This window comes from Ascidiella aspersa, chromosome 3, assembly GCF_963924565.1.
Source record: "Ascidiella aspersa chromosome 3, kaAscAspe10.2, whole genome shotgun sequence".
In the NCBI taxonomy this organism is placed as follows: Eukaryota; Metazoa; Chordata; class Ascidiacea; order Phlebobranchia; family Ascidiidae; genus Ascidiella; species Ascidiella aspersa.
Genome location: NC_139449.1, coordinates 8,681,070 through 8,752,830, shown reverse-complemented (window position 1 = coordinate 8,752,830; position 71,761 = coordinate 8,681,070). Strand labels below are relative to the sequence as shown.

Below are 71,761 nucleotides of genomic sequence, written 5' to 3'. Positions count from 1 at the left end.
CGGAGACAGTCATAGCAGTTTTATTTCTAATAAACGTCTACTACAAAAGGACTGGATATGGGGCTTGTAGACTTTTTATCTGATAAACAGTATAGGTGTGGTTTCTTGAACATGTCGAAGTTCTGATAATAAATCTCAATTTTGTGACTACGATACCTTCGAGGTACATAACATAATCAATGTATGAAGCGTTTAACAGTCTTTTAGACTTTAACAACTGAAGGAGTATAAATCGGTGCCTTCCGTTCGTAATAGCAAACTGACAACGAACAAAACTTTACTTAGTGCTTCTCAACCAGTGGAGTATTTCAGGTGGGTCGCGAATCATTTCTAAATGTTACAGTCTTCTTATGTTAGGTCGGGAAATTAACATTTATGCAACAATGTAAAAATACGTAACAATAAGATATGTTGTGTCGCATTAATTATTTTAGTACGTACGCCTGTAGTAAAGATTCACGTTTTATTCAACTTTAGTTGTTTGGTCATATTCCATTGTGGGTCGCACTATAAAACATGCATTAAAAGTGGGTCGCGAACTGAAAAAAGTTGGAAAGCACTGGCATAACTGATACTCCTTTTATTTTATTTTCAGTATAAAGTTCGCACAACAAAATGTACCCAAAACGATTAACGCAATGCTGAAAATGACTGGTAGAAACGTAATAGCCACTGTAGTGTCGCTCGTGGCGCTGTGCCGAATACCAGCCGTCAGGGGCGCTACGAGTCAATACCCAGAAGCACTGGAATGCAAATACCACCCGGGCTACACCGTGGGCAACCGCACGGCGGAGCTAAAGTGCTGCGGCACCGTGGTCGAGGGCTTCCTGGACCATTGGGCCGACGGACGCTTTCTGACCAAGTACATGGAAGCCCTAGAAGGCTGGAACTGTCCCCAGTTTGAACAGGAATGCGCCAATAGGACAGTGGCCTTCACGCCCTACTACAAACTGCTTTACGAGCGGTTCTGTAACGTTAGCAAGCTGTTGGTTGACTGCGAAGGCCAGCTGAAAAGTTTGCCGCTCCTGCCTGCCGCCAGCAGTTCGGGTTTGAAGGGAAACGAAAGCGCAGATTTGCAGCGTTGGATATCCGCGGCGTCAAGGATTGATTTCGACTCAATCACAGGTATAGTGATAAATAGTAATTTGCAGTGTTGTAATGACTTAAGTCGGTGTACAGTAGTAACTGTTTTAAAATGACTTGACTTGACTTGACTCGACTTAAGTCTTACGAAAGAATGGCTTGACTTGGATTCAAGTCATTGAGTCAAACAACCCGGGTTGACGTTAACTGTTTTCAATTAACATTTTACTTTGTAATTGAGCTATTTAACTAATTTTGTGCACGAACGATTAGATTGGTACCTGCTTTCCTTTTTATTCTTTTTAGCTGAGTTTTTGCTCATAAGTTTGCCAATTTTAATAGTAGACTTAAGTTACTTCACAAATACCTTGACTGGGACTTCAAATCATTTCAAAATGGCTTGTTTACAACAGTAATAGTTTGTTTATTTTTATACTTTTAAACGAAAGTGTAACAGGCGGATAGGAGACTAACTAACGTAATTATGCAAATTAGGCAAATTTGATGAGTCCAACAAGCAATGCTTTGAAAGCGTGCAAAGGTAATGCTTTTGCAGGTTATTTTACGCACCAAAACGGTATACGGTGTTAAGAATTTCGATATTTATAAAACAAAATACAAAGTACATGCGTGCTTTTAATGTGTGATCTGCAAAGGAATTTTAAGAAAGTGCCACAATTAGTAACATTAGTATCGGACCATCAGTAGCGATACTGCCGCTAAGCTTTCTCTATCTTCGACATTAACCAACATCACTTATCGCAGGCCATCCGAGCGAATGCGCCCAAGTTGCAATGTACGACTCCGCGCCTTCACGTGGTAGTTACTACGAGGTGCTTGGGGTGAGCGTGCCCTTCTGTGACCTTACCTCGTGCGGATTCGACGCTGATTGGCTGCGCTCACATCACGTGACCATCTGGAGCTGCGCCTCAGCCACGTGAGTAGCCTATTGACATATATCCTCTTGGAATTTAAAAGAATAGGCCTGGATCGTGGGATTTTATATAAGTCGAAGCATAACGGAAACGTACAAATACTCAATGTTTATTTTATGATCAAGGCTTTCTTTAGCCGTACTGCGAACGATAACGCCCCCATTGTGTTTAGTACAGGCGTAGCCATCTTATGTTTGATTGCGATCGACTAAAATATTTATCTGGCATCTCGATCGTCTGGGTGAGTAAAAAAGTCACAAGAACACTTAATAAACATTTGAGCGTTAATTGCATTCCAAGCCAACGATGGACGTCAAAGAACCTTTATTAGGCTTGTCCAGACATCAATTGTTTATTTTAATGCTCCGCTTGTGTGCGACAGCTACTGTAATGATGTAACACATATTCGACGCGATCGACTAGGTGAAATGACGTGTTGGCTACCTTGGTGTAGTACAACGGATGCTTTCGTAAAGGCTTCTCGAAATCAGTCATCCTGATCAATATTTAACCGCAAGCAAAGGCGGCATTTAAAAACAATTAACCTGTCAAAGCGCGTACGCTGAACGGGTGCTGCTTGGTTTCCGTTTTTTTTTTTTTTTTTTTTTTTTTTTTTTTTTTTTTTTGGTAATCCTGATTGACCTATTAATGTACAGCGTCCAAAACAGGCCGCCCCTGGTTCTAATAAGTTTCCTCGTCATTTGCTCTTATATAAAACGATGGAAAAAATTAGACTTCTTTTCGACACGAAACAGCAACTTTAAACTATATGACGACTACTGCAAACGTATAAATCGATATTGGATTCTTGCCAATAAATAATCGCGCTAAAATAACGAATTTGCATCTCGACCCACAGACCTTCGGAACTAATGTATACGCGTTGTTCCAAAATAAAGGCATTGGCAGAGATATATTGTGTTTGCTGGACAACTAAATCTTATACAAGGTATCACTAAAAAATCAGCCGAGTAGAGGCATAACTTCCGGCAATATTACACTCGGAAAATCTCAGCGCGCAAATTCGCCTATAGGTGGTATAAAGCAGTGTTTCCCAATCTTTTTCAGTTCACCACCACGGCCACAAACACTTTTAATGCAAGTTTTATTGTGCGACCAACAATATGATATGACCAAATGATAGGTCAAATGTCGCAATGAGATAAGTGACTATAAAAATATCAAACAAACCTAGAAATTTCAAATAAATTGCATTAATCCTTATTTAGCAATAACTTAAAATGCAGCTAATTGGAAATAAGATTAACATTTACATAAAACCTACATATTTACTAGTGGCGTGCGTACTGGACTAGTTAATGCGACACAACACATCAAATTGTTACGTATTCGTTGCATGACTAAATAAATGTTACGTAATGATAAAGCAATTTTCCGATCTAAAAGAAAACTGTCACATGTCAAAATGCTTCGCAACCCACCTAAAACAGCTTCGCGACCCACTGGTTGGGAAGCACTGGTATAAAGTATTGGCAAGTCGTTTTATTCCCTTCCAGGTGCCGCGGCAACATCATTGCCACTTCCGTGGTTCTGTGCCTCTTCGCGATCGTCGTCATCGTCGCCAACGCCACCGTTTTCTACGTGGTGACCAGCTCGCCCAAGATGCGCCACAGCCAGGGAATCTACAAAGGCTCGCTGGCGCTGGGAGATCTGCTGGTTGGGCTCTTCGTGTTTCCAACCTTCGTTTCTACCCTCCTGCTTTACCTAACCCGCCACCACCTTCCTGCAGCTCAAATACAGTTTCAAGGTTACAACGTGAGCCGCGTTGAGTTGGGGCTCAATTCATCGACGCTGAGTAGCGATGCTCTTGGTAGCGATTACAGTCTCAACTACCCAGAGCCCTACCTCAGGTTTGTGGGTTTCTTTACAGCCTTGTCTATCATGGTGTCCATCTACTCGCTCATGCTGGCAGCCTTTGACCGGTTATGGGCAGTCGGCCTGCCGCTTAAGTTCCAGCAGGGCAACTCGCTGCCAGTCGCCAAGGTATCTGTGGGCGTCTTATGGATTGTTGCAGTTTTTATCGGAACTCTACCGCTCTATCTCAAGCCGCACTTGGAGTACGGCCTTGTCGCTTCCGTGCTGATTGCGATGACCGGCGAAGCGTCCATATACTTCTACATAGTGGCGATCGCCACGCCCATGCTAGTAGTCTGGGTGGTCACTCTGGTGACCCTTGGCGCGTCCAGAAAGCACGGCCGCGTTCGCGCGCGTATGACGCGACGCACTGACAGGCGCAGGCTCGAGGACATGGAGGCGCGACTGGCCAAGACCCTCTACCTGATGGTGTCCGTCTTCAGCGCGAGCCTGCTGCCCACTGCTGTCGTTCTGATCGTGCCCTTTTTCGCCTACACAATCTACTATTCGCTGCCGGACCTGCTAGACCCCGGAGCGGCCAAGGTCTACACGTCGTTGGAGTTTGTGGCGGTGGCCATCCTGACCGCCAACAGCGCGTGGAACTGCGTCATCTACAGCTTCCGAAACCCGGACTTCCGTATCAAGGCCAAACGCGCCTACTACGACTTGTTCAAGCGCCTTGGCCTTGCGGCCTTGGCCGAACGCGTGGGCAAGCTAGGGCGCTCTGTAAAGGAGCGAACGCGCAGGAGGTCGCAGTCCAGCGTCAGTTACCCGCATCGCTCTTCTATGGGCACCTCTGTGTTCACTGTGCGCGAAAGTCCGGCCCTTGCGCGGGCGAGAAGAATTCGAAAAAGCGCCGACATTGATTCGCTTGATGATTCTCTCGGAGAAGCGAGAAAGAGCTCGGTGTGGAGATGGGAGGGAGAGGAGAAGGAGGGAGCAAAGAGAGAGCAAGAGGAGAACTTGGAGATGGGCGAGGTGTGGGAAGAGGCTAACCAAAATGTTAGGGAGGCTGGGGGCGAAGGAGAAACGCAACATGGAAAAGTATCGGAGGACACATGAGAAGAGTTGGCAAAAGAAGAAGGAAAAATGTTGAAGTTTGGAATGTTGGAGACAGACTTGGGCAACTAGATTATTCGAATTTTCTATTCTTATCAAATTTAAAAAAGCTGAAACTAATCTAGTTTTCCATGTCTGGTTGGAGATGGACGAAAAAGTCATGAAGCGGATACTGGTTTGAAAACTGCTCCAGCTTAAGCAAATATGCATATGGAATATCTCAAGACAAGTTGGCTTGTCAATCCTGTGGCATATTTTGCAACATTTTCACTGGTATGTTTGTCACAGTTTTTTTTCCTTTTAATTTGCAATTTAGCAAGTTACGACCCCTTTATAGTTCTTTGTTTGTGAATCATGGAAATAATGGCGTTGGTATATGTAACGACATGTATCTTTTTAGAATTTGCAAATATTTGTTTTTCTTTCCTTTTTGGCGACATTTTGTGTCTGTTAAAGTTCCTTACAATTGTGTTCGTTGCAATATAATATTGACTTCTGGGATGTTGCTTCTTGTTAATTTTTAACACGTCTTCGTAATCGCAAACAAATATTCCACACTAAGCCGATTTTTTTTTAAATTGACGTCATACATAGAAATAAGATTGGGCTTTAAAAGTAGAGCAAAAATATCTTTAAGCGTTGAGTACATTGACTTCACGCGAAGGTGTTTTAATCGCAATTTCTGTCTTAAAATTTATTTTTCTTTCTTAAACTCGTGACAAAAGCCAAGCCAACTTTTATTGTTACAAAATGTCAAAGCTCATGAATTAACATTTCCAAAAGTAGATAATAATAATTCATTGCTTCACTGTTAAATACTTACCCGGTAATGTAGTCACTCACATGCTTCTTACTCGTCACTTAATTCTACATCTTAACTTTATTAAAGCATTATGTTTAGCTTTAATCAAAACGAAAATTACGAACGACTGCAATTTACCGCTTTTCGAAATGGTCAGGCTACAGTCGTTTACAAACATGGGGTATAATGAATGCAAGATGTAGGTTTAGGTAGCCTATAGCAGACTTGGACAACTAGATAATTCTAGTTTTCTAATTCATTGAATTAGAGCAAAATGCGGCTAATTCTACTTCTAATCTAATTTGTGAATTGCTTGTTTGCTCTAATTCTAGTTCTAATATTATTTGGATTTTACCAAAAATGCTACTTTGTCGAACGGCATTTTTAGTCTCTCAGTTCAAACACAGAATTTCAATTAAAATTTTCTGCTTGGAACGACTTGTATGTAATTTTTACAGGCTAAATAGCATAAAAAGTCATACAAATTAGCACACACATATTTACCATTCACTGTCTTATAAGAATAAATTGTGATTAAATTAAATTGGTTGTAAAAACTAAATGTGATTCTTGTTCAAATTCTATTTGAAATTTGATTTTTTAGGAATTCGGTAATTCTAATTCTAATCTAATTTGAAAAAAACTCAAAACGGTCTAATTCTAATTCTAATCTAATTTGGAAAAACTAAAATGCTCTAATTTTAATTCTAATCTAATTTTAAAACGCTGAAATAAATCTAGTTGTCCAAGTCTGGCCTACAGTTGACTTTTAATATTTTCTAGCTGTTTGATAAGGCAGCAATAGTTTAGGAATGTAGGGCTCGAGCTTGTTAAGTTGAAGGTTTATTAAATCGAAAGGCTTTCTTTTCGAGGCTTTCTTTCCAACTCTTTGTCCGGAGTAGCTATTTCTAACTCGCGAGCCAACCTCAATAGACAGGGGCTGCTGAGTTTGTTTCTGTTGATAACGAGACGACCAGATTCAACTAATAGAACGCGTGAGCAAGTTACCATAGCTCATATGTCACTATCAACAAAATGATTCGCGAAGTTTAGCTTTATTTGAATCATAGATTCATAAGGTTCATTGTAAAACTTATTGTTAGAAGAATCTTATGAGTCCCGCTAAGAACTGTTTGTAAGTCCGTAGAGAGACATCAGATGATGCAGAAAATGTCTTTGGTTCTAAAGCTAATCAGGCAGTTAAACCAATGATACTATAATATTGTAGTATCATAGGTCAAACCGTTTGACTTTTTCGATTCAGGTTCGAGAACATTTTGAAATCCGGTTCGGTTCCTGTTCAAGTTCGGAGCAATTTAAAAGTTTCCGGTTCAACTCTGGTTCGACTAATGTTATTTTAAAACCGATTAATATAGTTGTGGTGCGCAGGGGCGCCAGCAGAAAATTTCCCAGGGGGGCAATCAAGGGCGTAACCAGAAAATAAAAAAGGATGGGTATGAATTTTCAACAGGAATTCCCCTATTTTTCGTCTGACGTTAATGAATAATGACGTCATAAAACAATGACAGTATGACGTCATAAAATGGTGATTGCAATACATCATAAAAAACTAATCAGAAACAGCCAAATACGTCCAGCAAAAGCGAGCACGTGCGTCGTCGACCATCCTGTCAGGCGCTAGCTGCGAAATCAAGGTGTGCAATCGTTAACTTTCGACGAAAAAACAAACCAAGACCGTGAAATATGTGTGATTAATTGTGGTAGAATCATACATAATTCGAATATCAGCAGCGCAGTTTTTAAGTTCCATGAACGGAACTAGCGCTAAATTACAAACACGCCTTCACCACCTGCAACACTAAACGAAGAAGTTTTTCCCGGGTGTAATTATGTCCATTGCACACTTAGCACGTGGTCTTACAGTATGCTTAAAGCAGGGGTGTCCAACTCAAACATGTCGGCGTGCCAATTTTTATCTTATAACTTCTTCCCGTGCCAAAGTTTCGTAACCGAACAAGTTCTTTTTAATCATAAAAGCGCTTATTTTTCCAAAAATAAGAACGTTTATTTAAACTTGAAAAAAAAACTGTCTAGTAGAAATGCGCATCACTACATCAAAGCGTCTCTCGGTGAGCTGACTTCTGTTTTTTCATACCAAGCTATATAATATTATGTGAATGCTAGCCTCCACACAGTATAATGTTACTAAAGTAATTGTTGGTTGTCGGGATAGCCTCGATTGTTTTATATTGTGAACAAACAATGGTATATTGTGAACAAACAAATTGGCTGTATAACAAACTTAGTGTTTTCTGACAATTAGCTGAATAACAAATTGAGCTTTTTTGGCAATTAGCTAAATAACAATTTTAGTATTTTTTTGGGAGGGCTTGCGTGCCATTTTTATTAGGTCGGTGCCACATTTGGCACGCGTGCCGCTTGTTGGACACCCCTGGCTTAAAGAGCACAATCTGCGTTAACTATCATTATCATTACTTAAAAATGGAGACTTTGAAACGCGCACGACAGTCACCATTATACCTCTTTTTAAAAATTATACTTCCTTTTAAGCTTTAGTTAAACAAATGTCGATGTTACACCAACATCGGATATTTAACGCAGAGACCGAACAGCGAGAAACATACTGCGCCTAACTTACGTTTTTTCGCGTGAAAAAAAGAAAGAAGGTTTGACTTAGCGTTGTCCATTGTGGAATACACACTTGCTAAATAGTCAACCTAAACAAATAACGAAAGAGAAAAACTTCCAGCGTTTACTGTCGACCAAACACAAGACAAAAAACGGCGTTTTGCGCTCGATTTTGGTTTCGCATTAGATTAAGACGCGTGACCCAATTACTTGAAAAGCACGCCGCTTCGAACAGTTTGTTAAACCATGACAAAAACGAACAAAAAGAATACGCCACTGGGGGCAATCGATAATGTATAATGTTTTTAACCTTGATAAGTGATACATATTACACTAACAAATAATACTAATAATCGCATTTCAAAATTCCAGGGGGGCGTTCGGGTCAAGTGCCCCCGTGCGGGCGCCCATGGTGTTGCGTGTTCAGTATAAGTTGTCATAAATCTAACCATAAGTTGTAATAAATCTAACCTCTGGGCAAATAAATTTACAGAATTAAGCACGTCAATATATTGCAACCTCTAAACCAGGGTGGTCCAAGGTTGACAGCATCGCGGCCCACAATATTTCTTTGATATACTTGGCGGGCCACATAAAGCAGGCTATATGCGACATGCGTGCTAGGAGCGATCAACGATTTTAGTAAGGTCGGGGCATGAAATGTTTAAAAATGACAACAAGAAGCATCGTCAAAAAGTAATGTGATAATGGTACTATTGGCAATATGGTGCGCGCGAAGCGCGAAAAAATTGGGTATTTGACAAAACACAATACTGCATCTATAAGCGTAGAATGTTTTTTAACTAGATATATTTGGCTAGAATTACACGATGGAAAGGTCCAGGGCGTTAACCTTTAGTCACAGTGAAACTCTGTAAAACAATACTTTCCCGAAGCGCTATATATTTCATCGTTCATTTACCTTAAAGTGGCAAAAATAATAATTTATATAGGGTCGTACTTTTTATGTTATGTTTACTGGTCCATTAAAAGACGAAAAACAAAACGTAAAAGTAACCTATATAAGTTCGCAAAACAGCCAGTTTATAAAGTTCCCTATAGGACGTACTGTGACTTTCAAACCGGTCTAACACATACAAAAATTAGGCGTTCTTGCCACCCCTAGATTAAAACTTAATGGACGATAGTAAACCGGTTAATTTATTTAATAATTTAACTATAGGCCTATAACCAAACAATTGCAATATGCTTGCTGATCGTTGGTTAGTTACATTATTTCTTTGATGAAACCCTCTTTACATATTACAATAATTCAACAGTGCTTTGCGGGCCACAAAAAATGATGTCCACATGTGGCCCGCTGGCCTGGGTTTGGACCACCCTGCTCTAAACAATGAATTTGAAACCTTTATCCCCAAAGTCTACCCAGCTTTAGTTTATCTCCGATAAGTAAATTAGGTTAACGAATACAGTTCTCCAGTGTTGTAATGACTTAAGCCAATGACTTGACATAAATGCACTTAAGTCACTGTTTTTAAATGACTTGACTTGACTTAAGTCATTTGGGCAGAATGACTTGATTGACTTTTAAAGTCTTTTGGACAAATGACCTGACTTAAGTCTTTTAAACAAATGACTTGGGTTGAAATAAAGCATTTCTTTAAGTATTTTTTTTTTTATAACATAGAGCTATTTGTCCAAATTTTGCACAAAAAACAAATTGCTTGCTATATGTTCGGTTTTCCTTGTTTTTTAGATGAGTTATTGTTCATAATCATACGAGTTTAAAAATTATGTTAGTTTAACATTTTATTTTTAGGACAAGGACATGACTTAAAGTAAACTTGCTCTAATCATGACTTGACTTGCGCAACTGATGACTTGAACTGGGACTTGACTTGTTATTTATTCGAAAAGACTTGACTTGGACTTAAGTTATTTAACAAATAACTTGACTGGGACTTGAATCATTTTAAAATGACTTGTTTAGAACACTGCAGTTCACTATGCTTCAGTATTTAATAAATTGGCCCACGTGTATTTTTGGGAAACCATTCAAAAATGGCGCACCATTACGATATGGCATATCTTGATTCCCTTAAACATAAGTTGTGACGTCATGCTAGAGTCAACCGCTTTTTCATAGGTTCGGGTTCGATTAAGGTTTGGATTCTTTCGAAATACGGTTCACTTTCAGTTCGGCTCCTTAAAATCTTAAGAAAAACGGTTGAGGTATAAATGTGATCGTTCAAAAAAGTGTAAATATTCCTCTTTCCACAAATTAATAAGGGTAGAAATGTATGAGAATGTGTAATTCGAATAATAAAATACTCTAAATCTAAAATCAATAAATAATGCCTATTTTGCATGAAAAGATTCTTTATTTGTTTTCCAAGAAGTTTACTTAACCGTGGTGAAAATAAGATTACGCGGCAAAAACAATAACAAAAAATAGTAAATCGTGGCAAAATTGTATTTATTTAGAGAAAAACATATTAAATTAAAATGCGACTAGCTGCATATAATATATTTATTTTATAACGTTATAAGTGGCCGAAAAAATAAAGAGTATCTGCTTTACAGTATTTATATCACGCTGAGTTTAAATAAAAAATAACAATAGTTTTGCTCTACTAGGGAATGACATGGGTAGGCCTGTGCATATAGTGGGTCACGAGTATAGGGTTCTCTTTTTCCCGGATTTGTTTTACTCCCGGAAAACAGGATGGAAAAAATAAAAATTTCCCGTAATACCGACGAATTTTTTCTACCTAATTACGTCATAAATTATTTTAAATTAGCGCTAAACATTTAATTAAGCTCATTTATGTTCTGTATTGTATTGCTGGGAAACCCCGAGAATTTCCTGCGGAAAAGAAATAGAGAATTTTCCTGTGGAATTTTCAGGGAGGAACCCTAGTCATGAGGCAAACTTTGGAACATAACTAGTTGGGGTTAGGGTTCGTATAATAATAAATATCATAATATTTGACGCACCCAAACGCTAACCCTAATATTGTGCTCTAATTTAATAATTGTTTGAACTCTATGGTAGGATTTTTGAGCAGCACCATTTTTTTCCTGTTGAAATTAGTACAAACAAAAACGCAGTCTGCATTCTACGGCAGGTTAACAGCCACCTGTTAAATGACAAATGCACAGTCTGTGAGTTTTTCCAACAAGCCCAACCTGTACCCTCAAAATCAAATATGCAATGATTGCACATCCGCACACCTCAAAATTTGGTGATGCCCCACAGTGGAAAGTATGGCAAGTAGGGTTCCTCTTTTTCCCCGATTTTTGCATTCCCGGGAAGCGGGAGTGAAAAATGAAATTTCCCGGAATCCTAAAATTACGTCATTATGACATTTGAAATTATTTTATATTAGCTCCAAACATTTAATTAAGCTCATTTATGGGCGCTCTTTCACTATTGTACGTAAAAATTAATAAAAAATTTTTTTTCTTCAAATGCTGCTTACCACAACGCATATTGTTTGGGTTAGGGTGCTGGTTAGCGTTTGGTTGAGGGTGGGTCAAGTTATTATTAATAATAAACATAATATTACTGGACCCACCCGCACCCTAACCCAAACAATATGCGTTGTGGTAAGCGGTATTAATATTTTTTTTTGCTTAACTTTTCACGTACAATAGTGAAAGAGCGCCCATTTATGTTCTGTTGCATTGCTTCTGCAATCTAGAATTTCTCGTATTGAAGTCAGGACCCATATTTGTTTTTATTTAAAAAAGCGCATGCAGGGCGCATTTTTATTGGTAGAATAAATTTAATTAAGTTTTTCCGCTGATAAGCGCAAATAAAGCAAGGCAACGACGTTAACATGGTTGGTACTATTTTTTTCTTTATATTAGTCAAAAACGATTTTTTTTAAGTTTTGCTATGTTGCCAAACACAAGGAATTGTAAAAAAATTTCCCGGGATTGAAATTGTTAATTCGCGGGAAATCCCGGGAGTTTCCTGTTGAAACATTCTCTGAGAGGAACCCTAATGGCAAGTGCACTCGCAATATTTTTACAACCTTTCAAAAGTGCACCCTGCAAAAATCTTAACTGAAAAAAAATGCTTGGCACTCTCATTTGTTGCATCGCATAAGTTTATGAAAAAAAAAGAAATTTGTGAATTAGTATGTTGTGCACTTAAACTTAAAAAAAGTAAATTGTGAGGATTTCCAAGTTATGGCATGCAAACATGGTCTTTGGCGGGAAGGCAGTGGAAAGCAATCGGGTTTTTAATACCAGTATATATTTCAAATATTTGGACATGGTTAAAAGAAGGGCAACTATTAGGTTTTTTAAATAATTTACACATAAAACCATGGACTATGTTTCAATAATTAAGGATATAAACATGAAAGTTGATAGGCAGTAAATAAAATCTAACACCTAAAAAAGTAACCAAGCAAATCGGACATTTTAAAAAAATTAGTAATAAAAATTTTAACCGCTTACACTCAAGGCTGGTTCACACTAGACGCGTTAACGTCTAGAGTCTGGCATTAAGCGCTAGCGTCATGCACTTTACATAAAATGTGTTGCCAGCGTTAGCGGAAAATTTCCTCACTTCTAACTGAGGCGTCAAAGTTGAAATATTTTAACTTTTCGGCAACCGAAAGCGTTTTTTAAAACTGTTTTACGTTAACGCTAGACGTGTCTAGTGAGAACCAGCCTTAACAGTCACACTTTTCAGCCTTTAACAGTCACACTTTTATTATAAATGGTCACTTTTTGTGTTTTCCAACCTAGCATCTTTAAAAAAAATTGAACACCTAATATATATTTTCTTTTTATCCAGGATAAATATATATTTTTTAATTATTAAAGTCAAAATTACTTACCCTTTGGCTCTGCAATATTGTTGTCGTGCAAGAATATGGAGAGCGCCGCGCTAAGTTCGAAGTAAGTACCATGTTGGATTATATATTCACAGGGTTGGGCTTAAGCACTCGCCCACTCGCCAATGCGAGTGCTGATTGACACCCACTCGCCCGACTGACGAGTGGCTTCGGCGAGAAATTTTTAACTTGCGTTAAGCACCAGTTCTTACCGAAATATTACTTAGCGCCGGTTATTTCGTTAAACACTAAGGAGCAAATATATTCAACACTACACACATAATAAGGTTAATCGGAGTCACGTTTGAAGCTCTTAATAAAGATTCTTTGTCCCGTTGTATGATGTAATAAAGACTCAACGTCTCGTTTTAAAAAATCGTTTACCGGCAGTGTTTTTTAAGACTTTCGTTTCAAGAGGCCGAAAAGGCCCATTGAACACTACTGTATTTTAAAAACTACAGCTGAGAATTAGCACTTATTTATGTAAGTATCTTGTTGCGATCTCTAAAGTTTATAGAGCAGCGCAGAAAAAATATGCTTCTGTGCGAAAAGAATGGTTTAGTTGTAAATTTACAATTATTTTGTGATTATTTGCTGTTCAACCAGTAACTATAGTGTTAAGCGAAATGTGGCGTTTTGTTTGTGGCGCGAAGCAACCTGCGGTGAAACGTCCTTCAAGCCAAGAAATGTCAGAATACGAAAAAAAGAGCACAAGCATTTATAAAAAAATGGCAAAAAGGCGGGTCGTGGCTACTAAATTGTCAGTGTTAAAGACTGTAAAAAATATCTCGGCTAAAAACATTGTTTTAAGCGTAAACTGCTCTATGGGTAATTAATTTGTTGATCCATGCATGGAAATAAACGATCAGACTTTTATAAAAACTAATGTTTACGTATAGAATTAGAAGCCATAATACAGGTTAACCATAACCCAAGAAATGACCGCGCCCTCTGCAGACAGCGTGCCAAAAAATTTGGCGAGTGTTATTTCATCTGGGCGAGTGCTGATTGATAGCCGCTCGCCACGCTGGCGAGTACAATTTATTTCTTAGGAACAACCCTGTATTAATGCATTGGTTAAGAATTATTGTCTATTTTAAGTACATATATATATATATTATGTATTATGTTACAATCAGAAAGTGTTACTCACTGTTTCAGAAAAATTCTTCATGTTTTGCAAATACTAAACTTTTAGAACAGATTCTCAAACTAGGGTCTGTGAGGAAGTTTTTTGATGTCATGTTTTAAAATTATTTTTGCTTGATTAATTTCATTAGCTGTAGCAAGTTATTATTACACTATATATATTTATTTTGTTATGAGCTTCTTACATATTTATTTAAAAATAAAAATTCTTCCAGGTGAAAGGCCATTGGTCCACAGTTCTGAAAACAAATCTCAGTGGACTGAGAACATAGTCCTGTTGTCTGCTAACTGATATATAATGTTTGTTTTTTCAATAAAACATTGGTCTGAGCCTACTTATTACTTTTTTACAAGTCAAACATATTTAAGCACTTCCTTAAAATTTTGTCTGAAGAGAAAACATTCCTGATGACTTGAAGCAGAAAGTGAGAGATTTAATATCGGATGGAAAGAGTTGCGCAGCAGAAGGGGAATTGTACAAGTCGCTAAAATGTTTCAAGAAGGCTTATAATCTGATCCCCAGCGAAAAAACAATGAGTCGCATCAAAAAAATAGAGGTAAATTCTGTATATTGTATTTCGCTTGATTTATTTTACAAACCTTAAATTAAAATACAATTAGAGTAGGATATTTAGAATTACAAAAGTTTTCTTAAAAAAAGTGATTTTGTCAGTTTAAAAATTAGTGTTTTTTTATTGTTCTGACCAGGCTGGCAGAATCTTGCCAGCCTTCTGGTGACAAGCATTTTTGGCATAAATTCTTCGTTTTTTGGTTGTGCCCCTAAACTTGAATGATGTGTTAGGCTAAGGAATGTCAACTCTGCCATGTTTAGGCAATAAAGAAGACCTCTAACAAGTAAATGAATTATTAACAAAGTTGCGCGGTAGGTGCAACATTTTTTGTGACATAAAGAAATATAAAGATGCTGCAGTACAGCGGGGGCTTGGGGTGCACATGTCTGCTTTTCTTACTCTAACAAGGTTGCATAGATAAGCTGTTTTGGCGAACTCATGTGCACACATGCAGCTCAAAATCAGAATAAAAAGCGAGAAAATTAATTCTTCAAATTGGAAGAAATTTATAATAAAAAAAACAATGATAGTTATAATCCAAGTTAATGGAAATTGTTTGTCGAAATTAGAGTCACACAGTGAAGTGCAAAATACTATAGTATGCATTGCACCTTTTGGCTGAATAGATATGCTTCAGAGACACAAGCATAGCAAAACGAGGCCGAAGTTCACTTGAAGCCCTACATTTTTTTGCGTTTATGTAATTAAAACAGACAAAAAAAGTATTTTAAGCCTTAAATGGAGACGCATGGCCTGGTACATCCTGGATATGCCCATGGTAATGTCATACCTGTCTATTTAACAGAAATGGCGACTATCATAATTGCTTTTTTAACTCAATAAAGAAAAAAATTGCTAAATCAAATTAAAACTATAAATACACAACAGTTCCGTCAAAATTTAGTACTTTTTAAACTAATAAACAATCCATATGCCAAACACTGGCTTTTTCCTGCTAAACAATATGCTTCGTACTTTTTTCAGAATGACACAAAAAAATTAATTCATGCCAATTTTTGGGCATAATGTTCCTGACCTACATACTCAGCTTTTTAGAAATAAATTGGATTGTATATGTGTAGAACAAGCAAGCATAAGTTTTTTTTGAAAAATCAATCTTCTTTTTGGTCCAATTTCTTCGATTTCTGTCTGATTCTTCGGCCGACATAGTCGCCAACTTTTTGCCATACTGGTTCTGAGTTCTGACTAAACATCTTTACATATGGAAAACCTTTCCTTAAAGGTTTCATTTCGACTGAAATAGTTTGTATTTTCAGGAGGTTCTTGCTGAAAATGCTGATGATGAAGAAGATGACTTTGGCTTTGTTGAGCTTGACAACCAAATGGTGATCTACAAAGATCTTGTTGAAAGGTTGTATCCACATCAAGTAAGTCAAACATCTATTTCTTGTTACACTCTTTGGTATCGAGTGTAGAACGTTAAATTATTAATTATTTAGATTAACATGAGTTCTGACATTTTTCTCTGCCCGTCTAAAATTCTGTCTCAATTAAAAAAGTTTTTTTAAATTAAATTGTATATTAATGACGGGGAAACCAAGTCCAATTGACAAGACTCCAGATTTGCAAAATTACGATACATACTGCATATAAAATCTAAGTATACTTCCTTAGCGTTTTCAGCGGTCTATATGACATGGTAAAATTATAACCAATTTATATTAATTCAGCTAATATAATTATGTAGCATAAAAATATATGTGTTGTGAAATACGCTACATGGTGCAACTGCAAGGAATGCAATATAGTCCATGTTTTCTTTGCCATAAATGTTTTTCAGAGAAACTACAACTTGATATAAAATGAAGAAACCAGTTTCATTTTTTTTTTCGTTTTAGATCAATGGCATAAAGTGGATGTTTAACCTTTACACCCAGAAGAAGAAAGGTGGCATTTTAGCTGATGATATGGGGCGAGTTATCTTTATATGTGGTTCATACAGTATTTTGTAACAGCTTTTTTATGCAGGAAATAAGTATTTTGTGTTATATATATGTGTGTTTATTTATCCTTGAAATGAACATGGGAATAAAAAAATCCTATTTGCTATAATAGGGTAAACTCTATTTACTTGTACCTCCTTACAGACTGGGCAAGACAATACAAGTGATTGCCTATCTGTCAGCAATGTTCGACATGAGGAAAATCAAACACGTTCTTCTCGTGATTCCAATGTCTGTGATACCAAATTGGCTTGCCGAGTTTAAGAAATGGTCACCCGGCGTTAACGTTCAGTGTTTTCACGGACCTCCGTCAAAAAGAAACAATGTAAGTGGTTCTAAAAAAGTATGCATGTCGGACGTTATTGTTTTGTGCGGTTTATTTTAAGTGACATACTGATGGGACCAAGTGGCTAACTGATGGGACCAAATCTTTGTTTAATCTAAAATAACCAGATTTGTTGCATAAGTATTTTAAATACATCAATCTAGTAAAAAAAAGACTATTTAAAATTTTTTTTAAAGAAACAATTAACTCGCTGTTATATGTTGATTTGTATAGAACTTGCAAATATTTAAACAGTATTTAATAAGTGTGTAGGTGTAGTTGATAATGAGTACTCATTTAATTGCCTTTTGTGTCTCGATGTACCAAACTTACAACTACAACTGCATTCAAATTGAAATGTTCATTGACTCTGCTTCTAACATACGAGCACTCCAATTGGTTCCTTGAGTAACAGACATGACTTTATTCGATACTGATCTTCATAATAACGAAATCTGCTTCAGTCACAAAAGCACTCGAGTTTGCTGTCTGAGTAAAAAGCCGTAAAAAGCCATTTTATATTGATTGAACACGCTATTTATAGACGAGAATCAGTTAACAAAAATTCTACGAACAAAGAACGATTTACGTCCTTAAAAGGGCGGTCCCTCAAAACCTTCTTTGCACTTATTTCTAACACGAAACATACAATTTTTACGTCAAAACGCGATTGCGAAACAGCCTCTGACTTCAGTTAAATGACAACAGTTTGAATACCAACTGATTTATGTTTACACCGCGGCGTGGATCGGCGTTTTGAAAACATATGCTAAAACGGATGTAAATGCCTTGACGCATAAAAATTGGTGTCAAAAAATTGAATCTTGCACATTCGCTGCAAGAATAACGCAAACATTGTAATGCGGGTGCAAGAAATTTAGGTAACGGAATTTTACCGAAAACTTTCCGTTTATCGTTTGCACATTGGCTGCAAAAATAACGCAAACATTGAAAGGGATTGCAAAGAATTTAGGCCATAGATTTTTACTGAAAATTTTCCGTTACGACACAACGATTAAAACAAACATTCTCTGTGTAAACAACAATATGACGAAGTGGCTGCTATAAATGTTATATGGATTTACCTTATCTATTTGTTATTTGTGTCCGTTTTCAGATTTTACAGCAATGCATGGTGAAGCGTAGCGTTTGCATCACGACCTACGGTATGATCGTAACTCAGTGGCAGCGCTTGGGACAGACTTTACATGGCACCGAATTCGTGTGGGACTACATCATTCTGGACGAGGGACACCGAATCAAGAACCCGACCAAAACCACCAAAAGACTCCATTCCATCCCGTCGAAACATAGATTGATACTGACAGGTATATATGTCGTCTTGCCTTTATATGAAAGTGTCCTACTTAAAATATAAATCAACGTTACCAATTTATTGCCTGTTTTTATTCCTTTCATAAACACACCGAAGAATTTTACGATTTTTTGTTATTTGTTTATTTTGTAATCTTTTATCATCATTATTACTCGAATATTCAGGAAATAACCTTAATCTTTACAACATAAAACCAGGAGGTCTGCAAAGTAAACGTTTGATAGATGGTAAGAAACGAAAGATGAACGTAAAACCCTTTACTACATTATTTGTCCCTTGTTAGGAAACAGGCGTCTACTAGCACTGTTACATGAACCCGCTTATTTTTGTGCTTTCATCTCACACTAACCTACCACCTTTGTTAGTCTGTTTTCGCTTGTTCTAACATCATTTAATTGCTATTTACAAAAATAGCCCGGTGAAACCTTAAAATCTCATATGAATTATATTAATTAGGCATGTGTCATTTCAGGGGCGTACTGACAGGGGGGGCGTCTGACGTTAATGAAAAATGACTTCATGAATTAGTAATTATATGACGTCATAAAATAGAGATTGAATGGCGTCATAAAATAGTGATTGAATGACGTCATAAAAGCTAATTAACAGCCCATTAATGTCCAGCAAAAGCGAGCCTTTAGACGCAAAGCGAACACGTGCGTCGTCAACATTCCCACCAGGCGCCAGCTGCAAAACCGCTTAGTGTGCAGTTTTATTTAGGCAAAAAAATAAATAAAGACCGTTAAATATGTGTGATTAATTCAAGACGAATCATAATTCGACTATCAGCAGCGCAGTTTTGTTCCATGGGCGGGACTTCCGCCACCTGCAATACTAAACGAAGATATTTTTTTCCGGGTGTTATTATGCCACGATTATCGCAACATCTGCGCCGAGCTGTGTGCCAAGTCAGCTAAAAGACTGGATGCGCTAGAAAAACCTACCACATTTCAAACTAGGATAAAGAGACAAAATGTATAAGCAATCAAAACATTTATTGTCTCATCTAAAAGTCAAAAGATTACCAATTGGTGTATTTATATTTTAAAGATTACATCCCTAGATGGCGCTTTTGAGATATAATGCTTTGTTGCAGGCGATTTCTGGTTTTCAAACACTCGACGAGTCATTTCTTCCACTGATTGAAAATAGACGCTTTTAGTGCTTCAATAGTTGCGGGCCGAGGTTTGGAGACCTCAGCCTTAACATATCCCCAGTGAAAGCGTCTATTCGTCAAACAGTGGAAAGGAATATCACAAGAAATGAATCGCCGATTATTGGAAAAAAACAAAACTTATTTTTTTTTTGCACCAATTTCTTCGGTTTTCTGGCTCATTCCTCGGCCGACATAGTCGCCAAGTCGCCAGCATTCTGACATACTGTAACAACTAATAAGGCCAAACAGTTAAAAAAACCTTTGTCACACACACTTTTGCTTTCTTGGGCCTTTTTTTCTACGTGTGGCGAACTACTACGAAAATTATTGATGGATTGTTGTGGTGAAATTATTAAGTTGGCAAAACAAACGGGCATAACGTACGGCATTCCAGGTTCAACCCAGTTAATGGTACAGTATTGTTATAATGGGACAGTATTTGCAGGCAACTATGTCGGCCAAAAAATCAGTCAGAAAAACGAAAAAATTGGTTCCGAAAAATGGTGCAAAAAAACAAACAATTAGTGCCAAAAAAATTAACTTTAAAAAAGTTTTTTTTTTAAAGATCCATTTCACAAGCAGTGTTACGCATAGGTGCTTTATGGTTTTAAAAAGTATTCACTTATTGCGTACGATCATTACAGGGTCTACCCAGTTATAATGGGATCTACGTGAAATTGTCTTGTTTTTCTTTTCAGGGACGCCGGTTCAAAACAAAGTTGGCGACCTTTGGGCCTTGGTTGATTGGGCTACCCAGGGTTCTCTTCTGGGAACTAAGAAGACCTTTCACTCAAACTACGAAATTCCGATTGAAAGGGCAAGAGAACGGGTAAGCAGAATAAATGAGACCAGTGGTTTTCGAACTTTTTGCCTCGCGACCTCCTTATTTAAGTTTGCTGATCTTGCGACGCACCAATCCGCATACCTTATTGTTCCATACCCTAACCCTTTAGTTTTAAGCGTTATTTGTCTATTTATGTCTATTCTCATGGGTTTGGGTCTTGGTCCGACTATTTTAGGTCTTAATTCGTATTGGTTTTATCTGCGGATTGATTTTGTGTATTTTGACTTTGTCGTTGGTCTTAATACAAGTGGTTAAATTTTAATAATTTTTTTGATTTTTTTCGGAACTATAAGAATTTTCTTTTTCGTGTATAGAAAACGAAATGTAATGGTTACAACTTAAAAGATAATCCTCTCGCATAGTTTTGCAATATTTAGTTCAAATGCTTTAGCCAGGGAATGACAAAATCTAAAAGCATTTTATTACTGCAGTTGATTTTCGATACGAAATCCTTATGTGACGTGGAATCTTACAACGATACACCAGGGCGACAAGTTTTTCGAATGCTATGTAGAAAGTTTCTTTATAAGAAACCATTACTTAAGCTGGTAGAAATCAAACCAAATGTTTAAATTTTGTTAAATGGCTAAATAAATCACGATTAGAGGCAAAAACCCCAAATATGTTAACTATGTTGCCTTATCAACATATTCCGTTAACTCGGTGGCCTTTTTTCTTTCGTGGCCCATTTTACGTTGCAAAAAAATTCTGTGGCCCAATAAATTTTTATGAAAGAAAAACCTGTAAAACAGGTTTAAAACAAAACACAGCAGAACGTATTTCAACACAGATTATGTATTCAATCGTGCATTAGTGTAATACTTGCAGCTGAACAAAAAAATTACATTCCGTTTTAATTCCTCCCCAAGCCAATATTTCTGTAAAATTAAATATAATGACAAAAATGTAACTAAATCTAGCTTTTTTAAATTCGTCTGTGGCCCACCTTAAATGTTCTTATGGCTCACCAATGAGCCATGGCCCACTGATTTAGAACCGCTGCGTTAGCAACATACTTTAAGGTGAGTACTTTATAAAAGTTTCACAACAATATCTCACCCTAAAATATGCCCTCTTCTTTAAATGCCTGCAAGTTTAGAAAATTGCTACGTACAGTTTTTCTGTTAATCCTTCTATTCAGGGGTCGGAAACCTTTCGTACGCAGTGTTTCAGTTTATGAATAATGTCAAACTATTACCAACTCGCGTGCCAAACATTTTTCTATGTTTGGTTTTGCACTGGCAACCAGGACTCGGTGGTCTTCAACCTTTTTAACGAGCGACCCCAATTTGAAATCTGAATTTACATTGCGACCCCATTTGGTGTCAGATATGAATAAAAATATTTCAATTAATGTTGGAACAAAGTAACACGATCGAATATGCGTAAATTACACACAATTCCAGAGAACTGTGGCTACACATGTTCGAACATATATAAATTTGATTTAAACAAAACGAACGATCACAAAAAATTCAATTTTCAACAGTAAATTGCGCTCAGTGCGATGTTTGCGCTTGCACAGTATCCACTAGTTTTTGCAAACGCGTCCTCACTTCGCATAAGGCATAACCGCATGTCATGCTTAACTTCCAAGCGAGTACGTTGTTTCGTTTTTAATATTACGCTCATTGCGCTGAATGCAGCTTCACAAAGCCATGTGGTTAAAAACGGAATTAGTATTTCAATGACATAATTAGACAGAGTGGATTGGTTGATTGCACCACATTGACTTGGCAGCTCTTGAGCTAAAAACAGCAATTTTATCTAGAACAGGGGTTCTTGAACTTTTTTTACCGCGGACCCCTAAAATTTTCTTTTATCCCGCGTGGACCACTGTAGGCAAAAAAATTTAAAAAATGACGTCATAAATTGACGTCACAAAAGAAATATACTTCATAAATTTGCTGATTTTGGTCCAAAAATGCCAAAGTTAAATGGAGTCTAAATACATTCAGTGCAATACCGTTTTATTTTTGATTAAATTGTTTTTTTTAATAATGTAATTACTTTTTAAATATACACTAATATTTCAATTAGATCTTCATGTAGCCCCTAAAACTAGGTCACGGACCCCCAAGGGGTCAACGGACCCCAGTTTAAGAACCCCTGATCTAGAAGAAACGAAAGCTTGTCACGTTTATTAGTTTGACGTTATTGTACAGAAAACGAAATACATAAATCGTACTAAAACAGTAGTAATAATATGATGAGTTATGACGACCCCCCAAAAATTTTAGGACCCCACTCGGGGTCGCGACCCACAGGTTGGACCCAACTGCCATATGCTATTCCACCTTAACAATTTACAGTTTGCTGCCTTATCAGTTTCGAAATTTGCATCCGCACATGTCGGCCTCGGGTAGTTTTAACTTTTAACTATAGTCTTACTCGAGTACCGAGTCCGACTCCGCAGCTGATCTGCTAATTTACGAATGATCTGTCATCTAATTAAAGTATCTTGGAAGACTCTATTAAACCTAATTTAATAAGGTAAATTCTCTGAATACACTCTAGCCCTGCTGAAAAAACGAACTGTCATGAACACAATACTGTGTCCGCTATTTTGAAATATACTCCGAGACGCTTTTCAGCCGATACCTATAGAAGACTAGAAGTGTTTACTATCAGTTCGCTTTTAGCTTTGTTTCACAAAAACACTCGTGCTTTCTTTTCATGTACAATACCCTGCTTTCACGCAGTTAACATCACGCCAATTTTATGGCATTGTGACGTTGTTATACGAACGGTTAGCGGTAAACAACAAGTTTAACAACCACAAAAAAAGTTAAATACAACAGTTAAGACGTTAATTTGTGAAACGAACACTGCAGATTGAACTGGAAATGCGTGCAACCATTTAGTTAGAACTAGTGATGTAATAATAATGGTTATAATGTGGTAGTGATTAAATGGTTGTACTTTCCTAAGGTGATATAACATGCGCTTTGAATCATTTGGCGCAAGTGGCGACCCCTGTTCTAACGCAACAGATTTGACTTCCAGTTAGAAAGAAATATTTTCCAAAAAAAAATCAAAATCAAGTAGTGCATATTTTTAGAAATGAATATGTGTATATTTTTAGAATGAATATGTCGACATTTTAACATATACTGATCAAAGGGAGCTTTTTCTAATTACTTTCTTTTCAGGATGCATCCGCTGCCCAAATCCAACACGGTAACACGATGGCCGCAAGTCTTAAAAAGCTAACTGACCCATATATTCTCAGAAGAACGAAGGTAAATTATGTGCTGAAAAATTTTCTTCCATCTTCGTGCTATATCACCTAATTTAAATTTCTAAAAAAAAACTCTGATTTTGACGACGTTACAACCTCGATAATTATCATTGTCTATTCATTGAATATCTTTTCAATGTTTGGTAATTCTAATGTCTACAAATTAGGATACAAACAAGCTTGGTTGTAATTATTTGTTATGTGTAAAGTGTGTTTGCAAAAAAAAATTATGCCGGAGAACAAATTTACTTTTTATACTTACTGCCAAATTTTCTTAGTAAACCGGAAGTTATGACTCTTTCACGCTAATTTTTTTACATAGATTCTGTTGATTTGATTTTTGTTATTTTGCATAGATTTTGCTTATTTGTGAACCTGAACCTTTAAAAAACCTTTTCTTTGTGGTAACGCCAAGTTTTTCGTTTGAACTGATTATTTTTTTGACAGGCCAGTCTAACTGCGGGTGACAAGGAAAACGTTTGCCCCGATAGAAACCTCGCCAGCAAGTTGGTTGATGAGAACCAAGACCAAAGCACTGTATCCAAGCAACCAAGTTTTCCCAAGCTGTCAACTAAAAACGATTTGGTCGTATGGGTAGGTTCACTTGTTTCGCCAATGAATGATATAAATGACATTTTCCACCTGTTTTAAAAGTTGAGTTTTAAGAAGTAATATTTTGTTTGTAAACAATAAATCATATTTATCATATTTTTCTGCTATTTCGGATTAAATTTTTCCACCTTTATTTGTACTTATAAGTTATATTAGTATATACATGTCCGAGAATATGAGATGTGGGCCGATACCCGAAGCCTGGTCTTATAATATTCAATACTAGGCTGGTATCTTACACAAATTTATGGTAAAATTAAACCAATTGATTTTACCACGTGCGCAGGTGCCCCAAAAATTGCCCATTTGCGCAAATAATGCGCTTAGCGGGAACACTGTTTTTATGATTATTTTAATATATTAATTACACTTTTTTATTTGACTAGTGCAGGGGTGGGCAACGTGCGGCTTTCCATTTTTTTGTGCGACCCTTCACCTTCCATCTATTTTTCCTAAATAAGGCTATGGGTGTGCACCATGTTGGAACTTTTGCCCTATAAGTTTCCTGTTTGAAGTGCGATGTAACCCATAGGCTACACCACTCCACTAATGCAGTTGAACTCGAATGGGAAGCATCTATGACAAAACAATCTTTGTTCATAAAGTTTTCCTTGTGTCATTCATAAAGTTTTACTTGTGCCAAACCGCTCCCACCTATTTTGAAAGAAAAAAAAAGACACTATTTTTTGGGTAAAAAATATATGGTAAAAAAACAATCAAAAATCTAGCCGTCAATGTGCCTTCTTACGAAACCTCAAAGCAGAGTTTTACCGCAATTTCGTCCAGGTCTACCTGTCCGAAGTGCAGCAACAAATCTACCGCGACTTCCTGGAGTCGGACGCGGTAGCAGAGCTGCTCATGACCAAGAAGTCGCCCCTGGTTCAGCTCACCATACTAAAGAAGATCTGCGACCACCCCAGGCTGCTCTCCAACAAAGCCTGCATAGAGCTCGGCCTTCAGAGAAACAACGATTCGTGAGTTGCAGCCGTTGGTCTTAGTTATTTTAAGATATACAGAAGAAATATAGATAGTCTTAGTTAACCTAGCTGAAATAGGATACCTTACAGAAATATTAAAGATAAACGCAAAGTCTAGCATTTTCTGGCTTCGCGCACTGTTGAAAAAATGGCTTTGACCGATTCTTGTTTTTCCAAAATTAATGGCTGCTTCTTTTGTTCTTAACTTCCTGCTGCCCGTTGTTCAACGATTCGTGAGTTGACGCCAGTGGTCTTTTTAACTGCTCTCAATAAAGATAAGCGCAAAGAATGAGTTTCGCTAAAACGGTAAAAACTACCCAACAGAGATTTTTCGTCATGAAGTTCTGACTACTTTCTTTGCTTTTCCATTTTTGTTGCCAGTGTTTCCGCCAAGCTCATTTTTTACATTTTGTAGGCACCCGCGCACTTTTTTAAGCAAGTGCACAGGCAAAAAAATTAAAACTTTTTTTTACAAGTTTCGGACGCGATTTTTTTTCTGGAGCCCATACATCACTATTTTACAAGGATATTTAAATACAATGCGAAGTTTAAAATCTGCGTCAAATGAAACTCCTCTTTGGATACTTCTACGTTTGATAATTTTTTTTCGTCTCATACGCAAAATTTCGGGCACCTGTGCACTTGTTGGGAACACTGCTTGCAACAGTTTTTTGTCGCAAAAAATAAAAACTTAGTACTCCAGCACACTTACATGGCTGCTGAACCGGATGCAGTTATAATTAGGTCAATTTTTTTGACTTGTCAAAAACGTCAAACTTTTGTTAAAAATTACACGTTAGATCAAAATTTGTCAAAACCATGTGTAGTCAAAATCGAATAAAAATGCACATAAATCGTTTACAAAGAAAAGACTGTTTTGTAATTATAGTTCAGTTAAAATTTTATCAAAAAAAATTAGTTTTGAGTTATATTCAACGATATTTTACCTTTATTACATCTTCACTAGAGTATATTGTATACTCGAGTATGCAGACGACGCCAATACACTAATACAGTAATACACATGTTGTTTATATCAATGTATTTCGTATAGGTCAAAGTTTTGTTAAAAAAATATATTTTGAAGTCAAAATTTGTCAAAATGTAATTTTTTAGGTCAAAATTTCTCATTTTTAAGTTCTAAATAAAATCGCCCTAGTTATAATGGTGTATAGTTTGTAGTGAATTACGTCAAGATTAGATTATTTTTAGAACCAAATTTTTTCCTTGTGAATTCTGATTTTCGTAGTGCTCATAGCTCAAGCCAATTGATTGGCTGGTAAAATCTCTCCTAATTTCAATGTGGTTTAGTTACTTAATATTATATTATTGTCTCCTTAGATGTACACAGTTATAAAAAGCAATTATGTAACAAACTGTCATGCAAGATAAAATGCACTAAGCTGACTTTAAACTTATTACATTATTCAAAAGAATAACTATAACCGGGTACGCTGCTCGAAAGTAAGCTATTACATTTTTTTTCTCTAATAAAACAAAGACTTTTTAATCTTTTGATGCTTATTTTTGTTATGTGTCTTCTTTTTCTGGTTTAGTTTTCACGTAATTTGTTTGTCGATTTTTTGAGAGAATACTTTTTATTCGGTGTAACTTTTCTGTAAATCTATACCGTTTTTCCTATCAAACTTGGATCACATGAAAGGGATCCCTAAAGTTGTGGGTAGAATAAAGTGATTTTTTTAAATGTTAATTTTATTACAAGGCTTGACTGGGACTTGTCATTTGTCAAAAGCTAAACGTTTACCTGTGAAAATATTTTACTGAAATGAATAAATCTTAAAACAAGCATAAATTTAGCTTGTTTAACTGTTTTCACAAAGAAGCAAGGCAAATGTATTTCTTTTGGAATATATTTGATTATAATTCAAAAAATTCTTATACAAAATTAAAAACAAGATTTTATTTTCTGTGGAAAAGCTACAAAAATAGGTTTTGTGCACGCAATATTAGAAACAAATGGTCATAGTTATTTGCCAAGGTTATGGCTTTAAAAATTACTAACACTGAATATCAATAAATATCGTTCAACTATTGCAGTAAAACAAAATTATTAATTAATTAAGGCGGCCCATTCTGGTTCAAAATTTTCACTTACAAGGTTTAGGCAAGCAGTATGGGCATAAAAATAGCAACTATAACGAACAACTTCAAAGTTTTACTATTTTAAAACAAACTTTAAAACGAGCTGAGATTAGCCAGCCACATTCTCGCGCGGATTAGTTTCGCTGCCAAGGTTTTGAATCCTGGTCATAACAAGATTTTTGCAGCGAAAATACGTAGCATCAAACCAGTTTGAGTAAAGTAATGGGTTCACTGCACTATTAATGGGAAGCAAAATGCCAGCACTGACAATGTAAACATCTTTGGAAAGTGAAAAACCAGATACAGCCAAGAAGCCACAAATGCATAAAGGAATCCAGCAACAAAAGTCAGTAAAAAGCAAGCGAGAAATACGTCTTTGCAATTTAGTGTTGGCTTGTTTCTTTTTAGCTTTCGACATGTTGTTACTTTTAATATAAATGACAATATAAGACACCAACATAAAAATAAACAATGTACAGTTAAGGGTTATCAGAAAGGCTGAATATTGCCAAGAAGACTCATTTCCTGAAGCAAATAACCTAGGCATACAAACGCTAGTTTCACCATAGTAACCAAATTCACCTTTGATAGGAAATCGTGGAAATGTTGAGCTTATTAGTTGTTTTATGTCATACCAAGGTTGATCAGTAAAATTATCCTTTAATATTCGTTTTGCAAGGAGCAGTGTTTCGTTTCGGGAAACTCTGTCGGTTTTATAAAATAGATTTGGAAACCAAACGTGAGAAATAAAGTAACCAGATGGGTAAGGAAATAAGGGTGCGGCTGCAAGCAAGATACTTACAAGCCATACAGAAATACAAGACAAGTAAACTTTACACAGTTTTATATCCCTAGTTTCAAAAGGATTACACACAGTATAAAGTCGATAAGCTGTCATTGTTGCCATAATTAAAGCACTTGCATCAGAAGCTAGGATTACCAGAAAACCAAACAAACTGCAGGGAATACTGGTTCGCCATGCGGCATCATTCAAACAATAATCACCTGAAAGTTGGGCGCCTTTAACAGCTATACCAAGCAAATAAACACCCATCAAAAAATCAGCAAAAGACAGATTCAAAATAAAAAATTGATTCATTTTCTTTATTTCACTGGATTTCTTATGACTAGCAATTTCCTTAAAGGTGGTTAGAAAAACCGCAAAGTTTCCACCCACACCTAGAAATCCCATTACCCAGAAGATCGCTCTAAAAAAAAGGTTTGCAATCATTTCTTTCACATTTGAAAACACGGTGTCATACTTGCTAACATCCGGGCATTCGTCACTTGCGTCCGAACACTGTTGTAGTCCATCTTCAACTAAGCTGATGTCGACCGACAAGGGTTCTTTGTTGACGCAATAAAACCTTGTGTTCTTGCATCGAGACTCCAGTTCATCTGTTTCGTCATCACAGTGGATTATTCCGTCACAAAGCTGAATGACGTCAATGCTGGTCAACCTTGAGCTGTGACGACAATTGTAACGTTTCGGGCAAAGGTTTTTTTCAGTTTCGTTGCAAATTGATTCTTGTTGCCCTGCTATTGTTAAACCCCTGCAGGCAAGTACATCATATACCCTACTTGATAAACACAAGTCATCACAGAAAGGGGGTCGGGTTGCACAATCATTACATTCATCAGACAAATATTTACACTCTGGTCTTCCGTCGCATTTCGTCGCTTTAGTTAACGTATAACTGGAATAACGCACGTCAAAAACATTGCATATAACTGTGTCTAAACTTTGTTTCTGTGAACCACTGCACAAACTGTTGGACTGTCTAGCACAACTGACTTCTTCATTGCATAAAGCTTCCTCGATATTCACGCAGTCAGTTTCATTGTGGCAATGTATTTGGTTGAGAGGGCAAGTGTCTCTAGCATCGCCCAATATTGCCTCACAAACAGTCTGGTTTCCACATAGGCATTCATCGGAAAGATCGTAGCAGTCCACAATTCCGTCGCAGACTTGCTGTTGAGATATCACCAGTCGTTCATCCCTGCATAAAAAGCACTTAAATTCATCTTCAACGAAGCACAAATCTGACTCGTCTCCACATTGAGCAATATCGTCGTAAAGATTCGCTTGTGGTAAGCGACATGTCTTTGGCTTGTGCGATGTAAGCGTTATTTCTAAACATTTGAATCCGAAGCCAAGTTTAGAATTGATGCAGCGGTCGTGATTATGGCCAAACAATCTGTCATTTCGCTGGTACAAATCTGTAATAACCATGTTCGAGCAAAGCCACTCTCCAGTGTAGCAACGTTTGTCTTTTCCATCTTCACAAGGCCCTAGTATTTTGCTGCAGTTGAACTGTTGGTTGTAAGACCGAAACGAAAGCAGAATATCCATGTTGAACTTATTCGAACAGCGCCAAGAATTATGAAAGTAACTTACTTCAGACCAAATACAAGGTTCGTCGTCTCCATTTTTACAATCCTCAACTCCATCTGCAAGTTGATGTTCCTTTATGCACTTCCCGTTTGGTTTGCATAGACTTAGGTGGGACAAACAACCGCACATTAGATGTCTACCAACCTGACAAGTTGTGCAGTTTGACTCGTCGCTATTGTCGCTACAATCCTTCACTCCATTACAAACATAGCATTGATCAACACAAACGCTTCCATTTCCGCATTTCCATCGATCGTCGGGGCAAGTTGTACAGTTCGACTCGTCACTATTGTCTTCACAATTATTAAATCCATCACAAACAAAACTTTGCTCGATGCACTTGCTTTTATCGTCACACAGCCAAGTGTTGTTTTTGCAAGTTGTACAGTTCATCTCGTCACTGTTGTCGTCACAATTTGCAGTTCCGTCGCAAATCCAACCCTGAGAAATACATCTGCTCTTATCTTGACAAAACCGGTCTTCGTTAGAGCAGTTTCCATTACAGTTCAACTCGTCGCTCCCATCTTTACAGTCTTTTATTCCGTTACAAATCGACTGGTAATCGATACATTCACTCCCGTCTTTGCATCTCCACTGAAAGTCATCGCACGTTATCGTGCAGTTCAATTCGTCACTATTGTCGTCGCAGTCCTGAAGCCCATTACACACCGACCTTCTAATAATGCATTTGGTGCCTGTTTTACATTTCCAAGGCCGATCTTTGGGGCAATGTGTACAGTTCGACTCATCATCGCCTTTGAAACAGAGCCTTGATCCGTCACACACCCGACTTGGCGGAATACATCGTCCTTCAAATTCGCACCTGAACGCGCCTTGCTTGCAAGTTTTGCATCCCAATTCGTCGGTAAAGTCGTCACAGTTTCCAAACCCATTGCAAACATCGCATTGGTCGATGCAGGCTTTTCCGATTCTACATTGCCACTGATCATCTTGGCACCCTAAAGAACTGATTGACAGTTTCACAAAGTTGAGTAAAATAAGAAGTGCCAACCGCATTTCTTCAAATTTTACCCTTTGACTTATTTCCTATTGGTTTCTAAAGCTTTACGAAAAAAAAACGTACAATTGGTCAACTTTCTTAAATAGTTTATTTACTTGTAACAATACTCTGAGTAATACACTACATAAATATGCTTTCTACTTAAAAATACAGCCAATGCCTTGATTTAACAAGACTCAAGTCACTGTTTTTTTGTTTTGTTTTTCTCGAGTCATTCGGACAAAACACTTGGGTTAAAATGTTGTTTAATAAAAAAAATGTTAGTTTACAAATTACTTGATTTGGACTTGAGATATTTCAAAATTACTTCTTTTCAACACTGATGGGATTCATTGACTTGGTCGAATTTTATGTTTCGTAAAGTTTCAAACTCTTTATTTCATTATTTTTGTTAATATAATTATAAAATTTGGAATCTTCGTTGATTTGAATTTAATTGTATTTTACAAAAACTCAAATTTGTTTAAATGTACACCGAAAGCCATTGCAGACTCACCGAATCTGTTGATATGATGCAAGCAGGGCAGGCCAGAAAAACAACTAGCCTGCAGTGAGGTTCGAACTCACGACCTCCGGTCAAGCCGGGACCGTCGCTTTACCAACTGAGCTATGCAGGCTCAGAGAGGAGCGAGTCGAGAAACAACCATGCGCCAATACTTGCTCAATCTGTTAGTACAAGCAATTCAATCGAAGGGGATCCACAGTACCATATCTTTATTCTTGTTTAACTGTATTGATAAAAATCAAACTTATTCACTTACACACTTAGGACCTTTTAACGGCCAACTGAAAATAATATTTTGTTTTTTTACCTTTCTTTTGAGAAAATAACAGATTTTAAGTTTAAGTTTGTCATGAATAAACAATTTTTTTTATTTTCAAAATCAAGCTTCGGTGATTAGTATTCACATAGATAAAAATGAAATATTTCTTTTATCTCGATAAAAGTAGTTTTACAGCCATGATATTTCATGGTAAACTTGCGATACACGAAAAACGCAAATTGTCAACGCAGAAATAATATACAAACAGTTGATACTAAACACTTGGATTGCCAAAACTAACTTTGAAACAATTGTAGTAACTATAATGAACCAGCAAATCCACTTTTTTTTCTACAAACGTGCTTTTTGTAGAAGAGTATATCTCTCACTGGTGATTGTATTTGCCAACCCAGCCTTTTATGTCCAGTCTTTTTACTCTTTTTTAAGGTGAACTGGTTAATTGTAAAAAGACAAAACTGAAGCCGATCTTAATAAAGGCACAGCCAATATGTTTACAGCCAATATGTTCGTACTTTAACTGGAGAATCATACTAATAAACAACACATAACAAGATTAACAGCCAATCCTTTTTTTCTGATCTATATTTATACCTGACAAAGTCTAACTAAGCATGAATAATTCAACGAACTTTTTATTAACCAAAAAAATATATAAAACTGCATGGTTTGACGCACCAACCGTCATTACGGTTGACTGACTATTTGCGGGTTTATTCGCGGCAAGTTTAACCGGCTGGTAAGAGGTAGGTTAACGCGCATGCCACGCGGGTGCCGTGAACTGTTTCGCAGGTATAGTTTTAAATACAATGTATTTAGGCAAATTGTGTTTTTAACAATTGAAGTAGAATACTGTATATTGTGAGAAGTTAACTGTAATATAAAAAATCAATCCGAATTGATATTTAGTTTAGGTCAATTAGGAATACTGTTAGCCCACCAAGTCAGAAAGACAAGGTACAGATTTTGTAAGCATATTCATTATACACAGAATATTTTTTTAAATAAGTGAAACTAAGAGAGCGTATTGGCCAAATGAAGAAAATTATATATTGAAGGAGTTAGTTCATTAAAAGAATGTGCTACGCAAAATTAATAGCAGGCATTAAGAAACCAAATAATTTTCAAACATCTGCAAAAGGTGTTGGAGAACTGTTCTCATAGTCCTTTGACGAGATATCTTTCTCATTTGATAACATTAGTTTTCTGTCACTTGTCGTTTTTTAAAATACATAATTAAAAGGTCACCCTAATCAGGTAGTTGTACAGCATAATAAAGTGAAGCCAGTTCATATTCGAAAATAACTGTAACAATACTAATAAATAAACAACTGTTAGAATTGAGTAATAATATTGTGAAAACAACTGCAACTCAATTAAACAGCGCACATCTGTAACCCGCTTGCATGCGGGTTAAGTCCATTTGAATCGAAGCCCTTAGCGCGGTTAGAAGAGAAATCGCCTTTTTCTTTTTTCATGCGTGCTAACCCGCATGACCCAACCCGATAATGTAAAAAGCCTTAATGAGAGTAACCCAGGAAATTATTTTTATGTTATTTGCTTTTTGTCAACGAGACTAATTTTACCAGTAGTAAAATTACATGCGCCAATGCAGCCATTTAGGGTCAGACGTTTTACTCTTTAATAAGGTTAACTGCGTGTAAATTGGCGTTTAGTTTTTGAACATGTTACAAATGCAGTATGAACTCTATCGCCCTAATACGCTTACAGTTAACTAGGTACAAATGTTAATTCGGTGCTCATGTAACTAAACTGGTCATTTCAGCACAACTATCATTGTTTTTCGTCAGTGGTTCTCAACCTTTTTGTACCCGTGGCACCTTTTTGTCGCGGACCCCTTGTATTTTCTGGTGTAATATGTGCGTTTAGTTCTTTTAATATTTCAGTATATCTGCATAGGGCACCGTATGTTGATTTCTGCTGCTGCATCTACGAAGCAAGTCTTAAAATTCGTGGTTGTGTTTTTGACATTGCTAGACGCATGTCGTCTTTGCGAACGATGGCATGAGGTTAAACCAAAATCCAGTACTTGTGAACTGTTGTATTGCTGCCATTCATTTCACAATATACTTGTGTTACATCACAATGGAAGTGCTACGTTATATTTAATACGATTTACAACATGTTACAATGTGATTTAAAGAATGTGATTAAGCACATATCCCAGCTTTAATTAATTTATTAAAGTTATATTTTGACGTTTTTGCGGACCCCCTGAATACGTTTTGCGGACCGCTGAAATACGTTTTGCGGGTAAATTTTGTTTCCCACATTATATAAATGAATCTCATTTTTGAATATTGAACACAATCGATTTTTGAAAATCGTTTATGTAAATTTTGACAATCGTTAAATCATTGATGTTTGTGAAACACTACAGAGCCAACTTAATTGAAAAGCAGTTACCGCACGAATTTGTTTCTTAACAAGTGCATTCAGTATTTTTTACAAAATATGTTTGTTTAAACCAGAGGTCGGCAACCTACGGCCCGCCGTTGTAATTCATCCGGCCCGCCGCCTCTTTGACAAATTAGAGTCCATTTGACATACTTTTTGACTATTTTAACTACTTCGCGTGTCATCATTCTACATCCGGTTTGTTTACGTTTTGATGGTGTGCTTTCATCTAGATCAGCGCTTCTTTGCCGTTGCGCCGTGGAAGGCCGCCAAGTGCGTCACAGGAAAAACGGAAAACGCATTCGAAATATTGAACATGTATTTTTTAACAAATTTTTTATTTTCGGCAATGTAATAAAAACTTGTAAGAAATTGAAAAGAAATGCCGGCATACCCCCAAAAAGTCGCGCTCGCTTCGCTCACCAGGTGTGCATTGACTTAAAAGATTAACAAACACTGAGGTAGATTAACTATTAAAGTTATTGCGTTTCCTCAAAGAAGTTTTATTACACTTTTTGTTTGTAGTATGCATGACGACATGTGAACTCGAATTTTAAACCAAACAAACGCCTTTTTCGTGCTTGGCGCCAAAACTTTACTTCCTCCTTAAACGTACCGTAATTAAACAATTTTTTTATGCACGCGACTAGAAAAGGGTTGCCGAACCCTGCCTTAGAATTATCCTTATGCAGATGACTCTCTTAATGAGACTGCGAGCGTTGTCTCTTTATCTGGCGATTTTTCGGCTGTTAACACGAAATATTTATTTTCACAAAAACCTGGATTCACAACTTTATATTTTGTTTATCTGTTTTGTTTACAAAAAAACACCCTGAAGCCTATTCTATTGTTACGTAACTATTCCTGTTGTTTCGTAACATTACGATGTTTAATATACAGGTCATACTAATTGTCAATAAGGAGCACAGTTGCTCTGGAAAGTTGGTAAAACGCTGTGGGACAGAGGGCGTTAATTATGTCAAATATTTGCTCTTGCTAGATATAATAGACTGTTTTATAGCATAAGCTAAAAATAGCGTTAAATAATGCTAGTTGTATTGTAAAAAATTGCCAAAATAAAATGTAGAATAACAGTTGCATTTAAAAATGTAGTTCAGGCTTGAAATAGTAGACTAGTTCAAGTGGTACGCGTTGCAGCACAGAGCGTCCAAGTGGTACGAGATCGTAAAAAGTTTGGAAACCCCTGGTTTAAGATCACTTAACATTACGCTGTTTATTTTCTTTCAGAATGTGTGACGATCCCAACTCGAGCGCGATTGAGGATTGCGCCGCCAACAGAATCGACAACATTTCGGACGTCACACTAATGGAAGAATCCGGTATTTTATTCATTTCTTTTACGAAATCGAAACTCAACCCTATGGGGTTTGGCAAAATGAAATTTACAATAATTTTTTTCTCTTTCGTTTCTCTCTTTCGTGTCAAAGGGCGTGTGTCACTGTGTGTGCGACCCGTAAAAAGTTAAACGCAGATCAAGATTTTGAGACGAAAATCAGCAAACGAAGAATCGTCCAGAAACACGATGAAATTCAACCAAAATTAAAAAAGATATTTTTCATGTAGAAGTAACGCAGTTTTTCTACCTAAAGAGTTTTTTTCGTTTTTTAGCCCAAAATGTCAGGTATTGGCCCTCGGATATTTCGATATTTAATGTTTGTGCGTTATTTCATGTTGGTCTAAAAGTGAGCGGCATCACGCATCACCATCAGTACTATACAGGGCCGTCTCTTATACGCGTGCATTGTTTTTCGTGGTTCTTCCAGGAAAGCTTCAGTTCCTTATCCAGCTTCTGATCCAGCTGCGAGACGAGGGTCACCGCACCCTGGTGTTCTCCATGTCACGCAAGATGCTCAACATGGTTCAGCGCATTCTGCTCAACCACAAGTTCAAGGTATACTTCTCGTGTTGTAAACAAGTCATTTTGAAATGATTTAAGTGTCAGTCAAGTGTTTTGCAAAAATACCCAGTCACCTTCAGTTACCAAGTCAATCCTGCGAGTGTCAGATAACATCGGATAGATGTAATACACCATGTTATAAAAATGTGAGTATCGTTTCTCGTCCGATAATAGGAAAGTATCGATGCCGATCCAATCGAAATGATTTGTGCGTTTTAGCGCTGTATTGCGATTCAACGTAGACATCTGTACCTTGAAAGATAATTTTTTCAGTAAATAACAATCGAAAGTACCAAAGATTTTGGTGCTAATTTACATAATAACCCGGAAAACATTGACATTGTAAACTTGAAATGATCTTGTCAGAAAAAAGTTACTTCACACAATTAGGGGAACTCAAAATCGCTACCACAAATGCAATTATAGCATGGCGAGCAACTTAACTTTATAATAAGGTTTTCAATGAAATGATGAACTTTTTTGAATTGTGCTTTTGCATAAAATTTTAAACCCGGAGCTCTTAGGATTATATATTCAGTTATAGATACACAGAGCATTTAAAGTAAATGTAATACCAATATGTGAAATGACAATGTTTAGATCATGAGGCTGGATGGTAAGATCAGCAAAATGTCGGAGCGCGAAGCAAGGGTACGCGCCTTTCAAGAAGATCCATCTTTCAACGTATTCCTGCTAACTACACAGGTGAATCGACTGTTTGTTTTGTTAAATCACAAAACTGTTAAGACTGCGCGAATACTGGATTTTGACTCCGACATTTGTGGAAACTCGACCAATTTGAAAAGGCTATTACCGAAATCAGTTGGCCCATTGTAATGCTTATACGGTATATTATTATGAGTATGTCGTAGCCGTTGGTCAGTTGTTCTACGACAGGGCTAGGTCACAGTATATTCCTCTTTGATGTTGTTTAGAAAGATAGTTTTTCCATTTAAATTATGAAGAATTGACAATTAAAAAATAGGGTTGTTCCCGGTATGAGATAGGAAATAATCGATCCCAAGTAGTGCCGGATTTAAATGAAAGTGGCGGGGCCTGTAGCAGATTGATTTGATGTACAAATAATGACTGGGAAGTAGGCTCATAGTTTTTAATCAACTATAATTTTGAAAATGATCTCTCTCCTGTACAGTTAGTTGCCGTCATACTGTACAGTAGATAGACAAATCCGTAACAAAATGTCAATGCTAGGAAACGTGGACTAACCGTTGGTATTACGTTACAATGCCCCCAAAATGGCGTGATGTTGTAATTATTTTAGTTTAGCAACTCAAATTGTTCGATAAACCAACAATAAATATAAGTTTGTGTAGTCCAACCATTGACAGATTTAGACAAACACGTCGTTAACATGCACCAGTTTTCAAACCTCTGCAAAATGTTTTCCGCTTCGGATTTCGCCAAAAATGTTGACTGCGGCAAAAATAGGAAGAGCGTTTGATGAAAAGAGTTGCGCGGTAAACACGTGTGTTTTTTGTGCGACTGAAAAATCAAACTGAAAGCGAAACTAACCGTTAACACTTTTGTGTATACAGGCTGAAAAGCGTCGAAGTATTTTCAAAGTAGTGGGCACATAATTGTGTTTGCGACAGCACTCGATCAAGGCAGTTGCCTCCAGCGGAAACTACTGTTTTTTAAAGTTTACAATAATATTAGAAGGGACAAGATGTTGGGACAATTAACTTAATCTTACACACATAAGATTCTCATATGCCATTCCAGTTTTGCAAATTACTTAAAAAACTATGTTCCGTTTAGCAAAAAAATGTTTGGCTTACCAAGCGCGGGGCCCGTAGCAGCTGCTACATCTGCTACTAGGTTTATCCGTCCCTGATCCCAAGAAATTAATAACTATGGTACTTGGGTTTATTCGCAAAACACTGTGAAGCAAAATCATGTGTTTTAATGTTTACAAATAAAGCATATTATTCAATAGTTCGGAAATCTGGTTTCAAGGTATTGGAAAAACGAAAAAAATGTATTAAAACCAGGTTTTTAACACAGGGATTTAAATTAAAATAAGGTAATCAGGTGGCACTACATAAAGACAAATTGCATTGAATTCTCAACAAGCTTTCGCACAACCTCGCTTCATTTGGTCAAAGTAGAAATGAAAGCAATTAAAATTCACGAAGTGGAAGCACAAGCCAGAGTAAAAGGCGACAGGAATGATGAAGTTATACACCAGTTGTCCGAAAAGCTTGTGGAGAACTCAATACAATTTGTCTGTATATAGTGCCATCTAGTTACCGTATTTATAATTAGGCAAAAACAGTCATTTGCAAAGATTAATTGAAATTGAATAGCTTAGTTCAGTGGTTCCCAAACATTTTGGGCTCGCGGCACAATAAAAATATTTTAAATATTTCGCGGCACACTTTTAACAGAACAACAATAGAGTCATTTTACAATCGCCCTTAACACACGACAAACTAAATGTAAATGTCTCAATACGAATAATTTGTTAAGGATAGTGCATATTTAAGTCTTAAATGCTTGCGTGTATGCCTATTTAAAATACAAATACTCTATTTTTCAAAATAACAAAAAGTTTAGCGTCACGCTTGACAATCTTTTTAGGCGCACTATTGTGCCGCGGCACACAGTTTCGGAATCACTGGCTTAGTTAGACGATTTGCTCATCCTTTTTTAAACAAAACTCCAACCAACCATATCCAGTCTTGCGTAGCAGATCGTAAACCTGAATCAGATAAATACAAATGAAAATGGCGTAAATCGGTTGGTCAGTCAAAGAACACTAAATTTTTTTTTGTTTTTTTCTTAGGTGGGCGGGGTTGGCCTGACACTGACCGCCGCTGACCGAGTGGTTATCTACGATCCCTCCTGGAATCCAGCCACCGATGACCAGGCCATCGACAGGATTTATCGAATCGGACAGAAAAAGTATTCTTTCGCAGTGCTTTGCTTTTAATTTTGGTATTTTTTTCCCGTCAAAAGGTTTGATTAAAAGCAATGCTTGTGTAATGTTTTGCTTTTATAAAATTGAACGCATTTATGCACACCGGAAGCCATCGCAGACTAACCGAATCTGTCGATCAATGATGTTCAAACCGGGGCTGCGGAGTCGGACTCGGGACTCGAGGAGTCGATTTGTTTTTGCTGGAATCGGACTCGGGATTGAGTAAGACTTTGTAAAACTACCTGAGTCCCAAGTCCGATAGCGCATGCACAGTACCGAATTTGTAAACTGATATGGCCGCCAAATGGAAATTGCAAAGGTGGAATATTATATGGCGGAATATTTTCCAACCATGTATTATGAGTGAATGAATTACACGACACCCCTATAAGTTGGTTGCCTAATATCCACGTTATTTTAGTTACGTAAATTGGTGAAATACAGGCTGTAGAGTCCGGGCCGGACTCGGGACTCAACAAAATCGCACATTTGACCGGAGTCGGACTCGGGTTTATTTTTTTAACTGGAGTCGGACTTCGCAACCCTGGTTCAAACACATTACTTCTGTTAATTAATGTTTGTTGAAATGCAGAAATTTTCAGTCTCTTCCGAAAGTAACAAATAAATTTATAGTTTCCAAAGGAAAAATTGTCGAACTCAATCAACAAATGACGAACTTTGCTTATCAAAGATTATTTTTCTAATTCAAGATATTGTCTTTTGTGTTTCAGGCGAGTCGTGGTGTACCGTCTCATAACTTGCGCCACCGTCGAGGAGAAAATCTACCGGCGACAGATCTTCAAACAGTCGGTGATACAGCAGAGCGTGCAGGGAGACAAGGACCCATACAGGTATATTAGGGTTGTTCAAAAAAACAAATTTCAGTGGGGACCCCCTGGAATTGTTAGGTTGCGTATAAAAAACCCACAAACCAAATCTGAGCACGTTTGGTTCAGTATTGACCGTGCTACGTCAATTTGAAAATTCAGATTTAGGCTAAAATTTTTGAAAAAAATAAATTGTCCTCCCCCTAAGAAATGTTTTTTTGTTCTTTTTTTGCATTGCTTTGCAATTGAATAGCCATAAATAAATCTGTTTTGCAGTAAAAAAGTGAGTAGTGATGATACAAATGTCACATTTCAACAACATTTGTTAGGCTGTTTTATAAGAAAAATGGCTTAAAATTTTAAAATAAAATAGATGCAGCACACATGACATCAAATTAACATAATAGTGCATTTAGTAATTCACACAATTATATCAATTACTTATCTAAAGTTCCAAAAAATGTGCTAAAAAGCCATTTTTCGTACAAAACAGCCTAACAAATGTTGTTGGAATGTGACATTTGTACCATGACTACTCACTTTTTTACTGCAAAACAGATTTATTTATAGCTATTCAATTGCAAAGGAATGTAAAAAAAAAGAAAAAAAAATTTTCAGGGGGAGGATAATTTATTTTTTAACAATTTTAGCCCAAATCTGAATTTTTAAATTGGCGTAGCACGGTCAATACTGAACCAAACGTTCTCAGATTTGGTTTGTGGGGATTTTAGAGGCAACCTAACAATTCCAGGGGGTCCCCACTGAAATTTGACTAAAACGTGTTTTTTTGTAAAACCCTAAGGTGGTATATACGCTACACAGACGTACAAGCAAAAGAAGGGTGGGCCGTGAAGCTCTAGGACCGTTCTAAAAGCCGCAAATGCATTTTGTCTCTTTACATTCTACTATGCTTGACTGTTGCGAGCATGTTTGCGCAAAATAGTATAGACCTTGGTAGTGTTTGTTTTCTAGTGGTTATTAGGCCGGTGCTTCGTTGCCGGCTTTAACAACCACAACAGGGTTGCCACAAAGTGGTTAAAATCGATTTGCGTGTTGATAGATCTTTGAAAAAAAAACTACGTTCTAAAATTCTTTGAATTTATATTTAATATTTAGAAAGTTCCGTTGAAAATCAATGAAAAGAATGTTTTTAACTGTGTCGACCATGGCCTTTATACTGTTTTGTTTTCAAACTATATGTAAAATATTTTAGGTCTTTAACACCTAAAAGATTTTCTCTCAAAGCTCTTTGAACCTCTTTGAAATTTGTCCATAATATTGTGTGGCAACCTCGCAAAAGTTATTGAAACATTCAGACAAAACACAGACCAAACTCGGTTTGGCGCAACCACGTCTTTTGTCCAAGCGAGCCGAAAAGCCGACACTCTTATGTGGTGTTTCCCCTACAGGTACTTTATGCAACATGTGAAGAGGTTCTGGGCCCGCGTAGCCCAAGACGAACTCTTTGCCCAGGCAACAGTTCCTGCAATATTAAAGCGGGAGTTCAGCTGGCGTGAACACATTAGCTCCTGGGTTAAAAGCGTAAACTTCAACACAACCGGATTCGCACAAAATTTGTTACACAAATATTGAGACATTTTGTAAAGTCTGCAATTCTGATATTTTACCGAATAGTAAAAGGCATACCTTGGAACCATCAAATGAAATATTTCTCTGTTTCGTGAACATGTTGTGTATATAAACTTGTGTGGTGATTCCCCTGCAGGTACTTTACCAGCGAGCAGCTGCGCGAGTTGTTCGTTCTTGGTGACGTCACTTGCAGTAACACCCAGACACAGTTGTCGGAGCTTCATGGCCACCAGAGGCGCGTCGACGAGGAGCTGCAACGTCATCTCCACTACCTCGACTCGCTAAGTAGGTTTTAATTTATTTTTTGGTTTATTTATGCTAACAATAATTTTTTTTGGAGAATAGTCAAAACCTATACAGATGTAGATATCATTTTGCACGTTTCCTATGACTCGTTATTCGAAACGTTCAAAGTTGATACCTACTGCTGTATGGGCTTTGAACCTTTGATATTCTTATCACGATTTTATTTTTTGTTTTGTTTATTTGTGACTTTCTGTATGATTTTCTTACGACATGTTTGTTTTTTTTCGTTGTATTTTTACTTTAGATTTTCTTAGATATTTTCTACGGTTCTCTTTTAATTTTCTTAATGTTTCTTTAGATTTTTTATTTTGTCTTAGATATTTCCATGTTTTTGGTTTGTCTTTCTGTACTTTTTTTGTTCTATCCTCAAAGATGTCTGTTTGTATCTTTGAATTTTTACGTTTTTTATCATTTTTATCTGCGAGGTATGAATTTTTTTAACTTTTATCTTTCCAAAAAATATATTTTTATATATTTTTTAGAATGCGACTTAGGCATTGAGGACGCCAGTTCGTTCCAATACAAATTCGTCCATCACCAACAATAAATATTCGATAGTTAACCAAAAACATACAAACAATTAAAACATTTAGCCATAATGTATATCATAGCTGTCATGACGTAGCAAATAAAAAACCAGTTACAATATATATATTGTGATATATATATGTTTTGCATCAAGTTGAAACAACTATTTTTTGTTGGGTGTATCAATTATTTATTTCAAGAAAATGTTTATATTTTTTAGCCATTTATTTAAAAAATGGTTTATACTTTTCAACCATTTATCTCACGATAATGTTTATACTTTTCAGCCATTTATCTCAAGAAAATGTTTATGTTTTTCAACCATGTATCTCACGAAAATGTTTATGTTTTTCAACCATTTATCTCACGAAAATGTTTATGTTTTTCAACCATTTATCTCACGAAAATGTTTATGTTTTTCAACCATTTATCTCACGAAAATGTTTATATTTTTCAACCATTTATCTCACGAAAATGTTTATGTTTTTCAACCATTTATCTCACGAAAATGTTTATATTTTTCAACCATTTATCTCACGAAAATGTTTATATTTTTCAACCATTTATCTCACGAAAATGTTTATGTTTTTCAACCATTTATCTCACGAAAATGTTTATATTTTTCAACCATTTATCTCACGAAAATGTTTATGTTTTTCAACCATTTATCTCACGAAAATGTTTATGTTTTTCAACCATTTATCTCACGAAAATGTTTATGTTTTTCAACCATTTATCTCACGAAAATGTTTATGTTTTTCAACCATTTATAGCAAGACTCTATTGCCCCGCCTCACTACCTACCACTTTTTTTTTTCTTGTGCAGAAATGTTCGGTACAAGCGACCACGACCTCATGTTTAGCTGCAAACCCGACGATTTCGACTACGACAGTCAGATGCAGGGCGAGCACTTCCAACCAAGGGTAACCTCTTTCGCAAATCGCTATAAAATAATTTTTTGGGGAAAGCTGTTGAATGTGGCAAACCTATTTTGTAGATACTTCGTCCTATACGTTAAAGGCTTGTATAGAGACCCTCTTTTTTGCCCTAGGCCCCGTGCTATATATGTATTAATATCGTTCGGATTTTTTGGCTAATGGCTTGGCTAACCTTTGAACCAGCTGTTTTCTTCGATAATTACCAGTATGTATGACATGTATATGTTTCCCTTAAGACACTTTAAAGTTCTGACAGTAGACGTTACTCGTATGTTGTTAACTGTAATCCTGTAAACTTGTAAATACAAGCCATAATACACCGAAAGCCAACGTAGACTCGCCGAATCTGTCGATCGATGTACTGATTATACATAAGCCGTAATCGTTGGTCAAAAAGCAGCCTCAGAAGGGCTAGATCACAATGGTTAACACACATATGTGTGTGCATGCTTCGCTGTACAAGCCATAATAGCTTTCCTTTAATTTTGCAGGTAAAAGAGGCCCAAGACCAAATGTTGGTCGAGTCCGGCCAGTTTACAGGCCACGATGAAGCCAACTTAAGGTGGGGAGGCTTTAACGACGAAAAGAGAGAAAAAGAAAAATCACCGTCGCCCAACATCGAGGACAACGAACGTAAGCGAGTCTTGTTTTGATTGATTTGTAGATACGCTGTAGCGTTGCAATAAATTCTGAAAATAACCCATAGTCGTGTAACAAATAGGCGCGCAGGCAAGTTTACGTGAGATAAACACAGTTTAACATTTTTTATAGAATCTGGTACTCGTTTAAGAACCACTGATTTACGTCAACTAGTTTGTTGCATCTCTTTATTGAATATTGCATCCTAATTTGACTTAACGACTTAAGTTAATAGCCTAACGCTAATAGCTGTTTTCACGGCTTTGTAATCAAACATATTTTTAATTTAAAGTTTTTTTTACAGCTGTCTATCCGATCGGAGAAATCTCGCAACAACTAAAAGGCTTCAACATAAAGGTAAATATCTTAGGAATCTGTGAAACGTAATACAGAAACGCATCGCTGGTTTAGGATAAACATATCTATAGCGGTTTGTAACCGTAAAAACTGTTCCCCAAACAACATCGTCATATTTTATTGGCACAAACTGATACTGGGAACGTTGTTTTATAAATAATATTCGCTTGAAATTTAAACTGGACGGTATTTGCCAGTCTCAGACATTGGGCCGTAATTTAAGTTTTTTCGTTAATGCAACCTTACTAATTTGTTTTGTTGATAATTTTGGTTCATAAAACAACTTCGCCTTTATACTGCTTGTCCCAATTGACATGAAATACTCCCGAGCACTTATTTCATAAATTCAGTTCACTTTAAATTTGTTTTGTCTTTAGACGGAACCTGATGCCAGCTGGGGCTTACCAGACATCAAAAGAGAAGTGGTAATTTACTAAGTAACCTATAGGTTTAAGATTTCGTCGCAAATTCATCTTTTGCTTTAAAAACTAAACGCGGAATCGAATTTACCCGGAAACAAACTTGAGAATGTTAAAGTTTGGTTTAATTCAAAACTGTTGTATTCTCCTTTTTTTAAATAAGGAGCGCAATTTTGCGTGTCACCCTTGAGGTTTATTACTCATGGGCGTATAAGTATAGTTGTACAAAAGAACGAAAAACACACACGGTTATGTAGGGCGCAGAATGCAATCATCATTTCCACGTAAACCTATAATTACTGCGCCTTAGGGACGCGGGAGAAATACAGGAACTTCATGACAGAAATTTATCCGATTTAGGGATACTTAGGCGTAATATATAAAACGTCAAACAAACTTTGCCTTGTATGTTTATGAACATTGCAGGGATGGGGAATTCCCAACAAATGGAAAGACGTTGCTTCCAGTATAAAACATGAACCTTCCACATCTACAGTAAGTCAGCCTCGTCAGCCTCTCATTTTTGTTATTTTAATAAAAAAATGCAAATTGATTTTTCTCTCCAAAACCATTGTTGCCCTAATTTTCGATTTAATAATTTATTTTTTTTTTAAATGAACTCTCCTAAAGTGCGGAATTCACAACTTTATTTTATTACAGAATCACATTCGACGCCCTACGTCATCAAATGATGACGTCATTGTGATAGAAGCCTCGCCGCCTGCGACGCCAGCATATAATACGCCGACGAAAAAGGTAAAATTGGTTTATAGTCCATTAGACAAAAACGGTGCTGCTAACGTTTTGTTGGAGAATTTTGGGGAGAAAATGCGTTCGCAAAGTTAAAAATACGAACGTTTAATTTATATTAGCCAATGACAAGGAGATTTAAAACAACATTTACGATAAACAAGCTAAATAACCGCTTACATTGACCTCACCTGAATATTTCCTCCTCATTACGTGGAATGAAAGACAGACACACAAATGCGTTTGATAACAAATGTGATCTAGCCCCTCGGAAGCTGCTTTTGCGGAAAGCTTATACAGAAGCCGTAATCGTTGGTCAAAACGCAGTTTCCGAGGGGCTAGATTACAGTTGTTAGCACACATGTGTGCATCTTTCATTGAATAAATGATATTGTACTGTGGATCCCCTTCAATGAGGTTGCTTGTAGCTCAGTTGGTAGAGCGACGGTCCCGGCTTGACCGGAGGTCGTGAGTTCGAACCTCGCTTCAGGCTAGTTGTTTTTCTAGCCTTCCCTTGCACATTGATCGACAGATTCGACGAGTCTGCAATGATAGCTTTCGGTCTTCTCCATAAGTGGAAATTTGCTTTTGCCAAACGTAATTTGTTTTCGGTCCAACAGGATGATGACGTCACGAGACCGGGATCGGCGATCTACGTGGAAGAGTCTCCGGAGGTTGTATTTTCCTCTTTCAGACCTTCAACCTCCAACATCCCCGCAGAAGTGAGATTTTTAGGGATGTCAAAAAACCCAAAAGCTACCATAGTTGATAAACCTATGTATTGTCTCTTACTTCATAAAACGATCTCATGACATCATCCGTCAAAATAAAAGCGAAGATAGTATTTTTGAAACCACGATGAAAACTTTGTACAAAGGTTGTGTTAGAGAGTGGTACAATGGACACTAGACAGTTTTACGGTCTCTTTCGTAATTATTTGGTTTAAAAACTAAGGTACACAAATAGGATCACTAATAGCTCATAAAAAAAAACATTCCTAAAAATGTTAAATCAATGCGATTTCGATTTTGATTCCTGATAGTATTAGGTATTGCCCAAATTGGATGAAGGAAGAAAATCATGCCGACTTCACTGGTTTCTGGGCTTTATACATTGTGATTGAAACTAAGAAATACAGAAAACCCGGGTTTTGTGCTTCATTATATGCTTGATAATTTGTTTGCATTTTAAAACCCGTTTTATATTTATTGAAATACCGGTCCAACCCTAATCATGCCTTACCACTAAATTCAATATATCAAAATTAGTGCAGAGTTGAACAAACAAGTTTAAGAGGTGCGATGAAGCACCTGATTACTTCGTAAGTCCTTTTTCAACATGTTTCTAAAAAAAAACTGACCTTGAACCTCAGATCCAAGATTCGTTTGACCTCTACGAGGCGTCGTCCTCATCCGACGAAGGCGATCCGGATGAGTGGAAGGAAGCCTTCAGCAACAGTCGCCTTAACTTAAGTACGACTTCACACGGAACGCCCAATCGCATGGTATTGGATAGATTTTGCGCTTTATTTCTAAAACAGAACCTTATTGAAACTATAAAAATTCAATAAGTTTTCGATAAAAATATTCCAAAAAACAATGGTGTGTAGTGGATTTGGGGCGTATTGGAACGGCGTTTGCCGTTTTCAAACAAACTTTTTTAATTAACTTATTTTTTTTTTAGTTAGCTAATTTTCTTTTAATTAACTAAGAAAACCTCACGACGAAAAATCAAAAATCGAAATTATTTAAAAATGAAACAATAAGTTACAGGCCATAGTACTCTTCAGTCAGTAAAGGTTTCCTTAAAACTCTTAAATTTTAGTTTGTTATTATTCAAAAGTTCGATTGTGGGTTATATTCCCTTATAATATTGCCTACTCACAAAGAAAAAATAAGCTTAATAACACAATCAACGTCTAGAACTCCATTTCGGGCCAATAAAGTATAGTAGGCTGGTAATTTACTTTACGCTTTATTTTCAAGAAAACCCTTGGGACTAAAGAAGAAACAAGTGCCTTGGTGGGGAATTCCCCCCAAAAAACCTTCGCCACTGCAGCCCAGTTAACAGAGAAACGACTTTCAAACGAGGTTTGACTTTCTTTAATTGTTTTCGTTGTATATGGCCGTATTTGTCTAATTCAGCCTTTCTTAACCTGGGGTAAATTTACCCCAGGGGGTAAATTTTCTCGTTTTAGGGGGTAAATGAGCTATCAATCAAAATATCCATCCTGACAGGACAGAAAAAGCTGACAGGACAGAAAAAAGCTGACAGGACAGAAAAAGTGTGCAAGCCATAGGTATTGGTGGCCTACTTTCCTAGTTTAGATTAACTGCTAATTCGAAGTTAGCCTATAGTAGCCTATTAATTTTTTATCATCTTGGGTCGGTAACATTATTTTTCGCGATGATAGCTATTTTTAGTTAATTGGCAACATCGAAATGTATCACAACTATTTATAACATTACTGATTAATTATAATTGCAATTAGTTTATCTTGTATATTTACTGAATAAAGGACACTCTTATGGGGACCAGTCCTCTTATGGCAGGGGTTCTTAAACTTTTTTTATCCCGGAACCCTAAAAATTTTTTTGGCCTCGGTGGACCACAATAGGCAATTTTTTTTAAAATGACGTCCTGAATTTACGTCACAATACAAATAGACTTCATAAGTCTGCTGATTTCGGTCCAAAAATGTGAAAGTATAACGGAGTTTAATGCATTCAGTGCAATACCGTTTTATTTTTAATTAAACTGTTGTGTTTGATAAATTGATTACTTCTTAAATATACACTAATATTTCAATTAGGCCTTCATGGACCCCCTAAAATTAGGTGACGGACCCCTAAGGGGTCCATGGACCCCAGTTTAAGAACCCCTGTCTTATGGGTACCAGTCTGATAATATCAGACAACCATGATAGAGTTCAAATCAAGGTTAGCATGATGGTATGCATGTTTATTATTAAAATCTAGAAAATTTAAACTTAATAATGAAAAAAAGTATGTTGAAACGGTTCTACGTTTAGCATTTTAGGAAGGTTTATAATACGTCCAATGGAACATTCCCTTTATATCAGTGGTCGGCAAACTGTGGGCCGCAGAGCCATTTTTAGTGGGCCGCGAGTTACTTTTAAATAGCACTTTATTTTAAAAGTTGGTGTGGCATAAATTTTTTTTATTTGCTCAGATTTGAAAGGCCCACGTACCAAATGTGGTCCTGGAAGCTTGTCAAACTACATTCTTGCCAACTTAAACTGTATGTAATTGAAATTTTTATTTTTTAAATCAAATATCCTAAATCCGCCACTTTCGTAGTGGTTTTAGGTAGTGGGCCTTCAATAGCTCTGAAAAGAGTGTTTTGGGCCGCGACAAAGAAGTTCGCCGACCACTGCTTTATATGGGCTTAGTGGCCTGCGCATAAACCTTAATCACGTTAATAAGATAATAGATTTTGTGATTTTTGCTTATATACACTGTAATCCTTAGCCTATTGAATAGTCCGGGGTGTCCCAAACTTTTTTGGACCACGGACCACTATTTGTGAATCTGTATTTTCGCGGACCTCCATACAAGCAAAAAATAAATAAAACCTAATTTTATTTATTTACAAAACTGGCAACATCAATGGGACGGTTCGTTTCTCATCTCTGGCTCACAACAAATTTTTACTCACTAATCTTCGTTTAACTAACTTTTACGTAAGCAAACGGTTGGAATTATCTAAACCACTGGTTCTCAACCTTTTTTTTTTCACGGCCCATTTACGTTGCAAAATAATGCTGTGGCCCAATTGTTTTATGAAAGAAAAAAATGTGAAATAGGTTTAGAACAAAACACAGCAAAACATATTTCAAAACAGATTATTTATTCAACCGTGCATTAGTGAGAAACTTGCGGTTGAACAATTCATTTACATTCCTTTTTAATTCCCCCCAAGCCACTTTTCCTGTAAAATTATAATAAAAAAAGCTTAAAAATGCACTGTTAAAATGTATTACGGTCCACCTAGACCTTTCTGAGTTTGGCAGCGAGAGGGCTGCGGCACATGATCGTGTATGGGATGTGTGAATAAAACATTTTTTTACAAAAACATCCCGGTAAAAAAACGAAACTTGCGGTTGAACAATTCATTTACATTCCTTTTAATTCCCCCCAAGCCACTTTTCCTGTAAAATTAAATATAGTGACAAAATGAAACTAAATCTATTTTTTTTTTAATTGGTCCGTGGCCCACCTCAAATGTTCTTATAGCCCACCAGTGAAACCGCAAATTCTGAACGGCGATAAGAATATATTATTATTACGTCATAGACGAGAAATACGAGAACAACTTTTTGACTATAACGAAGGCGCAACAAGTTAGATTTACGGTACTGGATAGCAAAAGCTTTCGAAATTATTAGGTTGTGAAATAACCGCGGCAATTATCTTCGTAAGGGACAACGTATATGTTTGACTGTTTAATTTCTTGTCATATCGCCACAGGCCACCTGTACAGACGTCGCGGACCACAGTTTGGGAAACCCTATTTCAAAAGTCATAGGTCTATCCGATTACTCTTTGTTTTCCATTCAACTCCAGTTGGAAGAAGATTCTTTCGACTTGCGCGTTTCCGCGTCCTCATCCGACGAAGGCGATCCGGATGAGTGGAAGGAAGCGTTCAGCAACAGTCGCCTCAACTTGAGTACGGCTTCACACCACACGTCAAGTCAAACGGTACACGCTTGATAATTCAACTTTGCACTTCCTTGTCGGGCGAGTGTCTACTTAATAACTCTACTCCGAAAAACGTACACTCGCGAAAAAGGACGACACGGACGGCACGCGAATTTCCGTCATCCTAATTGGTTTTCGTCCAATTTAAGCTGCCATTTTTCTTCGAGGCACTTACATTGTTCTCGCATGTCCGGCATAGTTGGTTATCTGAAGAAATTTTTTACTAGCCCTGAGCAAATTGTCCAGTCATTGGCGAAAAGGCGAGTTCAGAAGCTTCACTTTGGAGTATATGGAAAACTTTGGTGATGTGAAACCCGATTGAAATTATTTCTACATTAGTTATTTTTCTTGTAAAACTTTTCACGCAAATGTTCGTGTCTTTCCATCCAGAACGCAGCGGATGCCTCAGATGAAACCGATTCTCTGAAGAAAAAATCCCCATGGAAAGTCACAGAAGCAGAATCCTACTCACAACCGTCAAGAAATCATTCTTTTAAAGCGGTTTGTTTGTTCTGATCTTTTTTAACCGCGATTTCGCCACATTTCTATATAATAGTCCTTTTTCGTTTTAATGTTCGTTCTTTTGAAGATAAGAAAATAATGCTGTACTGTGAAGGACACGCATAGGACATTAGAATAAGTGTTTTTTAAATAAATTAAAATGATATGTTATGCTTCAATAACGTAACTTACGCCTTTGAACATAAAATTCCTAAAATTCCAGGGCAAAAAATTTAAATTCTCTGAATATCTGGATCAGTGGTCGGCAACCTACGGCCCGGTCGACCGATGTTAATCTCTCGGCCCGTCGCCTGTTTTATAAATTTGGAACGAGAAAATTCACCATTATAGTTTTGTTTTTTTAACTACAAAATACAATTCTCGCTGCGCGCCAATCTAATTTTAACATCTAGTTCAGTGGGTCTTAAACACTAAAAAATGCAACACTCCCCTACTCACGGTCCCCTTAAAAATATACACAAATAAACACAAACTAACACGTTGTTTTTAATAGAATCAATGACACGGGTGCCTTTGCTTCTGTGCTATCAACTCGGCAATGTTTCGTTTCGTTTTGGACAACGCAAATAAAAACATTTAACATAAACAACAATGCATATGCCCTGGAGTTATCAACAAAACAAGCTTCGCCAACGTAGTATATCTGAACGTTATTTATTGCCTTACCCACGAAATTATCGCGTTCTTCAAATATGAACGTAATATCGAGACTCCAACCGCGTATTCAAATTACACCAGAAACTAAATTAATGATTAAATTCATTCTTTTTATATAACAAGTATTTTTATAACAACTATTATTGTGAATGACGCCGTGGACTTAAATAATATAACAAATAAACTCTTTTAATTGCAAAAACCCTACCGTATTTCCCGTCCTGATTAACAGTTGTTATAATAAAAAAGCTTAAAAAGGCACTGTTAAAATGTATTACGGCCCACCTAGACCTTTCTGAGTTTGGCAGGGAGTACGGAAGGGTTGCGGCACATGGTCGTGTATGGGATGTGTAAATAAAACATTTTTTTATGAAAACATCCCGGTAAAAACTTCTATGAAACTCACTCTACTTCAAAGCACAGTTCCATTTTCCATTATATTGTTATGTTCACCGTTAAGATGGAGCCCGCGGTCAACGCCTCATTCGGTGATTCCCCACTGGTTACACCGCGCAACAGGAAAAAGCGACCCGCTCTCTCATCCGATGAAGAGAGCAACTGGTCTGATGGTAAGGAAATACACGAGGCGCCATTTTGTAGGCATTTCGTCATATGTTGCTTACAAACCAGTGTTTCTTAACCTATGGGTCGCGACCAAAACGTGTGTCGGGTTGATTTGCTATTGACTGCGGTGCTTCACCTGGTTAGATTTATTGTGCTTGGTTCTGGGCATTTTCTACAAATATTTGGAGAAAAAAATTGTAAGCAATAAAAAGACATGCCTCATATTAATTCAGTGCGAATTTATTGTCCTAGTTGTGATTTGTCCGCTTTAAGCTTAATAAAAAAGGTCAGTGAAGAGAAGTGGTTGCAAAATCTTTGCTGTTATTATTTTAATTAGCTTTTAAGTCGACGCGAAACGTCGCTTTAAACCAGGAATGTTCAACCTTTTAGCAGAATGGGCCGCCGCATTGCCACTTTAAATATTTCGATAGGCCGCAAAACCTCTCGAATTAAAGGGGTGACGTCATAAGTTACGTCATAAAACAACTTAACCTATAAACGCTGCTCTTCGAGAGTGAACTCGTGCGCAAATATGCAAATAATCTCGACCTTTGAAGCGAAAATTTGAGTTTTTACATGTTTTAGCTGATATATTTCCTTAAAACGGTCTACAAAAACACACATTTAGAAAATCACATCTTGCTCAGCAGTGGTGGGTGCACTAAGTATTCGATGGATGTTGAAATGCGACATTAGGCTCGATTATATTTCAAAAAAACATAAGATTAGCCCTACATCAAACACTGCGCGTGCTACACGTTTTGATGATAGTCGAAACAATTGTTTTTAATAAAGGCTACTGAAAGTTAGAATAAGTGATGGGCCGCACGTAAATATCAGGCGGACCGCAGGTTGGACATTCCTGCTTTAAACCAATCTTTCTCAACCCTTGTGCCGCGACCCAAAATTTGGTTGCTGCTTAATTCGATTGGGACGCCTGCTGCAGTAGTTCACACAAGCATTATTGAGATTGGTTCTGAGCAAGATTGTTCATAAAATTTTAAACAAAAACTGTGAGAGAAATATAAAAGACATCAGTCATATTGAAACCTTAGAGTTCATTAAGTGATTTTACGAATTGATAAATAGGGTTTTAGATTCCGCGTTTCAGCTTTCGTTTGCCAAACATTTTTTTTTCTTTAGTTACACAACACCATTTTTGATGATGCAATGTTTCTGTGTTATTGTGCGGGTAAAGCAATTCGTCGATTTAATTGCAAAATTCCTGAGTTTTTGTGCGTTCGCTCGCCTCGTTTCAAACTTGACATTTAACCTTTAATCTCGTAATCTATAACTCTCAGTCTTGCTGGCAGTGTTCTCACGTTCTGCAAAACAAGCCACTTGTTTTGCTGGCGTCTGACTCCGGAAAATGGCCTTAGAATGGCCGCTGTAATGCCTAGCCATGTTTTCAGAGTGCCGGCCAGTCTAATTGGCCAAATATGACGTCACTTTCGTGTTCTTTTTCTTCCTACATATTGGCTATATACAATTATACATGTCGTTTCTTAGCGGCTTGGCGCGCATTCTCTAGTGAAGTCTTTTACGCAGTCTAGCCGACAGTCGCTGCAATAGGCGGTGGCTGTCTGTCTCACATTAACTTGAAAACAAATATACGTTCACTCATGCTATGTGATAACGTTTTACTGCACATTGTAACAATATACTTTTAATTGGTATTTTAGTTGTGGTTTTGACAGGTAGCATACCACCAGAAACCTTCGCCCAACCAACAAGAACTCATGCAGTTGCGACCCGCCGGACAACTGTATGGGGTCAGGGGTCAGGCCCCAGTGCACAGGTCGCGGCGGGGCGTAACACATTTCACTTACATTTTATTTGTTATTTGTCTTGTTTTGTAGAAGACAATTTGTAATTTATTTTAAGACCACCTGCCCCCAGCCTTGCACTTGCTAAACAACTCACTTTCCCCGGATCACAACTTTGATGACGTAACTCAAGGTCAATCGTCACGCGACTTTGATGACGTATCACACGATCACGTGTCATCTGATGACGTAAGCGATTTTGACGACATCGGCCATGCTAGTTTTGACATCATAGATCGAGCACTATACGATGAAATGGACAACGACGAGACGCGATTCGGTGACATAGATGATGACGTGTCGCTCATTAGTGAAGAACGCGACTTTGATGAAGTGGCACTCATTGATGACGACGACGTTGATGACGTTGCAAGCTTGGAAGACGGTGACAAAGCAAGTTTAGTCGACAAAGTCAATGACTCGGCAATTCCTGAAGACAGGCGAGGCGAGGAATTTGTTTACGATGACGTCATTGATGACGTAGCAAACTTGGAAGACGATGACGAAGCAAGTTTCGCCGATAAAGTCGATGACTCTGTAATTCCTATAGACAGACAAGGCGAGGAATCTGTTTATAATGACGTCATTGATGACGCTGCAAGAAGTGATGACGACAACGAAACGGTCATCGACGAGGCAGATTACGACGATTTCTTCTTGGAAGATTTGCCGTAGTAAGTCATGTTGAACTTCGTTACTATCAGTCCAACATTCAATAGTGTACCTTAGGTTAGCAAAAAAAACGCTAAATCAGGTTTGCCACAGTCTTGAATCTTTAAATTTAAAAAAACTTTTTTCGTCAAAAGAGTCTTTGAACTTAGTATACCTTTAGCTTCAGGTATTGGTTTATCAAATGCGTGAGTAAAACAATTTTTTAGCTATATTGTATTCTAGTGACGTTGTCATTTAATAATTTTTTTCGAATTATTCTTAAAACACTCCAAGTGGACCATTTTAGGTCTTTAACAGCCTATAATTTTTCTTAGTATTTTAAATTTTGTTCGAAAGATGTTTGGTCTATGAAACAGTAGCAACTAGCAACCCTGTAAAAATTAAAAGTAGAAAAGCGACTTGGGTTTATTTCTCACAATGTTTAAGTGAAACTTCAATTCCCGGTTTAATCCCAAATTTAAAAGCTATTAATAACAACAACAAAACCTCTTTGCAATAATATAATTTGTGTCGTTTCAACCCTGCAAAAGTAACTGTGCTTAATGGCATTGAAAATCAGGAACTTAACTTTCATGGTTTCTTTGTTGCTCCTAAGTTTTTTTGTTTTAAACAACTATACATTGATCGAATGCTAAAGGCGTGAGCTTCTTAAAGCTTTAATAATAAAGGCAGACTCGTTTAGCACAGATTAACAAAATGCCGTTTAAATGGTTTAATTTTTTGTTTTGGCAATATGTTATTCTATTTTCACTTAAAACATATTTGAAATAGATACGCGTTAAAACGTTTAGGTGTCTTAAATAGTGACCACCTCTTTGTATTTCGTGTTTTTCAGAAGATGGCCAAAGCAATAAAGTGCCTCATTGCATCGGTTTTCAGGCGAGCGAGTTTTTCCTTTGTTCATTATTTCTTTCGTTCGACTTTCCTTCTTACTATTTCGTGCAATTCCTGTTTCAGTGTCATTTTCGATGAAGTCTGGTATAAATAACTCAAAGTCATGTTTTCAAAGGTCGGAATTTTGGTTTATCGGCCGCATACAACAGTTCGAAATAAATCTTTTTCAAGACTTAGTTTGCGATAAAGTATCGTATTTTGTAGTTATTTCCCATAGACAAAACTTTCCTGATTTGAAAAGCTATCATGGGACAAACTAAAAACTCTTATTGCCCTTAAAACCCCTTTTCTCTTGCGTATTTTTGTCGTGGCAATTGCTGTCGAATAAATTCAGCCCTCGTCGGCAAATACCCGTTCTTTAGTTTGTCAGTCGGTTAAAGATTACTTTTTTGGCATAAAACTAAAGAAACTGTTATTTCAAGATACTTTAAAACATAGCCATGTTTAAACATGCCTATTTAGCATCATTGCTTAAACTGTAGTTCAAACGGCTGACGTATAATAAAATCTGCTGTCTGCTTTTTATATTATCGGTTCCACTTTTACAGCCCTATATCTATCGTGCTCTGCGACCTTTTCACCTTCGTTTTGCAAGCTAGCTGTGCTGCCTGCATTAAGTACTATACTTCGTAATGGACCAGAAATGAAATATATTTTAATCAGGCTTTTAAAGACTTTTAGCTTTAACAAGTTTAGATAAACGTCTATAATTATTTTATTAACCATGTCCGTCAACGTTTTTGTCCTAAATATCTGTATCGGAAAAAAGTTAAGTATTGAACATTCTTACTACTAACCTATGTTTGAAGGCTGTAATTGTCTTATTCCAAATCTCGAAATAAATTGAAATTTTGACAAGCTTTCGCACAACTGAACTTTATCATGTTAAAACTTTAACTATTGAGTTACCTAAACCCCTTCTAGTTTATTTAAAATAGACGTCTTTTGGTTAGATATCAATCAAATTTAAAGACTATATTAGGTATTATTTTAACCTGTCGGTTAAGTTTCACAAAGTAACTTGACATCCATCAAGATTTAAGCGTTATCGTCTTATTGCAACTAGGCCTACCTTACCCTTATTTTATGGTTATACCTTTGGTTATGGCCAGGGTACATTCGCGGTTTATATTATTACCTATTTGCAGATTAACCGATATTAAAAATATAGATGACCGGTTAATAAGGCAAATTGAATAGGCATTTTACGGCCAGTATTTGAGTTCATAGATCATCGCATTGATTTAAAATTACATCAAATAATTTGATAGTTTAATTATGTTAGTAATAATTTGATAGTTTAATTATGTTAAGTTTTAATGAGTATACTGTTTGAATAAATGTTAGAGCACTTATTGTATCGTTTACATGTTTTAAACACCTTGGCTGGGTTTTCGCAATTATAAGAAATCAAAACCGAGGAGGCTTAAGCCACGTTGCGCATTAGCTTGGCTAACGACGATTGAAAGCTGGCAATTATAGCGTACGCACGGAGGGCCAAAGTCCGTCAGCGCAGTGCAATAACCTGAAAACAACAACTATCTGGGCCGGTAGCAAAACAGTCTGGTATCAGCTGGACAAAGAAAGAGTATGGCAAGTGCTTAAAAGTAGAACAGCACATTTCTGTAGAAAACAGGCAGTGCTAAAATGACGACAGCAAATAGATTAGGAAATTTTATCCGACAAACGAGATTCAGGTAACAAATTAACGATCAAATGTGCGTTTAGGACTGCAAGATATAAATGCGAATAATTTTGCTCTTGACCACCGTGATATTATATAACAACAAAGCAATCGGTTGGTTTGAATACTTATTTAATTGTTCCAAATTTGATTAATTAAAGAGCGCAAAGGCAGTAGGGAGCGTTGTTTTTGTTATATGTTTTGCGATAGTTTTCCGTTTCACTAAAAAGCAAAGAAAGGGATTACACTTCTTTAATGGTACGGTAGTAGATAAAAGTGAAAATGAGATTTAAAAACGGATAGTGTATTTTTAGCAATCCATTACTCGGAATACGTCCAAATTTTTTGTAGAAATTTCGATTGTTTGCAGAAATGTCAGCAGTTCAAGAAGATGACAATGTAACTTGTTTTCTGTCGATACAGGAATTAGCTTTAACCCAGGGAAGCGTTTGTTGTTTGAGTTGTTGCTTAACAGCAAACCATTTTCGACTGCAACTGTTATGACTCACCGCGCGTGAGATTTGTACTTTCAAGCGTTGTTGCAATTTACTCAGTGCAAGGTTCAAACTGCATTTGGTCAACTCGAGAACAGTTGACCCTCTTATGTAATACTCTGTATGTATAGTTGGGGAAAATTTAAAAAAAAAGAAAAAGCTAGCCAACCAACCAACCCCTTTCCTGCTATTCCAACTCCAACTGTAAAAACATCTTTACTTATTAAACAGATATATTTTTAACATTACGGTATACCGAGCTATACTTTGTTAATATAAAAACAAAACATGATAATTTTTTATTATTATTTTTGCAATAAATAATCATGAAATATTAATTATCTTACTTTAACTAACCAAACCTCCCAACGATAAATCTAGTTATAAATCTTATTTTGGTAAAAACAACAACGTCAACATGTATCTTTTGCCGTTGGTCAATAGGAGAAATTTTCTAGATTTGCAAGCTTTTCATCACGAATGATCCGTACTAGCCGAGCAAGCAGGTCAAGTGGTTTAAATCCTGCAAAAACAGGGGCCTCACTCCGTTTTAAAACGCTATTTAAACCAGCACCGGTGATTAAAGCTGCAAGCAAATAACACTCGGGGCGTCAATAAGTGTGAGTTTGTCTGACCCCGCTCGTGCGAGCAAAGTTCGGTGTAGCTTGACGTGTGTTGTAATTGCGTGGGCCCGCTCTCGCAAATAAGAGGAAGGGCTCGTAAATAGGTTTCGAGCAAAGTCTAACTTTGGGTTTCGACCCAGATGTACTCGCTAGGTGTACGAGCCAGTAATAGGCAGTATAAATTATAAACGGAAAGTGGAAAAACATTAATACGCTCCGAGTTCAATTGCAATCGCACGCTTTGTCCATAGAAACCCAGAGAGAAATGATGCATAAGAAGTACAGCTCGGGTAATTAAACGCGCCTAGGCGATTAGGGGTTAAGTTGTGAGCACAGGTTTATTTGAACTTGTTCGTTGAGAAACTTTTGTTTGTACGATTGAAAACAAGTAAGTTAATATGGCAACACTGCTGTTACATCAGCCTTTTTGCATGTAGTTAATTTTAACGCTAGTAGATACGAAATTAAAGGGGCAACTGTTTGTAACTCACTTAGGTTTTTGTGCGTATGATGCCTAATACACTTAATTTATGTTACCAGGAGTATACGTTGTCTTGTATAGTGCTTTCTTTTTTTAGTCAAGGACTATATACCCTAAAATATTTTAAAGCTAACGTTTATAAATTGTTTCAAGATCGACCCTAACTAATATAGTTCTAAAACGAGTCAGTTTCCAGTGCCGCACGCGGACCCCATGTAACATTTTCGTTCTGGTTGGAAACCACTGACCAGTGTTTCTAAACCTTTTTTCGCGACGACCCAAATATTAAGTGTAAGTATGACGACTAAGCTTTGGCGACCCATTTGTTTTTTCTTGTAAGCGAAATAAAAACTAGCTTCTTGTAAGCAAAAAACTAGGCATTAGCAAAAAGAATTTCGAATTTTATTAACTATACATTATTTGTATTGCTTCCTTACTTTTCTAATTGAGAAATCTTGCTCAGAAACAATCTCAATTAGTATAAACAGGTGAATTATTCAGTCAGCGACCCATAAGTTGAGAAGCACTGCTTTAGTCAAACACGCGCTTGGGCAATGTTTTTAGACAAAAATAGAATATGTATTTTTGGAAAAAAGAACTATTAATGTCCGCGGCTTTGGTGAATTCTTGGGAATTTAATGAGCGATTCAAAATGTCTAATCGCCGAAACTAACACCGCTCTTTTTAGTCCTACAGCGTTATAGGCAATACATGCATTTATAGGCTTAAGGTCAACTTGTTGCCATGACCCGCCCTTGAACCGGCACAATGACGTCATCAGAAGCATTGCAAACCGCCAAGGACGATCTGACGCAACTGGCCGGCAAAAAGGTGGAGCTGTCCAGAGAGAAGAATCGACTGGTCACTCACAGAGAAGTATGATATGACTATAGAGTAGCAAGTTAATTACATGCTATCGCCCAAAAGCAGCGGTTGGGGACCATTGAACAATTTTATGAAGAAACCTGTCTCGCAAATAAATATAAGCTTTTGTTTTTTACATCATGATTCTAAAGAATAAAATTGCACGCGGTCATGGCCCTTTTCGGAACTCTATTTGTTTGTATTATTTGAGCCACGTAAAAGCATTTTTCTTCGCGCTTCGCTTATCCCGTTTAACGGAGTCTTTTTCGTTCAAATGACCTGTACGTACCACAGCGCCAGAACTGGTTTAAGCATTAAGAAAAATAAGCACGTACTTTGGGCACCAAGGAAGGGGTCATAGAAAGTTTCATAGGCGAATTTTCAATGGTGCCTCAGTGTTTAAATATTCAGAGGACCCCCTGCTTTAAAGCAATAATTTTAAACCTGGAGTTTGTGAAACCGATGGGTGGAGATCGACAATGAAGTTTTAGGGATTTTATACCATGTTGTGAATTTTTGTCCTAATAAGTTCGACAAATTTGAGGAATGATTTCGCTCGACAAGTTTGAGGAATGATTAAGTTAGAGTATATTGTACCTTGTTTTCTGGTAATTTAATTTAAGTAGAACAGTTTATATATGTTCGAGAAAAGTATAAGGGGAAATTGCATTTGAAAACTTTTAATGTTAAGTGCGATCTAGTATTGTTCAACCGCTGCAGTAACAGATGTGAACCAAGCAGCTATAGAAATTTAATTTGTTTTTCGAATTATTATTAAGTATAAAAAATATTTTTTTTGAAAAAGTATTTCTTGTTTTTTTTTTATTTTCGCAAACGGTGGTGACTCTTAACAGAGTAAAATTTCCGGCCTTTTTAACAACATTTGAAAGTATTTTTTTGCGTTGATGAAGCCAAAGTGCATATTCTTGGATAAAAATAAGACATTTTTGAGCTTTTTTATTCAGTTAAATGCGGTGATTTTGTTTATCTTTTCTCTGCGCTCAAAGCTGCCTTTCTGCACTTTTGATTTCCTTTTTCTGTACAAATAAGCATAAGTTATAAGCTTCCTACTGTTACAGGTGTTCAAGGCCCAGCTCGAACGCATCGAAGGCGAGCTGTCCACCGTGCAGGGCCAACTCGATGACGTCAGCGCCAGGTGCCGCCGCGTCACGAGCCGGATCACGTGGTTGCGTCTCAAAGTCGTTTGTCACGTGACGCTACAGGTGGCCATGTCGGCCTACAGCCTGCTGACCTTTGCCCTAATTAACCTGCTCAATCTACTACACGTCACGCTGCTGGTACTGGCCAGTCTGACCAGGACAGTACTGGACACCCAGTTGGCCAGTTTCGACCAGGACAAGTCGCCAGCGGCCGGCAACTCGTACGAGGACAGGTCGTGCCTTACCTAGCGCTGACCCTACTGAAAACTGGACAAGGATAAGGCTGAAAGCAACAGGCCGCAAACTAGCAACTACTGGGCTCTTAACAGACGAAAACCGCCACTGAATTAAAAACGTATTGACACAGATTTTTTGTCTTGTTTCGAAACGAAAATTTTATACTGACTGACCCATCCCAAAACAATTTTAATTTACAGTCTTACGCACTAAAGCGGTTGCCGTTGTATGCGGTATCTTTTGCGCGCTTCTTCCAACTATAAGCCAGTTTGTGGTGCATTTTCGAAAAGCGTTTTACAGCTTTTTTGTCATGCCACTTCGAAACCCTTTTTTCTACCCTTTTCTTCACGCTGGAAATCATGTTTTGTCAACCATGTTTTATATCCATCTTTAGACCTACAAAAAAAAGCTGTGAAAAACTGTCATCAGTCGATCCGCCGTTTCTCCTCTCATGTCACACCTGATTAGCAGTTGATATATGTGATGCTATGTGTAGCAATTCAAGCATACATTTTAAGCAACCAAACATGTTTAGCTTGCTTGGTTGTAAATTTCGGGGTTTAAAATAGACGAAAAACAGCGCAGCGTATTGGGATTTTTAAACAACGTTACCGAATTTACTGTTTCAATCCCCTGCTGTTTTTTTTCCTTTTTTCCATTTGGTCTTCGTTCACTGGATCATTAGGTTTGATATTTAAACAAATAATGTTGTACATACATTGGCATCCGCGTAGTGTTGCCCAGTTGGCTCAACTTTAATGCAACAACCCGTTACAATGAATAACTTGCCCGATTTCGATCGGCGTGATCGGCGTTATTACAAACACCTTGTCAAATTCTTGCAAATAGCCTTATTCTGTTTTTGTTCAAATCGAGAAAAACTCAAAAAAAAATGTCAATTATGTCGGCTCGTTCTATACTAGAATGATATCGGCAACAGTCCGATATCGGATATCGGTGTCGTATCAAAATGTCGACTGCCGGACTTCTCTAAGTTGTTTGGTAATATTTTCGGATTTGGACGTCGTAGATTCCTTTCGTTTTACTTTAGTTTACTTTAGATTTTTAATTTTATTTTTTAGTGTTGCAATTTGGTCTACTCAGCATCTACCATACAAGTGTTACGCTAAAAATTTAGTTACATAAATCAACATCGAAAGTGCTGTTTGAATATTTTTGAACCCAAAGCATTGCAATAGATTTTTTGACAGCAAACGATTATTACGCGCAGCTTGCAAACCAATGTTGTTACATTTGCATGAAATATGCACTACAAAAAAACAAAAAATTTGCAATGCAATTTTTTTCTTCTATTTTGCATTTGAAGTGAATGAATACAGAAAAGTATGTTGTTGCTTTTGTGTAATTTTTGGTTGTCAATAAAATGTAAAGCAAGATATGGAAAAACTAAAAACAAAATGATTTATGTTTTTTTAACTTTTTTCTGGTTTCGAAAAAAAATAACTTCACATCGAGGAAAAGGGCCACGGTTGAGAAATCGTAATCTAGACCTTGAATATAACGGATTAGCCTACGTATCAAAGTAAACCTTAAGGGCTTGGGTGATTGAATGCATCGAAATTTAAAAGAAAAACCACAAAGCGAAGTATTTTCTCGCAACCCAGAGTGCCATGCTTGATTACTTCTGAAGAAACTCAACACTTGTTTTGTATTTCCGGTAAAATGGGGAACTTGATTTGCTTGACTGGCCCCAGGACCACGCCTTTGCTGTTGAGGTACTGTATGATATCTCATTCGGTGAAACAGTTTCATTGGTGGTCAGATACGAAAGCTATAGTTTGAGATGTAGAGGTTGGTAAGATCATGTGGGCTAACCAGCAATGATATTTTGGTGACAATATATTCTACACTTCATTATTTTCATAAGTTGAGATTGTGATTGACAAAACAATTTCTTCGATGTGTTTGAATATTGGACCTGACCAATAACGAACTAGACTGGGTGTGCGGTCGTTGTATATTTTGCCAGGGAGCCTCTTATGGGAATTTGCATTGTGCTCCCATAATTGTTTCCAATTCCGTTTCGCAAAAACAAAGTTTGTTATAAAATTGCAAAATTTGTTCCCGAAAACAATAGTTGGAATAATGTTAAAAAGTTATGGTGTGCATTTTGACCATCTCGAAAAGTACCAGAGGGGTGAGGTTTAAAAATTTGTTACTTACACCTGTTTATTACATGTATCTATCATGAATTGGTCTATGGTATATTATGAAAAACTTTTATCTCTGAAAATGGCTTAAACCAAAATTATTACACTTTTACACCTTAAGTTGCAGAGTTCAATTTTTTAGAGGAGAAACAACGGACCTTTAACAGCTGTGAAAATTTACCAAGTAACTCCGTTTTTCCCCTGTCAAGATGTGCCGTTAAATAATTGACTGAAAAAAAAAAATAGTTTGAAAATGTTTTCTGGACAGATAATAGTGCAAGAATTTCACCGAGTCGAGCGACCTACATTATCTGTCAGTATAAACAATGAAATCAGGAGTATATAAAAGAATAGTTTGACATTTGGTTTGCTGTAAATCCCTTAAATTTGCTCTCTTTCATGTTTAAAATATAGTAGCTCCTAAATTGCCATAAAAGTTCCAAATGTTGTTTATATGTTTTTGATTAAACCTTGCTGCCCAGAATCAAGTATAGGCTGCCTAATTTCGTTGATTAGGTTGAGAAAACTACAAGTTTGATAGAGTCGAAATAGGTATTGAAATAGGGTAGTTATGAGTCAATAGTATTCTTTATAATTTTATTTGTACTTATTGATAAGGCTTATAACTTATATGACTCCCAAAAGTTCTATTTCAGTATCAAAGCTTTTATGTAAGATCTTTTTTATACATTGGTTAGTTGTATTACTTCGTTTTTCATTAGTATTGAATTACGCATGAATCCATAGAAACAAACAAAACAAAGAAGTGTTCAATCTATGAGGAAAAATGAAACGTAACGTTGGCTTTACAACAAAAGCAGGTTCCCCTTTTCTGACATAAGGTCTCAGTCTCCTTCAAAATGAAAGAGCTCGGTGTATGCTTGATATGTTTATTTATTGACGTAGGTTTATACAATGCTTTATTAAACCCATATTTTAAACGACAAGATTCATCGGAGAGCAGCAATAGGTATCGCTTTTGACGACATGTTATTAAATAATGAATGCTGTAATTTTGACTTTACTTTCTGCCAGTTAGAAAATGGCAATTTAGTACGGTTAACAGGTTTACATTCACTGACGCAAATGTTTCGGAACGTAAAAGGTTAAAGCAACTTAGGCACACAGCATTTTTTTCACCAAGAAAACTGCAGCTGCAAGGAATAGCCATTGGTCTTGCATAACTTCTATTTTAGGGGGACAAAGAAGCCTTAAGTATGTATTATTGTGGGAGCGGTCTCCAGGATCTCGTAATTAAAAATACCTTCCTGTATTCTGCATTTTGAATTATAGTGGCTTGGCAACTTTATTCTTGCGACGAACTTATAGAAGGTTTTTTGAATTACGACGCAGCAGCTATAAGAGTTTCACTAATTTCCATATAGTTTTACACTAAAGCAATTTTTTATTTGTTTTGTTCTAAACATTATAAAAAAAATTATGCAATATTTTCAAATGACAAACCAGGGCGGCGCAGCGCAAACTTATAACATCTGGTCTAAGTTAATGACCGAGGCCTTCCCAACAGGCCACTCAAAGTGGAATTTTTCACACGGTAATAGATTTGAACTCGTTGTCCATCGTTTTGGTTCTTATTTAGAATAAGCTCCTTGGCGAACTTTTTGAATATTTTGAAGTTAATTAGCTTTATTTTACTTAGGACTGTAGGCTATTTAGTTACATTTCGTACCGTGTATGTAGAATGGCAGGTTGTACGAAGGTTTGCGAGAACTTTCAGGGATACTTTGTTGCCGGTCTCGGTGGTACCAGCTGCTCTACTAGTTCGAAAAAAGATTTGAAAACGTTGGTCGAGACCGCCTTCGGCCTGCAGTTCAGAACCAACAGGTTACAGTTCCTTCCAAACAATTCAACCCCGACTGTCACAGACATGGACCTTCATAAGGAAATCATGGAACTCGCCAGAGCACATGGAACCCGCCAATGCACCAGCATCAGCCTGATATTTTTGGCTCACAGCGATGGGTCAAGGGCGGTGTATGACGCGTACGAGGCTCTTTCTAAAGAACGTGGATTTGAGAGGATTCGAGATCGAACCGCAATTTTTCCCATCGGTGGAACCAGATACATAAAGAAAAGTTTTGCGAAGGTAATTAAAATTAGCTAAAAAATGTTTTATTTTTGTCGTGCTCGCATCATATCTTACGCTGACAAGAAATTGCACAACACAGGCCATGAGTATCCTTAGTTTTTTTATGGTTTGCAGATCACAGAAAACGTCCATTTCAAAAACGACCACATGGCTAAAATGGTAGCCCAACGAAACAATACGATGTACGCCAATGAAAATTGCTTTGAGGTGGGGCCGATCGAAAAGTACATTTGCTTTTGCTGCTCAGATACAGTTTCAACTAGGTCAACGAGACCAACAGAGAAACCTACTGGGGCGGACTGGACTTGCGGAGTTTCAGAGTTTAGCAAGGCATCGTCGGCAAAAATAAGTAGGTTTTAATGTTTGTAATAACGCAATCTAAACGTGAAATACCACTATGTAAACGTGGACAAACCATTGTGCATTTTATGCAGGCGACAGCTCGCTTCAGGCAACACGAGGTAAGATTCTGTAAAAGAATAAATGAGTTTAAGCTAAACTACAGCATTTTACCATTCTTTCCAAAGCAATTTCTTGTGTTCATCTGAATGTCTCAATAAAATATTCTAAAAATAGTTCAACATCAAACAAATTTAAGCCGCGTGAAGTCTTATTTTATAAACACCTTGGGTTGGTCCGGATCAACATATTTGGTCGTTTGTTTAAAAGGTTGCATCTCCTATGGTTTAAAACCATTTTAGTGCCATAGCACACTGTTGCAATGTAATATGAATAGGCTATCGTTAAAATATTTCAGTTTTATGTTGATTAATATGTTTGAAGACATTAAAATGGCCAAACGTGTTTCTTTTTTTAGAATGATTAAAAGAGAAATGAATAGAGTGACAGACAGAATAATTTTTACCAGATTTTATTTCACACTGTGAAGTTCAGGTTGTATGTATTTTAAACATTAGTCAATTCAGTTTGTGTCACTTTTGTTTCAGTTCCTCATATCAAGGCATGTTTTCCTCCTTGCTGTCATGTACTTTACCTTGGTGATATTGTTTTTATTCTGTATTAGCCATACAGGGTGATCAACCATCGTGGAATGTGATCACATCAGTGCCAGGTGTTGTGGTAGAAATGCACCTTAAAAGTGGTTCACATCACTACATGGAGGAGTATGTGGTATGCAGGAACTTCCGCCTGCGAATCAAACGTTTGCTCGGATTTAATGATGACCCATTGCGCTGCATGTGCACTAGTTCGCATGTGTAAGCGACCGGGCAATTTGGTAACTTCCTTTAGAATGCCGTTCACTAAACACAAATCACATCGGTTAATGTACATAAACTTGAATTAATTAGTAGAAATGTCAATATAGCAACTTGTGTAGTAAGTATTCGCAGCGTATTTTCTTGTATATATCCGAACTGGCAAGTCTAAACTGATGTTACTTTTTTCATGTCAATGTTTCACTTATTCACTTATTGCACCTGCATTTGTAACTTTGAACTACTGTTAAACATAGAAGTCTAAATCTGTTTCTCAGTTTCTTTGGCAATTCCTTACGAGCTACGTTACGGATTCAGGGGGACACTTACCCACATCTACGCCCCCCTAACTGTAGCTTATATTTTAACTACGTAATATATATATATATTTTGTTTCTGGTATGTCTTAACACATTTGATAAAATCATTTTAGCCCAAAGACATCTCTAATAAGTTTGCGTTTTGGCATTTTAAACAATATAAAAGTTTTTCTGAAGGCCCGTTTACACTACAACTGCATTGTGCGTGAATTTCTTTTCACTGCAGCTGCACTAAGCTGCTCTGGGCGTAAAATTCGCTTCAAAACGTAACGTTTTTCTATAGCTGCACTGTGCTTGAGTTTAGCAAAGCGTGAATCGCCGGCCACAATGGGATTTAAATGCAAATTACGCTTTGCTTAGCTGTGTGCAGCTGTAGTGTAAACGGGCCTTCACTTGTGACGATCGATAACATTTTTGTAAAGTAGCGTTTTAATTGAAATTAAGACCTCTTTGACTTAAGATAAATAACTGTATAGTATTGTTAAAATTACTTATTATTAAAGTTATGCTTTGACGTAACTTTGTGACGTCATTTTTGAAAAAACTTTTCATGCCCCCCAAACAAAAATCCTGTTTCCGCGTTTGCTCTTTGTGCTTTCAGATTCCATTTTTTGATTGCGTCATCTTGTTAAAATGTCCTTCTGTTGTACAGTTGATGTTGTTTAAAAATATACAATGAATGTAAATATTTGGTGACTGTTCTAAATGAGGAATAATCAGAAAGCATAAATTCAAGCTTATGTTTGTTTGTCTTGATACGTGATTACAAAACGTTCTGACAACTTTAGAAGGAAGTAATTTTATTAAGTAAAGTGACCATGGTGCCAATTATTAAAAAATTCCTTTGAAGTATAAAATAATAATGCCAGTCAAAGTTAAAAGATTGTAGTTTTTCAGGTTTTATCCAAAATATGGAAGCAAAAATCAAACAATATACGGAAAGTGAAAGACTAAAATTAAAAAAACTTTGAAGCAAACAAAAGAACGGTTAAAAAAGAAGAAACTAATAAATAAACAAACGAAATGGATAATGCAACACAGGCGTTTACAACTCAATTCCGTGATTCAATTTTACGGTATATTTCCTGTTTTGAAAAACGAAGATATTCATGGCACATATCTTTTAAATTGAAGACGCATTTATTAAATTTAGGTTAGTGGTTTAAATTAATTTTGTCCAAATTTGTTTAGCATAAAATGACGTCAGTAAACAACCAAGCCTACTAGTAGCCAGCAGGAACACTGAAATGCACCATTAAGGCATTCTAGCACTGGTGTTTTCAGGACGAAACTAAATCGCGTGTCAGCTTTAGTTCTATCTGTAATCAATAAGCTACAAATGACAAGAAAAACTTGGTCTACCGTTATGGTATTTTCACCAGGAAACATTAAGGTCTATTGCTTTAACCCATCTCTTCCAGATAGAGATAATAGGGAATATAGGAAAGAAACTCTAGTCGCTTCACGTCGCCGGTTATTTCCTGCACAAAAATGAAATTTATTAGGTAAATTTTTATATGGCCGAATTTTTGACATGCCCTAAAAATTGTGCCAACTCCATGCTAGTTCGTAGAATGTTTGATTTACCGATTGTTAAGTGTTATAGACGCGAAACCAACAATAACGTGACCAATTAAGTTACCAACAATAACGCAGTTAATTAATTCAGTCATTATTGCGATTTTTGGTCTAAAAAATAAGCAGTGTTGCAAAAGAGTCATTTTGAAATGACCCAAGTAAAGTTATTTGTAAAAAAACAAGTGTAGTCAATTATTTTGCATACATATTAAGTTTATTCGCAGTCAGTTCATTATAAGAGCAAGTCAACTTCAAGTCAAGTCCTTGTTATACAAATAAAACGTAAAAATATTAAAATAGCTAAACTCGTCCAAATATATATCAGCGTCAGCATATAGGAAGCAAATTTGCTGTACATACAAAAATTAAAATAATAACCCGATTTTACAAATTTTTTCATGACAAAAGCAACTTATTCAAGACAGAAGCAAATTAAGTCATTTAACACTTAAGTCAATTCAAATCACTATAAAACAGTAACTTGAATCTGTACTTATTAATGGTATTAACTTAAATCATCATATAAATGGTAAAAATAACGTAATTTATACCACTATACAGGGATTAGTGACCCCATAGTTGACATGGTTGATTAGTATACTATAATACAACAGGTAAATCTTTATTAAAAGATTTTCTAAAGGGTCAAACGGCTTCACAAATAAACAAATATGTCAGGTTTAAAATGAACAACGTACAAAAAAGAGCATGGCACTTATACCAAGTAGATTTTAGCCGGTTTAACTTTAGTACGTTCTCTTTCTGTTTTTAACCATGCTTTGCACAACATAACCCTAATTATGTTTTATCAATGAAAATAAAATTGTATTTTTAAACAGTCACACCGTAGAAAACCTTTAGGTATTTTTTTGCATTTATGTACCTCAAACAGGCATAAAACGGAGCACACGAGAATTTATACATTCCAACCAAAAATGAAATAGAACATTAACATAAGAGTAAACTGGTTGAAGAGACCAAAATTACAATCAAGTTGAAAGATGTTTCTCTGAATTCACATTTATTTGGTATCGCATCTGCACATAAACCACCCTACTATCGGACGAGTACTGATATCAAAATCTTGCCATCTCTTATCAGAAATATGGAAAGAGGTTATCGGACAACTACATCGCGAACAGCAATTAACTAATTCGCGCACCTTGCTAGTGGTTTCCATGATCTGCGCGGCCAGTCTCGTGTCGGGCTCCAGCTGCCGCTGTAAAGTCTTGCTCAGAACTTGAAACAGGGCTTTGACTCCGATGCGCCCCCTCGCGGTACGATCAACCGGTCCGAATAATTCCTGGAATGACAAAAGTGAAGGTTGCTGACTTCTGCTCCATTTTTCTAAATATAAAACTAAAGTTGCTAGCCATTTATTTGAAAACCATGGTCAACAAAACGACGCAGCTCATTTTTGAACACAGTATAGCTTTTCAGAAACATTGTAAAATTTGGTTTGTTTTTAAGAAAGAAACGTCAAAGTTTTGGCCTGTCCAGTGTCCATTAATCATTAATTATTTGTCGGTGGTCTTAGACCTTTAGTCGGTTTTCCAAAGTGTGCGCCTCTGAATTGTAAAACTAACTATTTTAGGGTGTCTAAAAAAAAAAAAAATATAGGCCTTTTGACACCTTAAAAAGTCTATAAAACTGCATCATTACATGATAAAGGAAAGATAATCTTAATTTCGATTTAAATTTAAAACTTTAAAAACAACAGCGAAACAATTTTCTTCGCTTTCGACTTCTCGATTATTTGCTCATACGTTTCTATTGTCGCTTCATCTATATATGGGTCTATTACCTAAAACAAATGCTGAATAGGCCTACTTTTGTGATTTTTGCCGGAAGAAAATCAGCATTGTTGGGTTTGCAAGTAAGGTATATGGGGAAAAACGTTGGAAAATACTGGACTAGGCGAAATGGCCGCCATTTCCTAGGCATTAAAGTTATAAAAAGAATTCGAGTAAGGTGGGTGCCGAAACAACTCCACTGGCAATAAAGGCTTTTTAATTAGTGGTGCTGCCTACAATGCACAGTCACTGCTTTGATGCACAGTCTACGCCTACGTCCGCGTAATGTTATCCACCTACACTCGCGTGCAATTGAATCCATTGGTCATCTTATTCTCATTATTTGCTTAATGGAAAAGGTATGTGAAAGTGACGTCTGGTTTCCATTACTCATTGAGTAAATTATGATCAAAGTGTTGCAATCATATAACTTTGATGGTCGCGTGATGCTGTTTGTTCTTACTTAAAATGTTCTCGTTTTTGTGAAAATTTTACAAATTGTGTTTGTGTGTTTATAGCTATACTTTTCGCAAAGTTGTGAAGTAGACAACAAACACAGTAAATGTTTTGTAGAAATGAACACCGTATCCAGATATTTGTAGTCACAGGAAAAAACTATTTATAGCTTCTGTTACATCAGGGATTCCCAACCTTTTGCATCGTAGTGCCTTAAAAAATTGAGAAATCAATGCCCCCCTATTTTTATCTCCAAAATTTTAGGCTCGTTTGACAGGGCAAGCCATTGCACAAATTTTAATATAATAATACTAAGAAATCTAAAGAAAGAAAAAAGAAAGTTTAGGCCTGAACTTAAAACCAAGAAGTAGCCCACGGCTGTATTACCTACTATTTTTATTCACATTTTATTTATTTAACTATATTCCTTGAAATCTCCACTAAATTAACGATTTTTATACCTGGGAAATGCCGGGCATTTCGTCCAGTCCAGTAGTTCTCAACGTTTTTTTCTATACACCCCATTTAACAACCCAACAATGTTGATTCCTTTTTCAGTAAAAATTTACAAAAGTATTCAGAATAGTTTTAGGCTATAGATTCATATATATGACGCAACTATAGAAACGTAGAAAAATACGCATATACCCGATAAAGTCGAAACCGAAGAAAAATGTTTCCTTGTTGTTGAAATAAATGCTGTGGAGAATAACAGTTTTGCCGAATTTTTCATTAAATTGAGTCTTTTTTCGTCTAATACGTATGTCACCTCCTAAATCAGCTGAATGAAAATATGCGAAACCATACAATATAAACATAACCTATTTTTGTGCTTTCTATAGAGTAAAGTTAACGTAACAAAGCAAAAAGTTATAGGCACAACTAGATCTAATATAGCAGGGATGACACACCTTTTTTCAGGCGGGTCACAAACACAAAACCTTAATTCTTACAGAATGCACTAGTGGGTCATATATTTAATTATATGCTAAGTTTATGCGAAACTTTGTTGCTGCGTCGTTTTAAGTGTTAATGTCGTGGTTGGTAATTCAAGGTTTTTAGACGATATTAAAATTTGGATTTCCACATATATTAAGAATCTAAACAGTTAACAAATGCTGAAGCATTTTTATGGGACTACAGAAATTTATAAGAAAGCTGTTCAACATGGTTTAAGCAGGGTTTTCAGAATTTTTAGTCTGCGAGCTCTTAATTTCGTCCATCTAAAGTTTAAACAAAGGATGCTTTCGACTTTCTCGGGTATATGCGCATTTTCTACGTTTCTATCGCAGCGTCAGATGTATGGATCTATAGCACAAATATACTAAACACTTTTGTGATTTCTATTAAAAAGGAATTAACAGTGTTGGATTTTCAAATGAGATAAATGGGAAAAAAACGTTGAGAACTACTGAACTGGACGAAATGCC

The 71,761-nt window shown here is 36.7% G+C and overlaps 5 protein-coding genes across 5 annotated transcripts; all 5 read left to right on the top strand.

The window, feature by feature from the left end:
- Positions 1 to 14,758: 14,758 nt before the first annotated feature.
- Positions 14,759 to 44,633, top strand: LOC146159055 (DNA excision repair protein ERCC-6-like). Its single transcript, XM_083384669.1, has 19 exons — positions 14,759 to 14,884; positions 16,177 to 16,287; positions 16,759 to 16,832; positions 17,008 to 17,188; positions 18,306 to 18,516; positions 20,379 to 20,509; positions 23,677 to 23,766; positions 24,213 to 24,359; positions 25,164 to 25,351; positions 35,322 to 35,413; positions 35,858 to 35,985; positions 36,592 to 36,696; positions 38,798 to 38,916; positions 39,664 to 39,783; positions 41,486 to 41,634; positions 43,010 to 43,107; positions 43,614 to 43,755; positions 44,066 to 44,118; positions 44,496 to 44,633. Exons 1-19 carry the CDS (start codon positions 14,861 to 14,863, stop codon positions 44,553 to 44,555), a joined length of 2,223 nt encoding a protein of 740 aa, XP_083240795.1. The 5' UTR covers positions 14,759 to 14,860; the 3' UTR covers positions 44,556 to 44,633.
- Positions 44,634 to 45,012: 379 nt separating this feature from the next.
- LOC146159054 (uncharacterized) lies at positions 45,013 to 47,434 on the top strand. The gene is made up of 4 exons (XM_083384842.1): positions 45,013 to 45,032; positions 45,820 to 46,009; positions 46,660 to 46,791; positions 47,273 to 47,434. The coding sequence occupies exons 1-4, from the start codon at positions 45,013 to 45,015 to the stop codon at positions 47,381 to 47,383; spliced, it is 453 nt and encodes a 150-aa protein (XP_083240968.1). The 3' UTR covers positions 47,384 to 47,434.
- A 798-nt stretch (positions 47,435 to 48,232) lies between these two features.
- Positions 48,233 to 55,727, top strand: LOC146159053 (uncharacterized). The gene is made up of 6 exons (XM_083384841.1): positions 48,233 to 48,238; positions 49,874 to 50,008; positions 50,399 to 50,509; positions 51,648 to 51,756; positions 53,636 to 54,251; positions 55,085 to 55,727. Coding segments are annotated over exons 1-6 (978 nt in total). The 3' UTR covers positions 55,086 to 55,727.
- A 3,175-nt stretch (positions 55,728 to 58,902) lies between these two features.
- LOC146159052 (uncharacterized) lies at positions 58,903 to 62,074 on the top strand. The gene is made up of 2 exons (XM_083385417.1): positions 58,903 to 59,301; positions 60,369 to 62,074. Exons 1-2 carry the CDS (start codon positions 59,194 to 59,196, stop codon positions 60,696 to 60,698), a joined length of 438 nt encoding a protein of 145 aa, XP_083241543.1. The 5' UTR covers positions 58,903 to 59,193; the 3' UTR covers positions 60,699 to 62,074.
- Positions 62,075 to 64,525: 2,451 nt separating this feature from the next.
- LOC146159051 (uncharacterized) lies at positions 64,526 to 67,167 on the top strand. The gene is made up of 4 exons (XM_083385462.1): positions 64,526 to 64,964; positions 65,082 to 65,316; positions 65,402 to 65,428; positions 65,992 to 67,167. Exons 1-4 carry the CDS (start codon positions 64,560 to 64,562, stop codon positions 66,186 to 66,188), a joined length of 864 nt encoding a protein of 287 aa, XP_083241588.1. The 5' UTR covers positions 64,526 to 64,559; the 3' UTR covers positions 66,189 to 67,167.
- Positions 67,168 to 71,761: the final 4,594 nt, after the last annotated feature.

What these genes read in the sequence shown, in the direction of transcription:
- LOC146159055 (XM_083384669.1), top strand. Translation starts at nt 14,861, where the DNA reads ATGAGTCGCATCAAAAAAATAGAG. An exon ending in TGCTCAACCACAAGTTCAAG is followed by an intron (nt 35,986 to 36,591) that starts GTATACTTCTCG and finishes GACAATGTTTAG; the next exon opens with ATCATGAGGCTGGATGGTAA. An exon ending in GGAGACAAGGACCCATACAG is followed by an intron (nt 39,784 to 41,485) that starts GTATATTAGGGT and finishes ATTCCCCTGCAG; the next exon opens with GTACTTTACCAGCGAGCAGC.
- LOC146159054 (XM_083384842.1), top strand. Translation starts at nt 45,013, where the DNA reads ATGAACCTTCCACATCTACA. An exon ending in ATGAACCTTCCACATCTACA is followed by an intron (nt 45,033 to 45,819) that starts GTAAGTCAGCCT and finishes ATTGATCGACAG; the next exon opens with ATTCGACGAGTCTGCAATGA. An exon ending in CCTCCAACATCCCCGCAGAA is followed by an intron (nt 46,010 to 46,659) that starts GTGAGATTTTTA and finishes CTTGAACCTCAG; the next exon opens with ATCCAAGATTCGTTTGACCT.
- LOC146159053 (XM_083384841.1), top strand. An exon ending in GAAATCATTCTTTTAAAGCG is followed by an intron (nt 50,510 to 51,647) that starts GTTTGTTTGTTC and finishes TTCACCGTTAAG; the next exon opens with ATGGAGCCCGCGGTCAACGC. An exon ending in AGAGAGCAACTGGTCTGATG is followed by an intron (nt 51,757 to 53,635) that starts GTAAGGAAATAC and finishes ATTTATTTTAAG; the next exon opens with ACCACCTGCCCCCAGCCTTG.
- LOC146159052 (XM_083385417.1), top strand. Translation starts at nt 59,194, where the DNA reads ATGACGTCATCAGAAGCATTGCAAACCGCCAAGGACGATCTGACGCAA. An exon ending in GACTGGTCACTCACAGAGAA is followed by an intron (nt 59,302 to 60,368) that starts GTATGATATGAC and finishes CTACTGTTACAG; the next exon opens with GTGTTCAAGGCCCAGCTCGA.
- LOC146159051 (XM_083385462.1), top strand. Translation starts at nt 64,560, where the DNA reads ATGGCAGGTTGTACGAAGGTTTGCGAGAACTTTCAGGGATACTTTGTT. An exon ending in GGCATCGTCGGCAAAAATAA is followed by an intron (nt 65,317 to 65,401) that starts GTAGGTTTTAAT and finishes CATTTTATGCAG; the next exon opens with GCGACAGCTCGCTTCAGGCA. An exon ending in CTCGCTTCAGGCAACACGAG is followed by an intron (nt 65,429 to 65,991) that starts GTAAGATTCTGT and finishes ATTCTGTATTAG; the next exon opens with CCATACAGGGTGATCAACCA.